This window comes from Coregonus clupeaformis, chromosome 30, assembly GCF_020615455.1.
Source record: "Coregonus clupeaformis isolate EN_2021a chromosome 30, ASM2061545v1, whole genome shotgun sequence".
Lineage (NCBI taxonomy): Eukaryota > Metazoa > Chordata > Actinopteri > Salmoniformes > Salmonidae > Coregonus > Coregonus clupeaformis.
Window position 1 is genome coordinate 12,825,269 of NC_059221.1, and position 65,188 is coordinate 12,890,456.

At 43.4% G+C, this 65,188-nt stretch overlaps 4 protein-coding genes across 5 annotated transcripts in view; 2 read left to right on the plus strand and 2 right to left on the minus strand.

Annotated features, from left to right (window-relative positions):
- The window catches only part of LOC121546753 (vasopressin V2 receptor-like), a 23,329-nt gene extending 7,088 nt beyond the window's left edge, over positions 1-16,241 (plus strand). Inside the window, exons 4-6 of the mRNA XM_045209307.1 lie at positions 1,552-1,963; positions 2,090-2,332; positions 15,960-16,241. Coding sequence (XP_045065242.1) covers positions 1,552-1,963; positions 2,090-2,332; positions 15,960-16,159 — 855 coding nt within the window. The 3' untranslated portion in view covers positions 16,160-16,241. The remainder of the gene's footprint in view (positions 1-1,551; positions 1,964-2,089; positions 2,333-15,959) is intronic.
- Positions 16,242-34,311: 18,070 nt separating this feature from the next.
- On the minus strand, positions 34,312-38,974 carry LOC121546752 (translocon-associated protein subunit delta-like). The gene is made up of 6 exons (XM_041857991.1): positions 38,778-38,974; positions 36,710-36,828; positions 36,557-36,631; positions 36,324-36,413; positions 35,661-35,726; positions 34,312-35,198 (listed from the first exon to the last, which is right to left on the minus strand). Exons 1-6 carry the CDS (start codon positions 38,824-38,826, stop codon positions 35,094-35,096), a joined length of 504 nt encoding a protein of 167 aa, XP_041713925.1. The 5' UTR covers positions 38,827-38,974; the 3' UTR covers positions 34,312-35,093.
- A 746-nt stretch (positions 38,975-39,720) lies between these two features.
- Positions 39,721-49,553, minus strand: LOC121545885 (isocitrate dehydrogenase [NAD] subunit gamma, mitochondrial). Of its 2 annotated transcripts, XM_041856773.2 has the most exons (13): positions 49,441-49,553; positions 48,917-48,961; positions 48,041-48,052; positions 47,787-47,884; positions 45,303-45,412; positions 45,052-45,112; positions 44,728-44,860; positions 44,431-44,564; positions 44,000-44,102; positions 43,630-43,776; positions 43,271-43,365; positions 41,535-41,595; positions 39,721-40,450 (listed from the first exon to the last, which is right to left on the minus strand). In XM_041856773.2, exons 1-13 carry the CDS (start codon positions 49,519-49,521, stop codon positions 40,349-40,351), a joined length of 1,182 nt encoding a protein of 393 aa, XP_041712707.2. In that variant the 5' UTR covers positions 49,522-49,553; the 3' UTR covers positions 39,721-40,348. The 2 variants fall into 2 exon arrangements, with proteins under 2 accessions (XP_041712707.2, XP_041712708.2); XM_041856774.2 differs by lacking the exon at positions 48,041-48,052 and having other exon boundaries at positions 49,441-49,552.
- Positions 49,554-51,534: 1,981 nt separating this feature from the next.
- Positions 51,535-60,714, plus strand: LOC121545884 (protein FAM3A). The gene is made up of 10 exons (XM_041856772.2): positions 51,535-51,868; positions 52,140-52,194; positions 52,970-53,077; positions 53,342-53,365; positions 53,544-53,667; positions 54,293-54,351; positions 55,458-55,508; positions 55,766-55,850; positions 57,940-58,066; positions 58,729-60,714. Exons 2-10 carry the CDS (start codon positions 52,182-52,184, stop codon positions 58,825-58,827), a joined length of 690 nt encoding a protein of 229 aa, XP_041712706.1. The 5' UTR covers positions 51,535-51,868; positions 52,140-52,181; the 3' UTR covers positions 58,828-60,714.
- The last annotated feature ends 4,474 nt before the right edge of the window (positions 60,715-65,188 follow it).

A 65,188-nucleotide genomic window follows, 5' to 3' on the forward strand; every position in this document is an offset into this window, starting at 1 on the left:
TCCCCTCTTCTCACCCCCTTTCTTTGTCTATGTCTCCAATGTGCTGCAGTGAGTCTCAGGCTTCATCCCAAATTGCACCCTATTCCCTATTTCGTGCACCAGTTTAGACCAGGGCACATAGAGTTCTGCTCAAAATTAGGGCCCTAGTCAAAAGGAGTGGACTATGTAGGAGAAAAGGGTGCCATTTAGGATGAACCTGTCTCCAATGTGCTATAGTGAGTCAGTCTCACAGTCTGAATAGCAAACAGACAACAGGCTGAGATTTTCCCAGGGAGGAGAGAGAAGAGAAGCTCCAGGAAGACTTCAATTGACTTGAGTCATGTTGCATTATGTTAAGCAACTCTCTGTCAGTGTGTAACGCGATGCAAAACTAATAACTATATATTTTTTCAATAGCCCAGTGAAAACAACAATATATTGTTACCATTCCCAGGATGTTTGGCAAGGTTGGGGGTTATGTCCCCCTTGGGAAGCTGGATCATTTTGTCTTTTTAAAACACCTGTAACAGCCATTTTCTGCAATCAAGAACCTATGATACAACTATAGAGATCCTATATATTATTCTATTGGTTCTATATGTAATTCTATGGATAGAACTAAAGAATACGGGTAGTAAATTGTTCTCACCTGTACTGTAGTTCGTTCCAGGCTACTACATACAGTAGCATGACCTGCATATATTTTACATTTACATTTTAGTCATTTAGCAGACGCTCTTATCCAGAGCGACTTACAGTTAGTGAGTGCATACATTATTTTCATACTGGCCCCCTTGGGAATCAAAACCCACAACCCTGGCGTTGCAAACGCCATGCTCTACCAACTGAGCAACACCCCTGCCGGCCATTCCCTCCCCTACCCTGGACGACGCTGGGCCAATTGTGCGCCGCCCCATGGGTCTCCCGGTCGCGGCCGGCTACGACAGAGCCTGGATAACATAAAGTGTCTTTAGGGCATTGGTCCACCACGAGCCGCCAGAACAGCTTCAATACACCTTGACATAGATTCTATAAGTGTCTGGAACTCTATTGGAGGGATGCGACACCATTCTGCCACGCGAAATCCCGTCATTTGGTGTTTTGTTGATGGTAGTGAAAACGCTGTCTCAAGCGCCGCTCCAGAATCAACCCATAAGTGTTCAATTGGGTTGAGATCTGGTGACTGAGACACACACACACCCTTTAAACCCCCTATGATCCTTTGAGATTCTTCTTTCAAAGTCACTGAGATCTTCTTCTAGCCATGGTAGCCAAAATAATGGGCAACTGGGCATTTTTATACATAATGGACCCTACGCATAATGGAATGTTAATTGCTTAATTAACTGAGGGAAACCACATCTGTGTGGAAGTACCTGCTTTCAATATAATTTGTATTCCTCGTTTACTCAGGTGTTTCCTTTATTTTGGCAGTTACCTGTGTGTTTCTATTAGTTTTATGTATTTTGCTCTTTTAGTATCTAGCTGCATACTTCAGACATATTCAGACTCATTAAGACACATTAATTCATTCATTCATTCGTTTATTCATCTATTTCTTTCTCATTCCAGATCCGGATATTCAGAGAGATTCACAACAACATCTATCTGAAGTCAGAGAGGATGGTGTCAGCAGAGCTAAAGAAGAACAATGCTGTCATCTTCCACTTCCACAGAGTCAAAAAGGAGGACGACAGAGCGACCAGGGAGTGGGGGAGAGAGGGATGCAGAGGGGGGAGAGGAGCAGGAGTAGGAGGGGGACAGCTTCTAAAGACTATGAACAACAACCCCTCCAGCTCTCTCTGTACCCCTCTCTCACCGCTCTCCCCCCAGTCTACAGCTGTTGTACCCTCAGAGTGCTATGCCAACCTGTCCCCCTCTCCACAGTACAGCAGCTGTCACAACAACCACACAGCACCAACACAGCAAAGCCCCTTCAACACCCCAGATAACCTAACCCTCCACTCCAGCCCTGGCCTCAGTGACCAAAGGGGCTCCAGTACAGCTGTAGTTCCCCCATCATGTGACACATGCTCACATGGATCCCATGGCCCAGTCACCTCTGGTGGTTGTGGTGGTGGTTCATTGCCTCCTAACAATGGTGGCTGTTACTGTCATGAGTCCTACACATCCTTTGAGCTCCCCCTCCTTCCCACCGATGTGTCTCCTCTCCACGCCCTCCCTGGAGTACCCTCCCCACCCCCCCGGGCCCAAACGCCCCCATCCATCTCCAAGGCCATGTCTAAGACGGTGAGGATGACTCTGGTGATAGTGTTGGTCTACACAGTCTGCTGGTCCCCCTTCTTCATCGTTCAGCTGTGGGCCGCCTGGGACCCCAACCCTCCAGACCAAGGTTAGAGATTGAAGATGCACGCACACAGAAACACACACATACCAAGCACACTAAGCATACTGAGCTCCACTGTATGTCCAAATATTTGGGTCATTGAGGTTAAAAATATGTTATTGTTTTCATATCCACAGTGTTGGGGAGTAGTGAACTATATGTAGTTCAACTAGTAATTTCACTACATTTTGCATTAGTTTGGTGGTAGTTGAACTAAATTCAAATTTAGGTAGTGTTTTCCAGTATTTTAAGGGCAATTCTGCCACTTTTTCAACCTCATATTCAGTATCTCAGCATCATACCAGTATCTACATATGTGAAAACAGCACGTTTCTATGATCCGTGGTTAAAAAGATAAGAAGAAAGTTCCTAAAAAATGGTTCTCTGTGACATCACATGGTAGGATTAAAAGTAAGAAAACCTTGCAACAAGTTTCCAGCCAGTAGGAGGGTATTTTCTTGCTCCACGCATCTCATAGTATTTGAAAATCATTGTTTTTAAAATGTTTTAACTTTTGATGATGTCATCGAGTAGAACTTTTTAACTTTATATATTTTTCTGGAAAATGTAGAAATGCACCATTTCCACATATGTAGACACTGGTATTGTGCTGGATTAATGAAAATGAGGTTGAAAAGTGGTGGAATTGTCCTTTAATTTATTTTAGCCATGTAGTGGTATAGCTAACTACTGGAACTACAAACTATTATTTTTGCAAAAAGAAGAAGTAGGCAATAATTCCCTTTCTTTTTCGGCATCAGACCTGCCTCATTATCACTTGAAACATAGTTTTTGTGTTTAAATCCTACAGTCCCACTGTGACGCTGGCACGTTTTGGACTTCTAACACATTTTTAAACACCTACAGACTTCTGGATTCATCTATTTCTACTGCATCCATTGATACCAACTATTAGTCTGTGTGATTAGCGGAGGCTGAGCTAGAGCGGTGTTTGTGAGACAAGGGCCGGGGTTATTCTGACAAAACTGTCTGTAAAGTCTGAATGGTTTGAGCTACAAACTAAATATTATGACCCATCTATGAAGCTCACAAGCCACACAAGAGTAGTTAGAATGTAAGGTGTTCCAGGACAAACTATATAATTAATACTTATTAATACTGTAATAAGCTCACATAGATGCTGGAAACCATGTGTTAGATGTGTTTGATACCGTTCCATTTATACCATTGCAGCCATTACTATGAGCCCTTCCTCCGATTTAAAGTGCCACCAGTCACAACTCATCCAGAACTATAATGTATGTAAGGTCACCTTAACATAACTCAACTAGCACTGTGTCAAGTGTCGAAGAGAAAGCCTATGTTGTTGCCACAGCTTAGCTGGAAGTGCATGGTAAAGCATAGCAAAGCAGAGCAAAGTAATACGTCAAGTCCTTACTGACAGTAGATCTGCTTATAACTGAGTTTTTTCTTCTCTCATCTGAAGCAGAACACACTGGCATGCATGCACACACACACACACACACACAAAGCATACCTCAGTGTCAGTAATCAACCTGTTTAAATCCCTGCTGCTCTCACACCCCGGACAGATGTTGACATTTATTAACAATAGCCTCTGCCAACAGCTCGCACACAGAGTTAAACACACACACATGAATAGGCACCCACGCATGCAAACACGCACACACACACAATGCGCACACACACACACGTCATCATACACACACTGATTGTTATTAGCTGTGTAGTCTCTAGTCAACATCCAATTCCTCTTTGTCTTCCTGAACTGGCAATAATAAAGAGGGAGGAGGCCAATGCTTGGTGTCCTACTTAGTACATCAAAACTGTATGTTTGAAGGAGAAAGTGGCCAAAGGAAATAGGTAAAGTTTTTTAGAGGGTTTTTGTTCCAGAAGAACATTTACAGCACGTCTAATAGTGCCAGAGGGAAATTAAACTGGAAAAACGTAAACAGTTAGTTTCCACACTGAATACTCGTACTGTTAGATATTCACTACTCTCTGTTGTTACCAAAGTGGAAGAAGGGGGCCATGACCTCTATCTCTCTATGCTTGCATCCCAAATGGCACCCTATTCCCGATATTGTGCACTTGAACAATACTAACGGGCTGATCTGGGAGGACCATGTAGAACGGGCACTAGTCCAGGCTCTGTCGCAGCCGGCTGCGACCGGGAGACCCATGGGCGGCGCACAATTGGTCCAGTGTCGTCCAAGGTAGGGGAGGGTTTGGCCAGCAGGGATGTGGGTTCCCACGGGGGGCCAGTATGAAAAAAACAAAAACATGTATGCATTCACTAACTGTAAGTCGCTCTGGAAAAAGAGCGTCTACAAATTAGAAAAATGTAAATGTAAACGTAGAGAGCTATAGTGCCAGTGGATACGGTACAGCCGCCACAGGTCTTTTTCGTCAAGAAAGGGTTCACCACACCATACTTCTTGATTGACATGCTCACAGTGGAAGTGAGAGTGTATAAAAGTGTTTCTATTGAAAAGAATAGAAAGGAATAACCTGAATATAGGCTTACATACAATATACAGGCCAAGGAGACTGTGGTGGTATACAGTGCCTTGCAAAAGTATTCATCCCCCTTGGCTTTTTTTTCCTATTTTGTTGCACTACAACCTGTAATATACATTGATTTTTATTTGGATTTCATGTAATGGACATGCACAAAAAAGTCCAAATTGGTAATGTGAAATGAAAAAGAACCTGTTTCAAAAAAAATTCTAAAAAGTGGTGCTGTGCATATGTATTCACACCCTTTGATATGAAGCCCCAAATAAGATCTGGTGCAACCAATTACCTTCAGAAGTCACATAATTAGATAAATAAAGTCCACCTGTGTGCAATCTAAGTGTCACATGATCTGTCACATGATCTCAGTATATATACTGTTGAAGTCAGAAGTTTACACAAACTTAGGTTGGAGTCATTAAACTTATTTTTCAACCACTCCACAAATGTCTTATTAACAAACTATAGTTTTGGCAAGTCGGTTAGGACATCTACTTTGTGCATGACACAAGTAATTTTTCCAACAATTGTTTACAGACAGATTATTTAACTTATAATTCACTGCATCACAATTCCAGTGGGTCAGAAGTTTACATACACTAAGTTGACTGTGCCTTTAAACAGCTTGGGGAAAATTCCAGAAAATGATGTCATGGCTTTAGAAGCTTCTGATAGGCTAATTTACATCATTTGAGTCAATTGAGGTGTACTGTGGATGTATTTTAAAGGCCTACTCTTCAAACTCAGTGCCTCTTTTGCTTGACATCATGGGAAAATCAAAAGAAATCAGCCAAGACCTCAGAAAAAAACATTGTAGACCTCCACAAGTCTGATTCATCCTTGGGAGCAATTTCCAAATGCCTGAAGGTATCACGTTCATCTGTACAAACAATAGTATGCAAGTATAAACACCATGGGACCACGCAGCCATCATACCGCTCAGGAAGGAGACGTGTTCTGTCTCCTACAGACAAACGTACTGGTGCGGAAAGTGCAAATCAATCCCAGAACAGCAGCAAAAGACCTTGTGAAGATGCTGGAGGAAACAGGTACAAAAGTATCTATATCCACAGTAAAACGAGTCCTATATCGACATAACCTGAAAGGCCGCTCAGCAAGGAAGAATCCAATGCTCCAAAACAGCCATAAAAAAGCCAGACTACGGTTTGCAACTGCACATGGGGACAAAGATCGTACTTTTTAGAGAAATGTCCTCTGGTCTGATGATACAAAAATAGAACTGTTTGGCCATAATGACCATTGATCGGGGGTGGCAGCATCATGCTGTGGGGGTGCTTTGCTGCAGAAGGGACTGGTGCACTTCACAAAATAGATGGCATCATGAGGAAGGAAAATTATGTGGATAAATTGAAGCAACATCTCAAGACATCAGTCAGGAAGTTAAAGCTTGGTCACAAATGGGTCTTCCAAATGGACAATGACCCCAAGCATACTTCCAAAGTTGTGGCAAAATGGCTTAAGGACAACAAAGTCAAGGTATTGGAGTGGCAATCACAAAGCCCTGACCTCAATCCTATAGAATATTTGTGGGCTGAACTAAAAGCGTAAAGTCGCGAGCAAGGAGGCCTTCAAACCTGACTCAGTTACACCAGCTCTGTCAGGAGGAATGGGCCAAAATTCACCCAACTTATTGTGGGAAGCTGGTGGAAGGCTACCCGAAATGTTTGACCCAAGTTAAACATTTTAAAGGCAATGCTACCAAATACTAATTGAGTGTATGTAAACTTCTGACCCACTGGGAATGTGATGAAATAAATAAAAGCTGAAATAAATAATTATCTCTACTATTATTGTGACATTTCACATTCTTAAAATAAAGTGGTGATCCTAACTGACCTAAAACAGGACATTATTACTAGGATTAAATGTCAGGAATTGTGAAAAACTGAGTTTAAATGTATTTGGCTAAGGTGTATGTAAACTTCCAACTTCAACTGTACACCTGTTCTGAAAGGCCCCAGAGTCTGCAACACCGCTAAGCAAGGGGCACCATGAAGACCAAGGAGCTCTCCAAACAGGTCAGGGACAAAGTTGTGAGAAGTACAGATCAGGGTTGGGTTATAAAAATATCAGAAACTTTGAACATCCCACGGACCACCATTAAATCCATTATTCAAAAATTGAAAGAATATGGCCACAACAAACCTGCCAAGAGAGGGGCCGTCCACCAAAACTTCACGGACAAGGCAAGGAGGGCATTAATTAGAAAGGCAACAAAGAGACAAAAGATAACCCTGAAGGAGCTGCAAAGCTCCACAGCGGAGATTGGCGTATCTGTCCATAGGACCACTTTAAGCCGTACACTCCACAGAGCTGGGCTTTACGGAAGAGTGGCCAGAAAAAAGCCGTTGCTTAAAGAAAAAAATAAGCAAACACGTTTCGTGTTTGCCAAAAGGCATGTGGGATACTCCCCAAACATATGGAAGAAGGTACTCTGGTCAGATGAGACTAAAATTGAGCTTTTTGGCCATCAAGGAAAATGTCTGGCGCAACCCAACACCTCTCATCACCCCGAGAACACCATCCCCACAGTGAAGCATGGTGGTGGCAGCATCATGCTGTGGGGATGTTTTTCATCGGCAGGGACTGGGATACTGGTCAGAATTGAAGAAATGATGGATGGCGCTAAATACAGGGAAATTCTTGAGGGAAACCTTTTTCAGTCTTCCAGAGATTTGAGACTGGGACGGAGGTTCACCTTCCAGCAGGACAATGACCTTAAACATACTGCTAAAGCAACACTTGAGTGGTTTAAGGGGAAACATTTAAATGTCTTGGAATGGCCTAGTCAAAGCTCAGACCTCAATCCAATTGAGAATCTGTGGTATGACTTAAAGATTGCTGTACACCAGCGGAACCCATCCATCTTGAAGGAGCTGGAGCAGTTTTACCATGAAGAATGGGCAAAAATCCCAGTGGCTAGATGTGCCAAGCTTATAGAGACATACCCCAGATACTTGCAGCTGTAATTGCTGCAAAAGATGGCTCTACAAAGTATTGACTTTGGGGGGGTGAATAGTTATGCACGCTCAAGTTATCTGTTTTTTTGTCTTATTTCTTGTTTGTTTCACAAATTATTTTGCATCTTCAAAGTGGTAGGCATGTTGTGTAAATCAAATGATACAACCCCCCCCCCAAAATCTATTTTAATTCCAGGTTGTAAGGCAACAAAATAGGAAAAATGCCAAGGGGGTGAATACTTTGCAAGCCACTGTACGTGCTAGTATCTAGAATACACATAATGACATATATACACAATCTCTCTCACTGCTTATACCAATATTTAATGTAAGGGGCAAAACCAAATACACAGACTATTGAAATACACTTACAGGACAAAGTCCCAATTACTGGGTATGAATATGATAAATCTACACCAATGGAATGACATAGAAAGTAACTGAAATATGACTGCAATGTACCCAAGGTCTGCTCAAGTGCAGGGAGACCACAACATGGAACTGTAACTGCCCCACAAGGAAAGGCACAGGCTAAATTAAGTTACATGCATACATAAGGCTAAATATACAGTGCAAGGTAGCATGAGTCTACATAAAGGTTGTAATTGTCCATAAACACTGCTTTAAACAGACAACATGAACGTGATAATAATATCCTCAACGAGGCTGTCATGAGCACTCTCTCTCCCTGGTAGCAACATTAATTGCATTCAATTATCTTCCACTCTGCTCACCTCCCTCTCTCTACTCAGCCTAACTAGCTCCACCTGCCCTGCTCTGCTCTTGTTACCTGGGCCAGCTGCACTGCATTTCCCACTCACCATCCTCACCTTGCCTCACTCTGTTCTAATTACTCTGCCAGCTGAACTGCATTTCCCCACTACCTCTCCCAGTATATCAAGCCCTGGTTTTCAGCAGCAAGCCCTGTCAGATCGTCTTCAAACCCGGACCCAGTAACCTGCCTGTCTGCGCTCTGACTCCTGTTTGTGATACCGATCCTTTCTTGACTGCCTCCTTGTTCTACTGCCCCGTCTATCCCAACCTGCCTTCTGGACCTCGACTACTCTCCGATCTTCAGCCCCTCCGGTCTCCGACCACCAGATGAGCGTGCCCAGACGTTTCACCACCCTCAGCCCGATACGCCGCTCCATCACTGGGGAACACACACACTAAGCACTTGGACTGGACACCCCCGGACATTTGGCGACCCCCGAGCACAGGTACCCACAGGAGGACCCTGAAAGACCCCTGACACCCCTGGGACTCCTCTTCCCGCCTGTAACCTTGAATAAAGAACTCTGAATTTGAACTTGCGCTCTTGGGTCCTCTTCTGTGCGTGACAGAACGATCTGACCATCATGGACCCAGCGCACTCCCTGACACACGATGGAGGAAGAGCCAGAGAGGACCGCCTACAGCGACTGGAACGCTCTGAGGGAGACATAAATCGGATGGCTGGCGACATCGCTTCCCTTCTCCAGCTATTCAACCAGCAGCAACAACAGTTCCAACTGCAGCAACAACAGCTAGCCCAAGCCCTGCAACTACTCTCAAGCCCGGCTACTCCACCTGCACCCCCCCCTGGTCCTTTTGTTCCTGTACCACCGATACTCCTTCATCCCTCCGCTGGAGGTCCCAATGCTGCAGGTCCGGCAGTGCTGCCACCAGATCCCCACGCTCCTGAACCAAGGATTGGGAACCCGGAACGTTTTGATGGCAACCAGAAGCAAGTAAGACCATTCTTGAGCAGCTGCCGAATCCAGTTTGCACTACAGCCCAGGACTTTCTCAACAGAGGGAGCCAAGGTGGGGTGTGTCATCACACATCTCACCGGTCGAGCTCGGTTGTGGGGAATCGGCGAATTCGACCGGCAAACCCCAGCCTGTGCCTCCTTCAGTGCCTTTGAGGAGGAGATGTTAAAGGTCTTTGACCTAGGCTCGCCAACAGCCGGTAAGCGTCACAAGCTCTGCTCACCATCCGTCAGGGCAATCGGACAGTGGCAGACTTTCTCCATTGACTTTCGTACCCTGGCCAGTCAAAGCCTCGCTTAACCCAGAGGCACTGGTGCAAGCCTTCCTCCATAGCCTGGCGGACTATATCAAGGACGCAGCTTGTTTCCCATGACCCGCCCCTCAACGCTTGATGCCGCCATTGACCTTAGCCGTTCGCGATTGACCGCCGTATACAGACCCGGAGGAGGGAGAAGGGGCCGTCTCAGTCAACCTGCCATCCGTACTGGGTCGATACCGCTTCTGTCCAGCCCCTGCCTGTCAAGTCCCATAGCCAACTCAATCAGCCTGAGCCCATGGAGATTGGCCGTGCCTCTCTGACTCCCGAGGAGCGTCGGCGCCGTCCTAAGCTCCAACCTTTGCCTCTACTGTGGTGGCGAGAATCACCGTGTCGCTACTTGTCCGGCAAAAGCCGCAGCTCACCAGGTGTAGGGGAGATCCGGGTGAGCCTCAACAAGCCTTCAGTCTCCCTCCATCCGAAAGACCCTGCTTCATCTCCGCCTTCAGCTTTCTGACAAGACTCATACATTGGCCGCCTTCTTGTGGATTCCCGGAGCTCGAAGCAAACATCATGGACCCTGAGCTTGCACAGCAACTGGGCGTGAACCATCATCAACTGACACAACCCATTCCTGCACGAGCCCTGGATGGGCATCATCTTGGCACTGTCACTCATATCTCCGCCCCTGTGACAATCCTGCTGTCAGGAAACCACCAGGAGTCCATCCAGTTTCACCTCCTACACTCACCTGGCCAACCACTCATTCTTGGATACCCGTGGGTCTGCAGCACAACTCCCCACATCGACTGGGAGACAGGAACAGTCCGTGAGTGGGGAAGGAGTTGTCACCAGACCTGTTTAAGGGGGGCCACCCCTGCCCGTTCACCGGGAAGGATCTAGCGCTACCTCCCGACATATCAATGTTCCGGCCTGTTACCACAGCCTGAAAGAGGTGTTCAACAAATCCAAGGCGACATCTCTACCCCCCACACAGACCCTATGACTGCGCGATTGATCTCCTGCCTGGCACAGCTACCTCCCAAGGGTCGTCTGTATTCACTGTCAGCCCCGGAAAGAAAGGCCATGGAGGACTACATTAATGACTCTCTTGCCTCCGGGATAATTAGACCGTCGTCTCCCCCACGCAGGAGCGGGATTCTTCTTTGTCGGCAAGAAGGACGGTTCTCTTCGTCCATGCATAGATTACGGGGTCTGGAACGACATCACGGTTAAGAATCGCTACCCACTGCCCCTTACTTTCGTCTGCCTTCGAACTGCTGCAGGGAGCCACTGTATTCACTAAGCTGGACCTTCGCAATGCCTACCATCTGGTGCGGATGAGGGAGGGAGACGAATGGAAGACAGCGTTCAACACACCAACCGGCCACTATGAATATCTCGTCATGCCCTTCGGGCCTCACCAATGCCCCAGCAGTTTTTCAAGCCCTAGTGAATGATATCCTCAGGGACATGCTAAATACGTTCGTATTTGTGTACCTGGACGATATTTTAATATTCTCAAAGACTCTGTCAGAACACACGCACCACGTCCGGTTGGTCCTGCGCGCCTGCTGGAGAACTCTCTTTCGTGAAGGCAGAGAAGTGCGAGTTCCATGCCAAGACCGTTTCATTCCTGGGGTATGTGGTGACCGAGGGCAGCATTCAGATGGATCTCACGAAGGTGTCGGCTGTCACTTCCTGGCCAGTTCCTGAGTCTCGAAGAAGTTGCAACAGTTCCTGGGCTTTGCCAACCCATAGGAGATTCATCAGAAACTATAGCACAGTGGCTGCACCCCTCACGGCGCTAACCAGCACTAAACAACCGTACCAATGGACATCAGCTGCTGATAAGGCCTTCAATATCCTCAAGACATGTTTCACTTCTGCTCCCATCCTCCAGATGCCAGATGCAGCAAGGCAGTTTGTGGTGGAGGTAGATGCTTCGGACGTGGGAGTGGGTGCAGTGCTTTCTCAAAGAGCAGCTGAGATGGCAAAGATGCACCCTGTGCCTTCTACTCCCGTCGCGCAACCCCCTGCCGAATGCACCTTCGACATTGGGAACCGCGAGCTGTTGGCTGTCAAGCTCGCCTTGAAGAATGGCGGCACTGGTTAGAGGGGTCAAAGGAACCATTCGGTAGTGTGGACAGACCACAAGAACCTGGAGTATATCCAAACAGCCAGGAGGCTGAACTCCCGTCAACAGCGGTGGTCTCTGTTCTTACTGCGCTTCAATTTCACGCTCTCCTACCGCCCGGGATCTCGCAACATCAAACCTGATGCTCTTTCCCGGATGTTTCAGAAGGACGAGACCACCGCCATGACAGCTCCCATTCTTCCCAGCCACTTGGTCGAGTAGCGGCCCTCACCTGGGAGATCGAGAAGCAGGTCATGGAGGCTCTTCGGGACCAGCCAGGTCCAAGCACCAGCGCCCCCAACCGTCTGTTTGTTCCAGCAAATCTCAGGCCACCTGGATTCAGTGGGGCACGAATCCCGTCTGGCCTTGTCATCCCGGCATCACTGCACCCTTCATCTGGTCCGCCGGCGGTTCTGGTGGCGGGGGATGAGACGGGATGTCGAGAATTCATCCCGAGCTTGTCCCACTTGTAACCGAAACAAGACTCCCAACCAGCCTCCCTGCTGGGTTGCTGCAATCCCTACTCATAGCCCAAGAGGCCCTGGTCCCACGTTTCACTGGACTTTGTTACGGGCCTTCCGCCCTCTGACGGACACACAGTCATCCCTTACCATTGTTGACCGCTTTAGTAAGATGACCCACTTCGTGCCCCTTCCCAAACTACCTCTGCTAAAGAGACCTCCCAGGTGGTCCTGGAACATGTGTTTCAGTATCCATGGCCTACCCCAGGATATAGTGTCAGACCGGGGCCCGCAATTCTCAGCAACCTTTTGGAAGGAGTTCTGTCATCTCCTTGGGGCCACCGCCAGCCTATCGTCTGGATTCCACCCGCAGTCAAACGGCCAGACTGAACGCATGAACCAGGAGCTGGAGAAGGCACTGAGGTGTGTGGCTTCCCAAAATCCCCGGGCCTGGGCTCAACACCTGCTCTGGGTGGAATATGCCCATAATTCATCTCACCAGTTCCTCCACCGGGCTCTCCCCCTTTCAGTGTGTCTACGGGTATCAACCTCCACTGTTTGCCAGCCAGGAGGCGGATGCCACCTGTCCGTCTGCTCTTGCGTATGCCCGCCGCTGCCGCCGCGACTGGGCCCAGGCTCGCACTGTGCTCCTGAAGTCTGGAACCAGCTACGCCGTCGGTGCCAACTGACGGAGGACCCCAGCACCTACTTACCGGGTTGGTCAGAAGGTCTGGCTGTCTGCCCGGGATCTGCCGCTGTGGTTGTATCAGAAAGCTGGCCCTCGCTTCATTGGTCCTTTTCCTGTGCAGAAAGTCATCAGTCCAACGGCGGTCCGACTTCAGTTGCCCGCTTCCATGCGGGTCCACCCCACCTTCCACGTCTCCAAGGTCAAGCCGGTCCATGAAAGTCCCCTGGTCCCTGCAGCTCCGGCGCCACCTCCTCCGGCGCCTCGTAGATGGCGGTCCTGTCTTCACCGTCCGGCGGCTGCTCCGCTCTAGGCGAAGGGGTAGGGGTCTCCAGTACCTCGTTGATTGGGAGGGGATATGGTCCAGAGGGAGAGGACCTGGATCCCGGCCAGAGGATAGTGGACCGGACCCTTATCACTGACTTCCACCGACTACATCCTGATCAGCCTGCAATCCGTAGGGGCCGTCCAAGAGGGGTTCCTAGCCGTCCGGCCCGCCCTGCTCCTGTCTCAGTGCCTGTCCTGTCTCCCGACCGTGACTCTCCAGCTCCTTCTGAGGATGAGGAGATTCACTGGACCGCCGGAGGAGTTCTGACCCGCCGCCTGCTCCCTCCACCCTCCCGGCATGATGTTGTTCTTGGGACTTCTGGGGCCGTCCCTTGAGGGGGGGGTCCTGTCATGAGCACTCTCTCTCTCCCTGGTAGCAACATTAATTGCATTCAATTATCTTCCACTCTGCTCACCTCCCTCTCTCTACTCAGCCTAACTAGCTCCACCTGCCCTGCTCTGCTCTTGTTACCTGGGCCAGCTGCACTGCATTTCCCACTCACCATCCTCACCTTGCCTCACTCTGTTCTAATTACTCTGCCAGCTGAACTGCATTTCCCCACTACCTCTCCCAGTATATCAAGCCCTGGTTTTCAGCCAAGCCCTGTCAGATCGTCTTCAAACCCGGACCAGTAACCTGCCTGTCTGCGCTCTCGACTCTGTTTGTGATACCGATCCTTTCTTGACTGCCCCCTCCTTGTTCTACTGCCCCGTCTATCCCAACCTGCCTTCTGGACCTCGGACTACTCTCCGATCTTCAGCCCCTCCGGTCTCCGACCACCAGATGAGCGTGCCCAGACGTTTCACCACCCTCAGCCCGATACGCCGCTCCATCACTGGGGAACACACACACTAAGCACTTGGACTGGACACCCCGGACATTTGGTGACCCCCGAGCACAGGTACCCACAGGAGGACCCTGAAAGACCCCTGACACCCCTGGGACTCCTCTTCCCGCCTGTAACCTTGAATAAAGAACTCTGAATTTGAACTTGCGCTCTTGGGTCCTCTTCTGTGCGTGACAGAGGCATGTGGAACAGAGCATAAATTAGCTGGCATGACTGGCTAGCACCTAGGCTAGCTGGCTAGAAGTAGCATGAAGCACATGGAAATGAAAATACCTTCTAAACATGGTAAATAACTTGACTGCCTTAGCAACACCCAACTAAAGAGGCAATTACATGTACAGTACTTACAATTAGATGCACGCAATAACACAATTCATATAATTATTTTAGAATCAATTTCACAGAATAACAAGACAAACACAAGTTCTTTATACAATCAACATTTAATAACACTAATCAAAATATTTACAAACATAATGAGAATGATCATGAAAAGGTAGGAAATAGAATGAAAGACAAGAAGTAAAGACCTCAAGATCCTGAACATTAAATGATGTTATACTCAGTCTGTGATCAAAGTATGTTGTGGCTTCATGATTGTTCAGGCCGCATGGACAAGAACAGAGGAAGAAGATGGCTGTGTGTCCATTCTGCTTGAGTTGGTTGGTTCCTCCTTCAGGTTGCTCCTTTAGTTCTGAGTTGGTGTCCTTAAGCTTGTTGCTCTTCTCTGTTGGCTCCTTACTTGAGTTGCAGTGGCTGTGCTCTAATTGTCTTCTCCTTCTTTCCTTGAAGAAGGTTAGCTTAAATGTACCGTTCAGGCTACATTAGCTCTTTAAAGGCTCCTTGTATTGACAGTGCTCAATACAGGTACTAATCCCTAAAAAGGACTTTCCCTAATTTATCAGTTCACCAGTTCTTGCCATTAAAGGCGAAGGTCCATGCAGGCCCTGTGGTCGGCCTACTGAAGATGGAGGTTCTTCTCCCTCCTCGAGAGAGGTCCAGCTTGAGAGGTCCAGCTTGAGTGGTCCAGCAGAATAAAAGGCTAAGAGCTAAGAGAGAGAGAGAGGGAAGCAGTGCTTTCTAGTCCCGTGAGGTCACATGGTATCGCACATAGGAGTGAAGGGCCACTTTTATGACCCTTTGTATTGGAGAGAGAGAGAGAAAGAGAGAGAGCTTGGAGGAACTCAGTAGACCATAACAGTTCAGCATTATAGACAGACAGTAAAAGTATGTTCAACATTGTTCAACATATGACATTAAAATTGACACGTCGCTACACTATCTATGGAATAAGGTGCCATTTGGGACCTCTGTTGTTAGCAAAGAAGAGGAACTTCTACTGTATATGACCCCTTACATCTCTATATCTCTGACCTTCACACTCTATGGCTATCATTCAGCTCTGCTGTAATTAACTGGTTGTAGCCTACGGCTGCTGTGCTGCTGGCTCTGGCAATGTAATATCCCTCACTGCCCTGCAGGCTAACTGATGGCTATGTGTGCGTGCGTGCGTGAGTCCGTGCGTCCGTGCGTCTGTATGTATGGGTGTTTTTGCCTGATCGCGTGTATGTGTATGGGTGTTAATATGTGTGTGTGTTTGCCTGATCGCGTCTGTGTGTGTGTTTGTCTGATCACGTGTATGTGTGTGTCTTTGCCTGACCGTATGGGTGTCCTCTCTCTCTCTGCAGGTGTGGCATTCACCATCCTGATGCTGCTGGCCAGTCTGAACTCGTGTACCAACCCCTGGATCTACACCTTCTTCAGCAGCTCTGTGTCCAGGGAGCTACAGGCCCTGCTATGCTGCAGACCACAAGCCTCCCGCAGGGGCTCCATACCTGACGACTCCACCACCACACACACCTCCACCACCAAGGACAGCCTATACTGACACACTCACACATTCACACGTGCGAACAGTGGGGTCAATAATTGAGGACACCCTTGATAAAGATGAGCAAAATAAATAATACAAATATTGAAAGCTATTTTTGTTGTTAAATAATTATATTATTTTATACTAATACAATTGCTCAGAGAAGGAGATTTTGTTAAACAAGTAATAAATAAAATCTAAAAAAGATAGGGATCGAAATTATTGACACCCCTGTTTTCAATACTCCAGCACCCTCCCCTTGTGAGGATAACCACACTGAGCCTTAAAAAAGACAATTGGGAGGGATCTTAGACCATTCCTCCATAAACAATCTTTCCAGATCCTTGATATCCTTCGTCTGCGGCGCGTATGGACTGCGCTCTTCAATTCAAACCACAGGTTTTCATTTTTTTTAAGTCTCAGTGTTGTTATCCTCACAAGGGGAGGGTGCTGGAGTATTGAAAACAGGGTGTCAATAATTTCGATCCCTATCTTTTTTAGATTTTATGAATTACTTGTTTAACAAAATCTCCTTCTCTGAGCAATTGTATTAGTATAAAATAACATAATTTCCAAATCTTTTGGAGCACACGCACTCCCCAAGGACAGCTTATACTGTCTCACACACACAAACACCACCACCTCCACTGCTGCCAGCACCTAAGACTAGAGGACAGCCCGCACTGACCTTCAGGCAGCAAACACATTTCCCCCAACACGGAAACATGGACAGCTGTGTTATGGCCAGGAAGGAAGGACCGTTATGAAACATCACCTGTCTGTCTGTCTGTCCCCTCTGTCTTCTCTCCCTCTCACCGAGGAGGTTGCTATTGAACGAGAGGAGAAACGTGAGTCAGCTGAGGAGGACAAACGTGAGTGACGACGTCAACACTACATAATGGAATATAGAACTTTACAGCACCTGTATAGGTACCTGTACCTATAAATATACCTATATCAACAGCAGGATCAGATGTCCACTTGGTACTGTAGAAACGGAACTAAAACAAAGAAAGCTATTAAAATGTTCCTTTGAATAAGCTGACCATGGAGTATAAACATACTGTACGATACATTGTCTCTACATCTCTGTCTCTATATAAACAGAACAGTGCAAGAGAAGGAATGTGATTCTCTTCACGGCTACAAATGACTTCACCTCCCGCAAGAGGGCATGGGCAGTACATTAAATGTTTATTGACTGGACTACATGCCTAATGTACAAAGCAGTGCATAAGCTCACAGTACACTACGGCCCACACTACAGAACAAAGCAGCCAGACAGCAGACTGAGAGAGAGAGAGAGAGAGAGAGAGAGACTGATACTGTCATTTTAAATCTTAGACATACACATTGTACTGGCTGTATGGTTCTGATTACATATGCATGATTTCATAATCTCCTACATTGTATGCATACATGTCTTGTACATGACATGACCAAGATAAATCAGACCAACATGAATCAGCTTCTACAATGTGATGGTTGTGGGAGGGGAAGGCTTTGTGGTGCACACTGTGTGTCCTGTCTTCAGTGTGTGATGTAGAGTGTGCTCCATTCAGGAGTGAGTTTATTTAGAGTAGACTGAGTGTGTGGATTGAATATGCAGATGGTGAAACAATCTGTGCCCCAAATGGCCAAGTCTTTGGGTCTCTGTACTACCTACCACTTGTATTGATTAACTAGCTGCTTGAGTGTGTGTGTGTGTGTGTGTGTGTGTGTGTGTGTGTGTGTGTCCTTGTCTCTCTTCTGGTTCTTCTTGTAGGGAGTTCCTATGCTGATTATTGGCTGCAACTCCAATCAGAGGCCTGAAGAGAGGAGAGGATGTATTCTAAATGCATGCCTGAGGTGGAATTCATATTCACTCAGGAGAGCAGGAGACGAATCTCTGGTTTCAAAGAAAGAAAGAAAGAAAGAAAGAAAGAAAGAAAGAAAGAAAGAAAGAAAGAAAGAAAGAAAGAAAGAAAGAAAGAAAGAAAGAAAGAAAGAAAGAAAGAAAGAAAGAAAGAAAGAAAGAAAGAAAGAAAGAAAGAAAGAAAGGAAAGAACGATGGTGACTTGTGCAAGGAGAAAGAGTCAAACAATGCAGCGATGCAGTAAGAGGAGACCTGGAGAGAAATCTGAATAAATACTCTGGATAAACAATACTAGACACATGGGAGCATGTTCAACATAGCAAGAGAGAAAGCGAGAGAGAGAGAAGAGGAGTGAATTAATCTAACATGCCAATTCTTCAACAATAAGCTGGGCTGCAATTATGTGATTATATTTCACATCTGGAGAGAAATCTGAAAATAATTATCTAGATAAACAATACTAGACACATGGGAGCATGTTCAAAATAGCGAGAAGAGAGAGAGAGAGAGACTTCTTAGAAGTGCACCACCACCACCACCACCACCACCACCGTCATGTATGGGTGTCATGCCATGAGTGTAACTCATAAACACATGGAAACATTAACATTTTACATTTACGTCATTTAGCAGACGCTCTTATCCAGAGCGACTTACAAATAGGTGCATTCACCTTATAGCCAGTGGGAAAACCACTTTACAATTATTTACAGGTAGAAGGATTACTTTATCCTATCCCAGGTATTCCTTAAAGAGGTGGGGTTTCAAATGTCTCCGGAAGGTGGTGAGTGACTCCGCTGTCCTGGCGTCGTGAGGGAGCTTGTTCCACGGCTGCCCACGAGAGACACTGAGGTGCAAAGAAAGATATCACATTGCTAATATGCAGTGATGACCACATCTTGGATTTTATGGTTTCAAGTGCATGCACAAGTAATAACACATTGTAGAAAAACCACAAGGAATTGAATTCAGACTGTACAATGAAGGAAATTACGGCTATCACATTGACAACAGCACATACCAATGCATGACCATTCCATGTAAATCAATGATTTTAAATGTATTTATTGAAAGTATTGCAGAGGCACAGTACAGTACGACCGTTATTATTTACAGATTGTGTAAGAAATTATGATGAATATATACTATGTATGATATACAGGTAACTGCCAAAATAAAGGAAACACCAATATAAAGTGTCTTAATAGGGCATTGTGCCACCACTAGCTGCCGGAACAGCTTCAATCCGCCTTTGCATAGTTTCTATAAGTTTCTGGAACTCTATTGGAGGGATGAGACACCTTTCCTTCCATCATTTGGTGTTTTGTTGATGGTGGTGGAAAACGTAGTCTCAGGCGCCACTCCAGAATCTCCCATAAGTGTTCAATTGGGTTGAGATCTGGTGACTGAGACACACACACCCTTTAAACCCCCTATGATCCTTTGAGATCCTTCTTTCAAAGTCACTGAGATCTCTTCTTTTAGCCATGGTAGCCAAAATAATGGGCAACTGGGCATTTTATACATGACCCTAAGCATGGTGGGATGTTAATTGCTTAATTAACTCAGGAACCACCTGCTTTCAATATATGTTGTATCCTTCATTTACTCAAGTGTTTCCTTTATTTTGACAGTTACATGTATATCCTATAATTGCAAAGGCTCCAACAGAGATGTACTTGAGTACAGTGATAAAGAACAAGAAAGACTATATACCAAATATGTTAATGCTACAATATCTACATAGGAAACAAAGAATAGTCACATGTTCAGGTCTTACTTACAGTAACAATGTAGATGAGATTTATAAGATTATGTTCACTAGACACTGAATTTAGTACGCTTTAGATTAGTTGTGTTTTGGAAATATAGAATGAGAGCATCCATTGTCTATTAAGGTGAAACTATCATTCAGTTTATATCAGGATCCAAATTAGCCTGGTTCCAGATCTGTTTTTGCTTCTTTGCCTATTGTCATGGCAAGGCAGCACAAACAGATCTGGGACCAGGCTAGATCCAAATCACTCAGAGCCAAACAAAGTGCCTGTGTTGTTATAGCCAGTGCTTCACTTGAACTGAAACAGGTGTAAGTACTCGTTTTGGGTGCCTGTACTGTTTATATTTAGGTGCAGGAGCACCACAATACTTTTGAGCTTATATACTATAAGAGTAACAGGAGCTCAAGCAGAAGAACATTTGAGGTGCCTGTACTCAGCTCCGGTGAGCTCCTGCCCAAGTCAAGCACTGGTTATAGCAGCAATATAATAAATAGTAGAGAGAGGGGCCTCCCTAGCCTGGTCCCAGATCTGTTTGTGCTATCTTGCCAACTGATCATAGGAGTTGGCAATACGACACAAACAGATCTGGGACCAGGCTAGGGCCCCCTCCGAGGATAATGCAGTATTTACTGTGGCAGAGAGGCCTTATAATACAGATCTGGTAGTAGAGAGGCCTTATAATACAATATAATACAGTTTTTACTGTAGTAGATGGGCTTCCCTCTAGAGAGACAGACAAACCACAAAGAGCAGGGATCAGTTTCATATTATGTCAGACCTCAAGTCATGTTGTATGTTCCAGATATGTTTATCTCTTATTTATTCTATGTCTAAACAAATGAGAAATTGAAATATTTAAGTTCCCGTTGTTACTATCTTATGTTCATGTATGTACAGATGTATGTATGTATGTATGTTTCGGTAATATTTTCTATTCCTTTATTTTTAAATAAAAGTATACTGCATAGGCCCTTCAACTGCATGACAGACTTATGACGTCAATAATCTGTTACAAATGTTTTTAAAGATCATTATTACTATGATAGCTACAGTTGAAGTCGGAAGTTTACATACACCTTAGCCAAATACATTTAAACTCAGTTTTACACAATTCTTGACATTTAATCAGAGTAAAAATTCCCTGTCTTAGGTCAGTTAGAATCAACACTTTATTTAAAGAATGTGAAATGTCACAATAATAGTAGAGAGAATGATTTATTTCAGCTTTTTATTTCTATCATCACATTCCCAGTAGGTCAGAAGTTTACTTATACTCAATTAGTATTTGGTAGCATTGCCTTTAAATTGTTTAACTTGGGTGAAACATTTCGGGTAGCCTTCCACAAGGTTCCCACAATAAGTTTGGATTAATTTTGGCCCATTCCTCCTGACAGAGCTGGTGTAACTGAGTCAGGTTTGTAGGCCTCCTTGCTCGCACATGCTTTTTCAGTTCTGCCCACACATGTTCCAAAGGATTGAGGTCAGGGCTTTGTGATGGCCACTCCAATACCTTGACTTTGTTGTCCTTAAGCCATTTTGCCACAACTTTGGAAGTATGCTTGGGGTCATTGTCCATTTGGAAGACCCATTTGCGACCAAGCTTTAACTTTCTGACTGATGTCTTGAGATGTTGCTTCAATATATCCACATAATTTTCCTTCCTCATGATGGCATCTATTTTGTGAAGTGCACCAGTCCCTCCTGCAGCAAAGCACCCCCACAGCATGATGCTGCCACCCCCGTGCTTCACGTTTGGGATGGTTTTCCTCAACTTGCAAGCAACCCCCTTTTTCCTCCAAACATCACGATGGTCATTATGGCCAAACAGTTCTATTTTTGTTTCATCAGACCAGAGGACATTTCTCCAAAAAGTAAGATCTTTGTCCCCATGTGCAGTTGCAAACCGTAGTCTGGCTTTTTTATGGCGGTTTTGTAGCAGTGGCTTCTTCCTTGCTGAGCGGCCTTTCAGGTTATGTCGATATAGGACTCGTTTTACTGTGGATATAGATACTTTTGTACCTGTTTCCTCCAGCATCTTCACAAGGTCCTTTGCTGTTGTTCTGGGATTGATTTACACTTTTCGCACCAAAGTACGTTCACCTCTAGGAGACAGAACGCGTCTTCTTCCTTGAGCGGTATGAAGGCTGCGTGTTCCCATGGTGTTTATACTTGCGTACTATTGTTTGTACAGATGAACATGGTACCTTCAGGCGTTTGGAAATTGCTCCCAAGGATGAACCAGACTTGTGGAGGTCTACAATGTTTTTTCTGAGGTCTTGGCTGATTTCTTTTGATTTTCCCATGATGTCAAGCAAAGAGGCACTGAGTTTGAAGGTAGGCCTTGAAATACATCCACAGGTACACCTCCAATTGACACAAATTATGTCAATTAGCCTATCAGAAGCTTCTAAAGCCATGACATCATTTTCTGGAATTTTCCATGCTGTTTAAAGGCACAGTCAACTTAGTGTATGTAAACTTCTGACCCACTGGAATTGTGATACAGTGAATTATAAGTGAAATAATCTGTCTGTAAACAATTGTTGGAAAAATTACTTGTGTCATGCACAAAGTAGATGTCCTAACCGACTTGCCAAAACTATAGTTTGTTAACAAGAAATTTGTGGAGTGGTTGAAAAACGAGTTTTAATGACTCCAACCTAAGTGTATGTAAACTTCTGACTTCAAGTGTACATACGTACATGTTGTAACTTTATGTGTGTATAAAAATAGATTAAATCCATATATCAGTGTCTACCAATTTCAAATGAGACTTTGACCAGTGTGGTTTGTGAACTGTGTTTAAGAAAATGTGTGATACATGCCTTTATTGTGTGACCAGACGGTACAGTATAAGTAAATGAACGATACGTTTTTAGGTATCAGTCCAGTAGGTCAGTTACAGTAGGCTGATGGACCCTCTAATTATTTCTCTCTCCCTCTCTCCCTCCCCTCCCGGAGGACCTGAGCCCTAGGACCATACCTCAGGACTACCTGGCCTGATCACTCCTTGCTGTCCCCAGTCCACATGGTCGTGCTGCTGCTCCAGATTCAACTCTTCTGCCTGCGGCTATGGAACCCTGACCTGTTCACCCAACGCGCTACCTTGTCCCAGATCTGCTGTTTCAACTCTCTCTCTCTCTACCGCACCTGCTATTTCAACCTCTAAATGCTCGGCTATGAAAAGCCAGGTGACATTTACGCCTGATGTACTGACCTGTTGCAACCTCTACAACCACTGTGATTAGTATTTGACCCTGCTGGTCATCTTTGAACATTTGAAGATCTTGGAGAAAAATCTGGCCTTAATGGACATGTACTGTTATAATCTCCAACCGGCACAGCCAGAAAGGGACTGGCCACCCCTCAGAGCCTGGTTCCTCTCTAGGTTTCTTCCTAGGTTTCTGCCTTTCTAGGGAGTTTTTCCTATCCACCGTGCTTCTACATCTGCATTGTTTGCTGTTTGGGGTTTTAGGCTGGGTTTCTGTATAGCACTTTGTGACATCTGCTGATGTAAAAAGGGCTTTATAAATACATGTGGTTGATTGATTGCTTAATCTGTATGATTTTTGTTCAAGTTTCAACATTCTACCTTTTTTCAAAACGACTGAGCCGAGCCGAGCCATTGTGTTCCAGCCTGGTTATACATCATCCACCATAGTTGCTGTAACCATAAAGGGATAATGTTATAAGAAAACATCCAAGCCAGTTTGAAAAGGGTATTACAGTTCTGTGGGATGTCTTCTCTTCCAGAACAGAGATCATCTTTATCTGTCCTGGACTCTTTCCAGCCTGGCTTTTATATATTTTGAATCCGTCACAACTACTGTATGTTCTCAACGAATAACACTACGGCTCGGCTCAGTAGTGTGTAAAGGGTATCAGTGGCGGCTCCTGAAAAAATTCTCAGGGGGGGCAATTTTTCTGATGATTTAGGTGACCTACACACATTTAAAAAAAGATATGTCCAGCAACAACATGAAGACAGGGGCAGCATATAAGTCAATACCAGAAGCATTTATTGACTGATCTCAAAAGTGTTGGCTTACCAGGGTTGGTGGAGCCCTCAGTTTCATCTTTTGCCTCGCAAAGCTAACTCAAACACTCCGCAAAACTTCACACACTGGATTAGCCGGCTGAGGATGTGGGAGTTCTTGCTAATGTCGTAGTAAATATATTTGTTATAGTGAATATGGAATATGATATGTTGAGTAAAATGTTGTGCTAAGATCTATTTAGGTCAGGAGCTGGTTATAAGTTCTGTTCCTATCCAATAACAATGGACAAAAGGGTCCTATCTTGTCAGCCTTGTCAGTTTCAGTTCTCCAGTAAACTTGTGATTATCAACACTAACCTCATCGTTGTGGCGGCGGACAGCTAGCCTGTATCCCTCATCCAGTTGAGTGGGAATGTTCACTCTCCCCAAAGCAGACAATCTCAAACAGCTATCCAGTGGGTCTTTGACAGCTCATGTTTCTTAATCTTTCCTGAAAGATGGTGCATGTCCGTTACACACCAGTCGCTGTCCAAGCGGTGCTGTCTGCCGTGCCGCCTTCTGGGTGAAAGATTAAGCAGGGGGGTAGCAGAAGACTGCATTAGCTACATCGCAGCCTGCTAGCCAGGTTTTTCGCTCGTACCAATTTTTGGAAAAATCCTCGGGTGTAGGACTTCCCTTTAGTAGAAACCTGTTGAATTATTAAATTTGGTCTGGGAGGTCCTAATTGTTTCGTTGCCAATTTATCTTCATTTGTTCGGCTGACAAAAAAGGAACTTCTTTCAAAGACACAATCGAGTTGCACTGAAGCCTAGCCATTTTGATAGAAGTAGTGAATTGATTGACGCTTGCTACCCGCTCTTTTCTTAGTTACGTTCATGGTTATATGTTACGTATGACGAAAGCGCGTAAGTGCAAGCCCTCAGAAACCCATAGAGATTGTATTGAAAGCTCTGATATTTGAAAAAATTGATTTTACATGGGAGTCTATGACAGACTTCTGGGCGATTTTCAACCTGACTGAAATCGCCCCCAAAAAGGGGGGCCATTTGAAGCACGACTTTAGCCTGATTGGACATTTAGTGGCACTGTGGCAGATCAGACGTCTAGATTACAACACTGATAACTACTGTTGCCGTGATATAATTGATTAGAAAAAAAATCCCTTCCTTTTCCCGTTTGGCAGTGCGTCGCCCATATCGCCCTATTGAACACACCGCCCCTGAAGGGTATCATGTCCTCTGGCAGTTACAAACAAACAAACACATTTCTGTTGACAAAAAGGAAGTGGATTGTTGTTGTTGGTTTTGTTGTATGTTCATTGTTTATTGTTGTTGTTGTTGTTGAGCGCTCTAAGGGGCAAGGGAGCTTTTCTGTTGAGAATGTTTTTTTCTGTCTCGTACCCATTGATTTTTAACAGATTCATGAGCCAAGCAAATATGTTTTCAAGGTGCATTATGCGTTCCTGAACGCATTCGCTTGTGGCACAACCACAAATAAAGAACGGATACACACGAGGATGGAAAGAAAAACACAAACTCTGGTGTAGAAAAACAAGTTCTTCACAAGAATTATAATATCATTCCTAGAAACATTTACCCTGTCTGTTTCCTTGTCTTCACTGGGGTAATCTTGCATGCATAGCAGACTTCCTTGCCAGCTTGGGGACAAGCCAAGGTTATCTCTAGACACACACAAACGTTAGTTAATATAAAACCAATGGCTGTTATAATCTTGAATGTTGTCAGAGGTCATTGATAGAGCGTAGCCAGGGCAGGGTTAGTGGTCATTTGTAATCCGACAGGCACTCGGCTCAGCTCAGAGCGCTGTCTGTGTCCAGAGGACAGACCTGGGTTCAAATAGTTTTACATTTTTTTCAAATACTTTAAGCGTCTGCTCTGGCCTGCCTAGAGTGCCAGATGGACATGGTTTGCAGTTTTGGGGCTATTCTATAGGTCCATTAAGCCAGACAAGCTCAATCAAGCACAGATAAAGGCATTGGAAATTATTTCAAATAGTATTTGAACCCAGGTAGTTCTGGTCCATCCAGAGGACTCATGCTGATGGCATCTGGGCTTGGCTTGCTCTGTCTGACGTCTCCAGTCAAGATCACTTATTCATTACAGAGATGGCGCTGCAGGGTCGGCTCCCTGGATCTGCCAGGACACCTCGCTGTAACAGGGTATTAGTGTGTGTGTGTGTGTGTGTGTGTGTGTGTGTGTGTGTGTGTGTGTGTGTGTGTGTGTGTGTGTGTGTGTGTGTGTGTGTGTGTGTGTGTGTGTGTGTGTGTGTGCGTGTGTTTCGGAGGACGCATGGCTCTCGACCTTCGCCTCTCCCAAGTCCATTGGGGAGTTGCAGCGATGGGACAAGACTGTAACTACCAATTGGATATCACAAAATTGGGGAGAAAACGGGGTAAAAAGTAAACAAACAAAAATATACTTTTAGACTTTTACTCAAGTAGTATTTTACTGGGTGACTTTCACTTTAACTTGAGCAATTTTCTATTAAGGTACAGTGTATCTTTACTTTTACTCAAGTATGATAATTGGGTACTTTCCACCACTGGTGAGGCGTATCTAGGGACTTGTCTGTCAGAACAGCTGCAAATATTATTTGGGGAGTTTGTTTCTTTCCAGGAAATGTTCTCACATCACAGGCATTTGCGGTGCCTATATTTATGACTATAGTTTAACTGCAACTGTTTGCAACCTCGTCAGTCACACTCCAAATATAGTCACACATTATTTTATCATGTTGGATATATCAAAATCCAAAAACAATGCTCTGTGAATACTTTTGACTGGCGTTTGTATTTGTATTATTTGTATTATCACTTGAGGTTACCTACCTGTTGTTGCCATGGTTACAGAGTGTTTTTAGGCCTGTGTTTTTCCGTGCCCATTGAAGACCCTGTGATTTGTCCAACATGGTAAAAACAGTCCTGAGAGAAACAAGTGATATCTTTTTATTAGTGCTCTTTTCTTTCTTTTGACGTTTTTTTTTACAGGTTTTATGGCCAACAAAGGTCTGAGCAAAAGGCCTGATCTTGCACACTTTACAATTGCAGTTCACAGACACTGTAAAATAGAACTGTATGTTAGTATTTATGGGTCTTTTGAAATGTATATCTAAACGAACAATGGCAATGATTTACTAGGAGGGAATAGATAGATGTTTTCAAATAAAATAGAAAAAATATGTCTGCCCTTATATTGTTCGCTCTTCTCAGGCAATTGACTTCAGTAGAAAATAGGATTATAAGGAAACCCAATCATTGAATAGCCTACAATGACATTTTCATTTTAGCAGACGCTCTTATCCAGAGCAACTTACAGTTAGCGAGTGCATACATTATCATACTGGCCCCCCGTGGGAAATGAACCCACAACCCTGGCGTTGCAAGCACCATGCTCTACCAACTGAGCTACACAGGACTACAGAGGAAAAGCTGACAAAGAAAAAGAGGGAAAGAGCGAGAAGGAAAAGGAGATGAGAGAGAAGAAGAGTAAAACAGTGAGGAAGCCCGGTTGAGCCCCCTTTTTATTTTACAGAACAAAAGAAGACAAAGGGGAAGATACAGTAAAGACATAGGTGGCTTCCCAAATGGCACCCTATTCCCTATAACGTACAGTACTTTTGACCAGAGCCGGCTAATAGGGTGCCATTTGAGACGAGCCCATACAGTAAGAGACATACTATAAAACACTTCCCATAGATCAATGGTGAGCATTATAGCAGAAGAACCATCCATTATTTTCAATACAACACCAGTGTGTGGTATTCAGCCAGGGGTTATACTGTACTATATCAAACCCAAAGACATGTCTGACACTCTAACTCTTCTATTACAATTTATGGCTTATTAAACTGTTATGTTTAGCAACTAAAACCCTCCTCCAAACTGTCTGAATTGACAACCTGGACTCAGGGGTAGACGTAACATAGTAAATGAAAATCTAGGACGCTCAAATTAGTATGATATGTTACGTTTGGTATGTATTAATTTGTGGATGTCCATCATCCATTTCGTATGATATGTAACGAATTACATAACGTATAATGTTACGAATTCCAATTGGTTGTGGCTAACATTAGCTAGGTGGCTAGGTCACTAAGGTTAATGTTAGCTAGGTGGCTAACGTTAGCTAGGTTAGTGGTTATAGGGTTAGGTAAAGGTTAAGGTTAGGGTTAAGGTAAGGGTTAAGGTTAAGGTTAAGGTTAGGGTTAGGCGTTAGATTAAAGGGTTAGGGGAATGGTTAGCTAACATGCTAAGTAGTTGCAAAGTAGCTAAAGAGTAGTAAGTAGTTGCTAAAATGCTAACGTTGTCTGTGATGAGATTTGAACACGCAACCTTCGGGTTGCTAGACGTTCGCGTTATATGCTTACCCACCCAACTTCCTACTTTTGTTGATACGTTAAGTAACCTTCTCTAATATGTAACCATACCAAACATAACATACAATATTATACTAATTTCAGTGTCTCTGATTTTCGTTTACTATGTTATGTCTTGTCTATGAGACCAGCCAGGAACTGAAGATTGTCCATGTTAAAGCAAATATACTGTATGTGTTAAGGCAGTAAATATCATAGACAAAACATTTAGCTTTTAGAGGGTTAAACTGTTATGTTTAGCTCTTCAGCAACTAAAACCCTCCTCCAAGCTGAAGGGCCTCATCAAAGGCTACTGTCTACCTGCTCGCCTGCCTGTCTCTTTGTCTGACTGTCTGTAGAAAACAGCCGGTCTGGTTCGGTGGTTACATCACTTGAGAATCATTTGCGTGACGCCAGTTTCCACTCTGCTGAGTCCTGCTCCTTTGATGTCTGCAGCCCAGTGCCCCAGCCCGGCGTTGTGTGCGTGTGTGTGTGTTGGCACAGAGGCCACCGGAGTAGAGCCTGTTTTACACCTCTGTCAAAGGAGTTTTACTCTGCCTGATGGAGCACACAGCTACACTACAGTACACTACAACCCCATTAACACACTCTTTATCCTAACCCTACACTCTAGTCTAAATCCTAGACACTGAGCCAGAGATGGACTAGCAAACAGACCCACAGAGTCAGAGGCTGACATTTTCTTTTCAACAACTATCAGTGCACTGAAGATGTTGATACCCAAGTCATGAGTATAGCTACTGTAGGTTTCTTTTTCAGATTCATCACTCATTCTGACTGAGACAGAGCAGACTCTTCTTTTCAACAATTATCAGTGCACTAAAGCGATGTTGGTACCCAAGTCATGGGTGTAGCTACTGTATGTTTTTTCCATTTATTTCTCACTCTGTTTCTCTATCATTATCTCTCATTGATGTAAATAAATATATGTGCCTGACATCACACAGACCCACTACTACAGTACAGTAACCTACTCAAACACTGAACCAGAGATTGGATTTTAATTTTCAACAACTATCAGTGCAGTGAAGTGATGTTAATACCCAGTCATGGGCTACTATGTTTTCCCCCTTCTGTTTAGTCTCTCAATCATGTGAAGAAATTATAACCACACAATATTTGTCTAGGTAGGCTTTAATTTTCATGAAGAAAAATAATAACTCAATTGATCAATTGATCAACACATCTAGCCTCACGCAAGTACTGTATTAATATAAACTAAGAAAGAAACAAAACAAAATGTGCATGTACTCTAAACCTGCAGATTTGTAATGACACAATTTCAACCATATTTCAAACCAGTTCTGCTTGTAAACATGTTGTAATCATAGGCGCCTGAGCAATGGAGCAAACAGAGCAATTGCAATCCCACTTTCAAAGGATGCAAACTTATGCTTTTTTACTAGAAATGTGTCATGATCCATTGGGTAATTTGCCATTTTCAATGATTAGTAATGTTTTGAGCTAGTCTGTATTAAAATAGATGTCCATTTTAAATATTATATAATAATGAACAGATTGTAGGCTACTTTGCACTCACCCCTCCCCCCCATTGCCTCAAGATGAATGGTTGTCGACCACTCTAAAGTTTTGCTTCGCTCTGGCGCGCTGTTTTGGTTCAGTACAGTTAGAAAGCACTAGTTGTACCACTGGTGTGTAAAATGAAAAGGCACCTGCAAAAGAAAATTGTTTATCTATTTTGTTGTGCTGTTGTTACATTTGTATATGTGTGGTCCTCTGTAGCTCAGCTGGTAGAGCACGGCGCTTGTAACGCCAAGGTAGTGGGTTCGATCCCCGGGACCACCCATACACAAAAATGTATGCACGCATGACTGTAAGTCGCTTTGGATAAAAGCGTCTGCTAAATGGCATATTATATTATATTATTATTGTTTCATGTCCGATGGTGTTGGTCCAATGGTGTTTACATATGATTTGAACTGCATGCACCACGAGCAAATTAATTGTATAATTTCACTTTGCCTGTAAGAATCATGACGTGCACGGGCATGTCTGATTAGGTTTATCTGTAATCTCGGTTATGCAGAAGTTAAATTCTGTCGCGAAAGTTTGTTATTTCCTCTTTATCTGTCCACGAGAATCTGACAACGAGAGATTTGCGGGCAGCCTAGCGGTTAGAGGGTTGGATCATTAACCGCAAGTTAGCTGGTTCAAATACCTGAGCCGACAAGAAGTAAAATCTGTCGAAGTGCCCTTGAGCAAGGCACTTAACCCTAATTCGCTCTAGGGGCACCATACTACTATGGCTGACACTGTAAAACAATACATTTCGCTGTACTTATCTGTTGTATGTGATAATAAAACATCCTTTATTTTAGCTTTTCTGTAGTGCAGACTCTGAGTAGCCTTCCATCAGCCTACTAAAGGTTGCACCTTAACAGAAAACTGCATGTCCGGTAGGTTGCGGGCTGTCAATGAGTAGCTCGCAAGATAGTTAGAAATAATCAGTAGGCCTAATATTACATTATTAAATCTGTGAAAATGTTTTCCTCCCCATGTCACGCCTACTCCCACTCCCCAGCTCCGCCGCTCGACGTCGCGGGTCTACTAACCACCGGCCCTGGCAACCATCATTACGCACACCTGGACATCATTATTTCCTTGATTACTCTCCCAGTAGCCATCAGTCACTAGGTAGTATTGTTTTTATTCACGTTCTGTATGTGGCTCATGTTTTGTTTATCATTATTAAACTCACCTTCTGCACCTGAAAGTCAGGCGCCCATGGTTGTAATGACATAATTTTAACCATATTTCAACCAGTAATGACGTTATTTCAACCAACTGTTCCCACTGGGTTGCTGACATGTTAAAGTGACCTCTTGATATACTGTACTGTAGTTTGACTGACTCCTGAGGACAAATATGGGTGCTATTAGTCCAAGGGCTCCCGAGTGGCGCAGTGGTCTAAGGCACTGCATCTCAGTGCTTGAGGCGTCATTACAACCGGCCGTGATTGGGAGTCCCATAGGGCGGCGCACAATTGGTCCGGGTTTGGCCGGTGTAGGCCGTCATTGTAAAGAAGAATTTGTTCTTAACTGACTTGCCTAGTTAAATAAATGTAAAATAAAAAAGGTGTGAGTCCCAAATGTAACCCCATTCACAATATAAGGCACTTCTATTCCCTATATACTGCACTACTTTTGACCAGGGCCCATATGGATCTGGTCAAAAGTAGTGCACTAAATAGGGAATATGGTGCCATTCTGGACAATGACTATAGGTAGATGATGTTGGTCCAAGAGGACCTAGCAATGCAGCCGAGGAGCATTAGATAGAGAGCAGGGAGGAAGAAAGGAAGGGTTAGCCATGTCAATATGTATGCATCAGGCTTTGTCGTTTCCCTTCCCAGTCACACCATAGCACAGGAACAAGCTTGGTGATTTGGGAGTGTCTTTCATACATACTGTCTCACACACATGCATGTGCACGGAGGCATGCACACAAACACGCACGCCCGCACACACACACCACGTGTTATTTCAGAATTACTCCAGAAGAGGATGTTTCTGAACTATTGTGTTGTTAAAGAAAAGATAGACATATGAGAAAGCTCACGTGTACTTTGTACATTGTTTAGGTATACAGGAGAGTGTACAGTATATCGTGTTACCTGGACTAAGTACAGAGAGTTGACCTTATTCGCTTAGATAGACAGATGGAGTTACAGTTACTGTGTTCTCATAACATTTACATTTACGTCATTTAGCAGACACTCTTATCCAGAGCGACTTACATTATTTATTTTTTTCATACCCCCTGTGGGAATTGAACCCACAACCCTGGCGTTGCAAACACCATGCTCTATCAACTGAGCTACATCCCTGCCGGCTATTCGATAAGCCTAGACTAGACAATGCTACTGTATAGAGACCAGACATAGAGGCATATGAGTAGCATAAAAGATAACACACAAAGTAGTGATACAAAATGAGGGTTTCATTTACAAGTAATCCGCAGACCAACCTATAAGGTGATGGTGTTTCAGCTGGAGAGAGTGGGAGGGTATGTAGCAACACTGTTCAATTATGATGGTAGTGAACCACAGACATGCAGCACATAGCTGCCACACACTGTCCAGTAAATACAGTAAATCAGTGGAGGCTGCTGAGGGGAGGACGGCTCATAATAATGGCTGGAATGGAGTCAATGGAGTGGTATCAACTGCATGGAAACCACGTCTTTGATGTGTATGATACTATTCCATTGACTCCATTCCAGCCATTACTATGAGCCGTCCTCCCCTCAACAGCCTCCACTTAAATGTTGACCTAAAATAACTACGACTTTCTAGAAGACAGTTGAGAACAAACAAGCCTGCTAGATTTGACAGTAGAGAGAGAGAGAGAGAGAGAGAGAGAGAGAGAGAGAGAGAGAGAGAGAGAGAGAGAAAGAGAGATCCAGATTGCAACAGCCACTTAAAATCAGACTCCTTCCTCAGCCAGTCTTGAAATGTAGAGCATGCTCTCTCCTCCACTATCAAGGTATACAATGGTGTGACAGTTTTTCCTACCCCCTGATCATTCCCCCACAATACAAAAATCCATGAAAGGGGTTGTATCCTAAACAACACTCTATTTTTGACCAGATAGTGCACTATATAGGACATAAATACCTTTTGGGACACACCCATGGTTTTCGGCCTCCTTATAGGCATGCATGTGACCCTGTTTACAGCAATAGGAGGGCTAGATGATGCAGGGATTTATGGAAATGTTTACCACATAATACCACACAAACGTGAGAGGAGATGCTGAGTATAAAGAAGAATAGGTTGCTAAAGAAGATATCATTATGGAAAAACTATTCATGAGAATTTCTTTCCAGAATTTGTGGGGACATTGAAGAGATGGTGTTGAGTCAAGGGGCATATACGGTATATATATGGCACACCTTATTACCTACAGGTAACTGCCAAAATAAAGGAAACACCAACATAAAGTGTATTTAATAGGGCGTTGGGCCACCACGAGCCAGATCAGCTTCAATGCACCTTGGCATAGATTCTACATGTGTCTAGAACTCTATTGGAGGGATGCAACACCATTCTTCCACGAGAAATTCCATCCTTTGGTGTTTTGTTGATGGAAAACGCTGTCTCAGGCTCCGCTCCAGTATCTCCCATAAGTGTTCAATTGGGTTGAGATCTGGTTTACATCGTTTTCATGTTCATCAAACCATTCAGTGACCACTCGTGCCCTGTGGATGGGGGCTTTGCCATCCTATGGGGGCATAGACATGGTAGCCAAAATAATGGCCTGCCCAGCATTTTTATTCAACACCCTAAGCATTATGGGATGTTAACTGATTAATTAACTGAGGAACCACACATGTGGAAGCCCCTGCTTTCAATATATATTTGTATCCCTCATTTACTCAAGTGTTTCCATTATTTTGTCAGTATATAGTGCAGTATATAGTGCAGTATATAGTGCAGTATATAGTGCAGTGCAATACTTTTGAGCAGAGCCCTATAGTGCCATTTGGGACATAGCTATGATAAAAGCCTATACAGTTTAACAGGCATCCTATGTAATGTAGCAGGCAACACATCGCTCAATATCCTAACCACCAAGGTCATGCTCTACTTCAGGGGTCTTCAACAGGCAGATCGTGGGATTTTACTTGGCCCTGCAAGTTTTCTGAACAAAACATGGTAATTTTCATTGGGCAGAATTTTTTTGGTAAAATCATCAGAAAATCAGCTCAAAGTGATTTTAATTTAGGAAATCTGTTCCCAAGTATCCCCACAAATAAATAGACGTGATCATATTCCAATGTAATCAAGGTTTGAACGTTTGTCAAATACTATATTAGTATATAGTACTTATATTTAGAACTTTGGGGTTTTGAAAAGCACATACATTTTTTATTTATTATTATATTTGTTTGGGCTTCTTGCGGTCAATTTGCAGCTTATGAATTATATATAATTATGACCCGGCTCCTCGACCATCTGCTCAAGAAAAAAATTGTCCCTCAGCTCAATGTAGCCAGGGATCCCTGCTCTACTTCATACTCAAGCAGTAACTAATTTCTATTTGACGCATTGTAGTGTGGCCTTGGATAATGTTTTGCCCCTAGATGTAGATGTGTGCAGCATAATTGAGACACAGTAGGAGAAAATCAAACCATTTATTAATTTGACTAGCAAGCACAAATAATCACCAATCCTGAAATATTTGGCCTCTTCAGCCAGCCAGTGCAACAGTTCCATGTACTGTAGATAAGACACAGCCAGTCAGCAACTGCCAAGTCCACAGGGGCGTCAGACTCTTAAACATCAGAGTCCGTATTCACAAAGTGTCTCTGCGTATGAGTGCTGATCTAGGATCAGTATTGCTATTCAGATCATAAGGAATAAGACATGGGGGAACTGACCTTAGATCAGCACTCCTACTCAGACTCTCGTACATACAGAACCAGCCATTTTAGAGTGTGTAGTATCAGTACCAATACAAAGGTCCTTCGCAAGAAAGACCACAGAATGATGGACAGATATTCTCTCTGAGGCCAAGTCCACCGGTAGGTAAACAATAAGCATGAGGCTGTGGAAGGAAGTCAGCGATGGTCTATAGAAACAGTCCTTTAACTTTCAGGACCTTGGTTTGCTTTTGAACACAAAATGACTGTGCTCAATTCAGTTAGTGGGGTACATCGGGTTCGATTGAGGTGTGCAATTTTTTTTACCACAATTTGACAAAATGCAATGTCTTCTCCTGCTTTAAAATAAAAAAATAAGAATGACAAAACAATTAGTTCTAGTTTCGCATCTCCAAATGGATGGTGGCATACTGTTGTTCTGCCACAGGTATGTTGATGTTGGATTGGTAGAAAAGTCACACCAGAGTTCAACAGTCTTTTAGAGATCCAGTTGCAGAGAACTGTGGGACTTGCAGTCCTTTATGCCTGGATGGTGCTCTTAGCGTTGAAGGCCAGGTAGTAGACCAGGATGCCGATGAGAGCAGCCATAACCTCAGTAGGCACCCACGGGCCGTTCCATGCACCCTATAAACAACAAGACAACGCAGCACCAGTTAGGAAGGAATCTCAGATGAGAATGAAAAACACTAGATACGAGAGTTCCATCATGTGTGAAAACACATGGAAGGTGCATCACAATTGATAAATGTAAACAACTGGAGACACCTAGTCTTTTTTGGAGACACAGCAGAGCTACTTTAGGTAGCAAAAACGTGTCTGAGCTTTGTGTAACTGTAAATAACATTTGCTAGCTAGATAAACATCTTTGCTAACTGTGGAAACAATTCACGTATTTACCGTAAGTTTGCGGCCCACTGCTTTTTGCTCCCAAAGACAACACTGTCTCCAAAAACGGCAAGATGCCTTCAGTAATGTTTACTCTTCTGCCGTTTGTGACGTCTCCATTTTCCAAGTGTAATGTGTGTACTATAGACATGAGTGTCTTTCATCAAGTATTAATTTGTTATTCTGTCTATGCTGACTCACCCTGTGATCCACATTGACAGAGAAGAGAGGCTGGATGGAGTCACTATCTTCATTGTTCCTCTGGGCCTAAAAACAAACAAACAAATACACACACACTTGCATAAGGCTATAGGCCATTTCTGACAGTATGCACAAACATTTTACTCTGGACTCACACTTGCAGAGATAATCAAGTCATTGAGATCTCCCCTGGTGGTTGTATCTTTCAAACAGCATGCATGACCGCAGTTGTTTTTAGCCAATGTCAAAGCTTGCTAGCAAGAGCTGCCTTCTTCCGATTGGCTGTCGCGCAGTCACGTCACAGAAATGTGCATGAACTTGGGAAACGTTCAACTCAGGTCCCTTGCTGTCTAGTCGCCAACCATTAAGCCGCTGTGTCTCCTCCTTCCATTTAAAATTACTGGTAGCTAGGTCGCTGATTATCTTGCCAAGTGTGAGTGATGCCGCGTTCAAGACAATTAGGAACCTCAGAGTAAAAATGTGCTAAAATGTTTTGCCGTAGAGCTTCCTATTCATTGATTCTGATACTTTCCAAGCAGGAAACTCAGACCTCATCTTTCTATGAGTTTCCAAGTCAGAGATTTCAGAGTTCCGAGTTGTCTTGAACGCGGCAAAAGTCCCCAGTTATACTCATAGCCAGATGAATAGGAATGATGCACCTACCTTGCGCAAAGAGCTATAGGACTCCTCATCGAAGAATTTGACCTGGTATGTACCAGAGCTAGCCTGTTTGTGGGGCATGCTCCAGGACACCTGAGAAACACAGAGAGAGACAGAGTGAAGACATGACAAACTAAGTCAAACACACAGCATGCACAGAGGCTCAAGTGACTCTTGATAAGTGTATATTGGACATCCATAGTATATGTCCACATCAGACCAGAGCCATCTCTTACCTGGTACTTGCCAACATCCTGGCCTCTGGTCACAGGGAACTGTCTGCCATTGACGTCAGCATACAGAGCCACACTCTGTTGAAGGAAATTACACATTTAGAGCGTGATGAGAAAGAGAGAGGTGTGTCTGTCTGTCGTGTCAAACTACAGTACCTGGGCTCCATTGGCGCAGGCCAGGCTGAGCTCCACGATAAAGACAGACTCAGAGGAGATGACGGCATCAGAGGTGGTGTAGGCAGAGGGGGTAATCACAGGGTCTGAACAGCTCTCACCTAAACATTGGCAGAAATGACATATCAAGCAAAGTCTTTGCTAGCTAACTTAATGCGAAGGTAGTGTTAATTTCTAATCGGAGAGCCTAGCTTGTGCATAACAAAATAATTGATCTAGCTAGCCAACTATCTGGTGGAGCAGATTGATAAAATCTGCAAAATTGTGTTGAAATGTAATGGCTACTGTAGCTAGCCACCTAGCTATCCATCTAGTTAGCTAACATTCACCTTCTTATCCAGCTATCCAAATACATAGCTAAAATGTCTTTACTAGATGTATAGTTTCATGGTTAAATATGAAGACATTACTTATAAATAGCTAGTTAACTAGCAAACTCTTATCATTTAGCTAGCTACTGATGCTAGCCAGCTAATACAGTGCATTCTGAAAGTATTCAGACCACTTCCCTTTTCCACATTTTGTTACGTTACAGCCTTATTCTAAAATTGATTAAATTAATTTTTTCCCTCATCAACCTACACACAATACCCCATAATGACAAAGCGAAAACTGGTTTTTAGAAAAACAAAAATACCTTATTTACATAAGTATTCAGACCCTTTGTTATGAGACTCGAAGTTGAGCTCAGGTGCATCCTGTTTCTATTGATCATCCTTGAGATGTTTCTACAACTTGATTGGAGTCCACCTGTGCTAAATTCAATTGATTGGACATGATTTGGAAAGACACACCTGTCTATATAAGGTCCCACATTTGACAGTGCATGTCAGAGCAAAAACCAAGCCATGAGGTCGAAGGAATTGTCCGTAGAGCTCCGAGACAGGATTGTGTCGAGGCACAGATCTGGGGAAGTGTTCTGCAGCATTGAAGGTCCCCAAGAACACAGTGGCCTCAATCATCCTTAAATGGAAGAAGTTTGGAACAACCAAGACTCTTCCTAGAGCTGGCCGCCCGGCCAAACTGATCAATCCAGGGAGAAGGGCCTTGGTCAGGGAGGTGACCAAGAACCCGATGGTCACTCTGACAGAGCTCCAGAGTTCCTCTGTGGAGATGGGAGAACCTTCCAGAAGGACAACCATCTCTGCAGCACTCCACCAATCAGGCCTTTATGGTAGAGTGGCCAGACGGAAACCACTCCTCAGTAAAAAGGCACACGACAGCCCACTTGGAGTTTGCCAAAAGGCACCTAAAGGATTCTCAGACCATGAGAAACAAGATTATATGGTCTGATGAAACCAAGATTTAACCATTTGGCCTGAATGCCAAGCCTCACGTCTGGAGGAAACCTGGCACCATCCCTACGGTGAAGCATGGTAGTGGCAGCTGTTTTTGGATCGAGGGAAAGATGAACGGAGCAAAGTACAGAGATCCTTGATGAAAACCTGCTCCAGAGCGCTCAGGACCTCAGACTGGGGCAAAGGTTCACCTTCCAACAGGACAACGACACTAAGCACACAGCCAAGACAACACAGGAGTGGCTTCGGAACAAGTCTCTGAATATCCTTGAGTGGGCCAGCCAGAGCCCGGACTGGAACCCGATCTAACATCTCTGGAGAGACCTGAAAATAGCTGTGCAGCGACAAGACACTCCCCATCCAACCTGACAGAGCATGAGAGGATCTGCAGAGAAGAATGGGAGAAACTCCAAGTACAGGTGTGCCAAGCTTGTAGCGTAATACCCAAGAAGACTCGAGGCTGTAATCGCTGCCAAAGGTGCTTCAATAAAGTACTGAGTAAAGGGTCTGAATACTTATGTAAATGTGAGATATATATACACATTTGCAAACATTTCTAAAAAACAGTTTTTGCTTTGTCATTATGGACTATTGTGTGTAGATTGCGGGGAAAAAATAATTTCATCCATTTTAGAATAAGGCTGTAATGTAATAACGTGGAAAGAGTCAAAGGGTCTGAATACTTTCCGAATGCACTGTACATTTCCTTGACGCTAGCTAGTTACTGTAGCTATCTCTCTGAAATGACTTACCTGTGCACAGGCAGACAAGAGCAATAAACGCGGCTATTCTGATCATCATGATTGATTTATCAAAATGTCTTTAACACGAGAAAGAATTTTGCAGCTAGTTATTTCAGCAGTTGTTTCAGACACGTCTTCCTTCAAAAAGGAACCAATGTCAAAAAGTATACCTCCAGATTTCAGACCGTTGAGCTGCAATGACGTGTACCGTATCAGCGCAATGCACTATGGGAACGTGGCTGTGTTGACACGTCACCTCTTACTGAGACTGTATGAAATGTATTTTGTAGGCCATTTAGAATAAAATCCTGCACATTTCACGGTGTTTCACTTAAGTAAATACGAAGACAAAAAAATACTTAATGGTGGTAAAAGTATATTCAACTTAAAAGTCCCATTCAAATATGGATGTAACAATATCATATACGCATTTCTGAGGTTATTTCATTCCAGGTAACATAGCCTAAGCATGTTTCTAAAGAAAGAGGGGGTTGTTTATCACATCCAAATTGGATTAAATAAAATCCCATTCCTGTTTGACTAACCATCCTTTGCGTATTTCAGTAATTCCTAATCATAACCTAAATCATACTTCTACTGACAAGCAGTATTTGCACCCTACCTTTCATAATTCATATTTTGTGTATACAGGTATTCCTACTAGTTCCAAAATAACAGCCTGGTTCCGTCCCGAATGGAACCCTATATAGTGCATTACTTTTGACCAGGACCCATGGACCCTATTCCCTATATAGTGCACTACTTTTGACCAGAGCCCTGTGGCCCTGTTTAAAAGTTGTGCACCATAAAATGAATAGGGGGCCATTTGGGATGCACCCCTTAAAGTTGCCTGCTCTGAAGCCAATACTGTTCCCTCGTTGCAGCTTGTATTGCACTGAAATTGACCAAGAAATGTGTTGGATCCTGAAAACAAAGTATTACCCAACAAAAGTAGGCTTAGATAACCTTATTTTAATCGATAATATTAATTTCATACATACAGCCACAGTATATGAAACCAAAACAAACCCATTTGATTTAGCAGGTAAACGTGCTTTGTTCCCTCTAGATTTCAACCACTGTACATTAATAAGAGACAGTATATAGATATTTGAGTGACAAATGTACCTAAGAACAGTTGCTTAAATACAATCAAACAAAGCCAATTTCTCCAGGTGGAGCTGAAGGTGTTGCAATCTAGCTATCATGTACTGGGTTGTAGGATACACCTAGCAGAGAGTAGCTATCATGTCCTGGGGTTAAACCTAAGAGATAGATCCTTGCTTTTACTTCTTCACTACAGCATGCTATTATAGACATGAATGAAAAGTGTGCAAAGGAGAAGATAACTGATGAATACACTGCTAGTCTGAAAGGTATGTGTGTGTGTGTGTGTGTTTAAAGACAGGACTGAACCGCTCTCACACGTCAACAACACAGAGGAGCATCACTATAGAAACAAACATGCACAAACACACCCCCACTTACTCAGCACACACATACAGTACATTACAGCCATTTTAAACATACGAGACACATCCACAATGTGTGTGTGTGTGTGTGTGTGTATGTGTGTGTGTTCAGAGCTCGCTGGTGAGAGGCCCCTTGCTCTGGATGTTCCTCATGATAGCCTGGACCACCTCAGAGGTGGTGCCCTGCCCCCCGATGTCAGCTGTGTGCAACTGCAGGAGAATAATATTATTATTATAATAGGCAGATGCTATGTAAGACAACTGTCAACATTGCCATTATATCCCCTCAGCTGTGTGCAACTGCAGGATAACAGAAATATAACATGTCACAAATCACATTCTACTCAAAGAAACAATATACATATAGCAAATAAAGCGAACACCATTCCATATTCTCTGTGACAGACAATCATTTCTATTCTACACAATACATTTATTTCTGAAAATTCTGTAACATTGCTCTCCCCTGTACAGGCCCCAGAAGTACTATCAAATCACACCCTCCTCAGAGGGATTCTATACTGATAATAAATCAGTGGTTACAATGGCAAAAAATTATGAAGACGAAGAGGCTCAATAGAGCAGCATACATTAGATTACAGGTTGGACAGGTTGGCCTAGAGCAGGGGTCGGCAACAGGCTGCCCGCGGGACGGTTTTGGCCCACGGGCAGCCTGTTGCCAAACCTGTGCCAGGCCAAGTGAGTGATTTTTATTTTGCTGTGGTCAATTTGCAGTGTACAAATAATTATAATTATGTTCTGGCCCCCTGACCATCCGCTCCGACAATTAACGGACCGCGGCTGAATCTAGTTGCCTACCCCTGGCCCAGAGTGTCAAGGAGGAATTTGATACATTTCTAGCTATAATAGCAGACAATTAAAATACTTTCAAAAAATAGAATAAATGTGAATAGCTCTTTATTTGCATGCGCTCCGTTGATAACTGGCCAGACCCTCAGGAGGTAAGTCGGCAGTAAGGTGTGTGTATATATAGAGCAGTGACGTGTTAAGTCAGGTGAGAGTATTGAGTAGCGTGATAGGTGTGCAGTGAGGTGAGAGTATTGAGCAGAGGTGTATTCATTAGATCGTAGCAAACAGTTGCAAAACTTTTGCAACACAAACCGTTTACTCCAAACAGAAAACGTTTCGCAACGACAAATTCAGTTAGGTCCCTCCCTGTTTCATTCCGTTTGCTTGCTTGCTTTCCTTTGCTTCCGTTTGGTTCTGTTGGGTTTCTTAGTGAATACACCCCTGGTGAGTGTATTGTACAATGAGGTGAGAGAACTTGACTTACCTGAGTCTCGTTCATGGTCGTCAGGACTGCATTCCTGATCATAGAGGCATAATCATGGAGCCTAAGACACACAGAAGTACAATGAATTGACTTTCACGTCATCTGTTCTGTTCAACAAGTCGACTGCAGCGCAGATAATACATAGTGAGGGAAAAAAGTATTTGATCCCCTGCTGATTTTGTACGTTTGCCCACTGACAAAGACATGATAAGTCTATAATTTTAATGGTAGGTTTATTTGAACAGTGAGAGACAGAATAACAACAAAGAAATCCAGAAAAACGCATGTAAAAAATGTTATAAATTGATTTGCATTTTAATGAGGGAAATAAGTATTTGACCCCTCTGCAAAACACGACTTAGTACTTGGTGGCAAAACCCTTGTTGGCAATCACAGAGGTCAGACGTTTCTTGTAGTTGGCCACCAGGTTTACACACATCTTAGGAGGGATTTTGTCCTACTCCTCTGTGCAGATCTTCTCCAAGTCATTAAGGTTTCGAGGCTGACGTTTGGCAACTCGAACCTTCAGCTCCCTCCACAGATTTTCTATGGGATTAAGGTCTGGAGACTGGCTAGGCCACTCCAGGACCTTAATGTGCTTCTTCTTGAGCCACTCCTTTGTTGCCTTGGCCGTGTGTTTTGGGTCATTGTCATGCTGGAATATCCATCCACGACCCATTTTCAATGCCCTGGCTGAGGGAAGGAGGTTCTCACCCAAGATTTGACAGTACATGGCCCCGTCCATCGTCCCCTTTGATGCGGTGAAGTTGTCCTGTCCCCTTAGCAGAAAAACACCCCCCAAAGCATAATGTTTCCACCTCCATGTTTGACGGTGGGGGATAGTGTTCTTGGGGTCATAGGCAGCATTCCTCCTCCTCCAAACACGGCGAGTTGAGTTGATGCCAAAGAGCTCGATTTTGGTCTCATCTGACCACAACACTTTCACCCAGTTCTCCTCTGAATCATTCAGGATGTTCATTGGCAAACTTCAGACGGCCCTGTATATGTGCTTTCTTGAGCAGGGGGACCTTGCGGGCGCTGCAGGATTTCAGTCCTTCACGGCATAGTGTGTTACCAATTGTTTTCTTGGTGACTATGGTCCCAGCTGCCTTGAGATCATTGACAAGATCCTCCCGTGTAGTTCTGGGCTGATTCCTCACCGTTCTCATGACCATTGCAACTCCACAAGGTGAGATCTTGCATGGAGCCCCAGGCCGAGGGAGATTGACAGTATTTTGTGTTTCTTCCATTTGCGAATAATCGCACCAACTGTTGTCACCTTCTCAACAAGCTGCTTGGCGATGGTCTTGTAGCCCATTCCAGCCTTGTGTAGGTCTACAATCTTGTCCCTGACATCTTTGGAGAGCTCTTTTGTCTTGGCCATGGTGGAGCGTTTGGAATCTGATTGATTGCTTCTGTGGACAGGTGTCTTTTATACAGGTAACAAGCTGAGATTAGGAGCACTCCCTTTAAGCGTGTGCTCCTAATCTCAGTTCCCTCATTAAAATGCAAATCAATTTATAACATTTTTGACATGCGTTTTTCTGGACTATTTTGTTGTTATTCTGTCTCTCACTGTTCAAATAAACCTACCATTAAAATTATAGACTGATCATTTCTTTGTCAGTGGGCAAACGTACAAAATCAGCAGGGGATCAAATACTTTTTTCCTTCACTGTACACATTGTCATGGTTTAGAAACAGCCCCTTCATTAGACGAGGCAAGGTGAACTTACTTGAGGTGGTCCAGCATCATGCAGCTGGCCAGTAGCATGGCAGTGGGGTTAGCAATGTTCCTGTCAGCAATACTCTTCCCTGTGTTTCTGGTGGCCTGAGAGTTACATAGAGAAAAGACACAGAGAGAGACAGAGAGCGAACATATCGAGAGATCATTGATATACCTGGCCACGTCAACTGACCACTGTTTAAGTCCAGCATTCACTCCTCAATTTACAAATGCTAAGCCCTATTTAAATTGGACTAAGATCCCAATGGGAGCTAAACATTGTATGTTGTAGGTGCGTCTCAAACCACTGTAGGAGCATCATATTACATTTTCAAAGTTGCAGACATTACAGGTGCCCATTGGACTGACCGTTTCGAAGACAGCATAGTCGCGGCCGTAGTTAGCCCCCGGCACCAGCCCTGGCCCTCCCACCAGGCCGGCACACACGTTGCTGACCACGTTACCATACAGGTTGGGCATCACCATCACGTCAAACTGCTGGGGCTTGGACACCAGCTAGGGAACCAGAGGGGAATGGGTAAACAACACTAATAAGCATGAGTAACATGGACAAAACTTTCTTAGCCTGGTCCCAGATCTGTTTGTACCATCTTGCCAAGTGCCAATTCATGGCAATATCAACGGCCATATGAGTTGGCGGGACAGCACAAACAGATCTGGGACCAGGTAAAAACGTTCTGGTGTGCCTGTATAATAAAGATAGCATTGATGTTCATACCTGCATGGTGGTGTTGTCGACTATCATGGCGTCAAAGGCAATGTCAGGGTACCCAGCAGCCACCTCTCTACAGCACTGCAGAAACAGACCATCTCCCAGCTTCCTGTGAAGGGGAGAAGGGACGTTCAACCCCTTGGTTGCATTCTGACACTCTACCCTTCTTCTTGAAGTGTCCACTTGACTTGTTCACTCCACCTCGTGCTTTTCAAAGCATTGGAATAGTGTACACATGGGCTAGGGGGCGGGTACAGTTACCACCATATTTCTTACACAACTCTGTCCCTTTTAAATTTATGAGGTGGAGTGAACGAGTGCACACTTCGGGGAGAAGGGTACACAATTGGACCGCAGCCCCAAAGTGCTCAGAGTGTGAGTCATTAGAACAGACAACTGGTGGAATACACATCTACACCTCGGCTGACTTGACTTACATGATGTTGGCCTTGTGGACGGCAGTGACCCTCTTGCGACCTTTCTCCCGGGCCAATTTAAAGGCATACTCAGCGATTCTCAGGGAGTTAGTCCGGGTGATGATCTTTAGACACTCCACCACCCCTGATACACTCTACAGGAGGAAGGGAAGGAGAGAGGGATGTTAATGCAGGTTATATAAAGCAAAGCGTGTGAACGAAAAAAGAAAGGGATAAGTTGAGAGGAGAAAAAGTGTGTGTGTGTCTGTCTGTGCGTACGTGTCTGCGTGTGTGTCTGTGCATCTGTGTGCATCTAACCTCATGCTCCAGACTGCTGTACTCTCCCTCAGTGTTCTCCCTGATGATCATGATGTCAATGTTGTTGTGGCGAGTCTGGACTCCAGGGAGGGACTTACAGTGCATGACGTTGGCATACAGGTCCAAAGTGGTACTGGGGGGCAGTGAGATGAGTGGAGACAGTGTAAGCTGACAGGCTGGACAGAGAGAGCCGCAGAGCAATAGAGGACCGTTTGGGATAGAGAGGACCGTTTGGGATAGAGAAAGGCACCCCGTAAGCCGAAACGGAGCACTCGAGGAAGATGTCTTTTTAAAATAAAACGTTGGATAGAAACCTGTACTTACCGGAGGAGGTTGTTTCTGGACTTGTGGGAAGCAGGCAGGGTGTGGAGGGTTTCAATGTTACCTACAAACAAACAAATGCATAAACATGGTGACAGTGTTATAGGCATTCTATAGAATACAGACACACAATTTATCATATGTTGCAGTGAGTGACACATTTGCAGTTACGGATAAATGGTCCTATAGCTGGAACCTGCCTACAATGAGAGTACAAGAGCATGGTGCTATGAGCACTACAGTGTTTCTCCTACCTTTGAGGGCCACTCCATTACGGCGGATGGCAGTAATGGCATTATTGATGTCATCCTCAGTAGCTGAGCAGACGTTCACTACCTCAAAGTCCACAGGCACACAGCTGAACCTATAGAACAAAACCGACTCAGTCATTCTACCTCAACTCATTGGTTGTACCACTATGTACACTACCGGTCAAACGTTTTAGAACACCTACTCATTCAAGGGTTTTTCTTTATTTTTTATTATTTTCTATGAAATAACACATATGGACTCATGTAGTAACCAAAAAAGTGTTAAACAAATAAAAATATATTTGAGATTTGAGATTCTTCAAATAGCCACCCTTTGCCTTGATGACAGCTTTGCACACTCTTGGCATTCTCTCCCGAGTGGCGCAGTGGTCTAAGGCACTGCATCGCAGTGCTAGCTGTGCCACTAGAGATCCTGGTCCGAATCCAGGCTCTGTCGTAGCCGGCCGCGACCGGGAGACCCATGGGGCGGCGCACAATTGGCCCAGCGTCGTCCAGGGTAGGGGAGGGAATGGCCGGCAGGGATGTAGCTCAGTTGGTAGAGCATGGCGTTTGCAACGCCAGGGTTGTGGATTCGATTCCCACGGGGGGCCAGTATGAAAAATTTAAATAAAAGAATGTATGCACTCACTAACTGTAAGTCGCTCTGGATAAGAGCGTCTGCTAAAGGACAACAATTTAAATAAATAAAAATTAAAAAATTCTCTCAGCCAGCTTCACCTGGAATGCTTTTCCAACAGTCTTGAAGGAGTTCCCACATACGCTGAGCACTTGTTGGCTGCTTTTCCTTCACTCTGCGGTCCGACTCATCCCAAACCATCTCAATTTGGTTGAGGTCGGGGGATTGTGGAGGCCAGGTCATCTGATGCAGCACTCCATCACTCTCCTTCTTGGTCAAATAGCCCTTACACAGCCTTGAGGTGTGTTGGGTCATTGTCCTGTTGAAAAACAAATGATAGTCCCACTAAGCCCAAACCAGATGGGATGGCGTAACGCTGCAGAATGCTGTGATAGCCATGCTGGTTAAATGTGCCTTGAATTATAAATAAATCACAGACAGTGTCACCAGCAAAGCACCCCACACCATAACACCTCCTCCTCCATGCTTTACGGTGGGAAATACACATGCGGAGATCATCCGTTCACCCACACCACATCTCACAAAGACCAAAGGACAAATTTCCACCGGTCTAATGTCCATTGCTCATGTTTCTTGGCCCAAGCAAGTCTCTTCTTCTTATTGGTGTCCTTTAGTAGTGGTTTCTTTGCAGCAATTCGACCATGAAGGCCTGATTCACACAGTCTCCTCTGAACAGTTGATGTTGAGATGTGTCTGTTACTTGAACTCTGTGAAGCATTTATTTGGGCTGCAATTTCTGAGGCTGGTAACTAATGAACTTATCCTCTGCAGCAGAGGTAACTCTGGGTCTTCCATTCCTGTGGTGGTCCTAATGAGAGCCAGTTTCATCATAGCGCTTGATGGTTTTTGCAACTGCACTTGCAACGTTCAAAGTTCTTGAAATGTTCCGTATTGACTGACCTTCATGTCTTAAAGTAATGATGGACTGTCATTTTCTCTTCGCTTATTTGAGCTGTTCTTGACATAATATGGACTTGGTCTTTTACCAAATAAATTAACTTTTGAAAAGGCACACCTGTTAATTGAAATGCATTCCAGGTGACTACCTCATGAAGCTGGTTGAGAGAATGCCAAGAGTGTGCAAAGCTGTCATCAAGGCAAAGGGTGGCTATTTGAAGAATCTCAAATATAAAATATATTTTGATTTGTTTAACACTTTTTTGGCTACTACATGATTCCATATGTGTTATTTCATAGTTTTGATGTCTTCACTATTATTCTACAATGTAGAAAATAGTAAAAATTAAGAAAAACCCTTGAATGAGTAGGTGTTCTAAAACATTTGACCGGTAGTGTATGTGAGACATATGTCGATGTGTTTATAAGCAGTTCATAAGCTGTGAATAACATTTTAGGAACTTGGTAGCCACTCCCTACCGCTTTAATCCAATATATATTTAATACAAACTGTTTAACTGGTACAGGTGTTTATAAGTCATGAATGTTATAATCAGTTATAATAAACTTAAAAGGAATAATCCACTCAAAAACGATATTTTGGTAATCCACTCATGATATATACCTTTCTAAATGAAAATTGTCACTTGCCACATCATGATGATCAAAACGCATCATCATGATGATGTGACAGAGTGTTTTGAAAGTTAAATATTTTAAACACGTTATTGCTGACAAGAAAAACATTGTGGAACTGTAACAGTGGACAAATGAAACAAATACCAAAAGATTGTTTTAGAGTGGATTGTTCCTTTAACAGATGTTAAGAGCTCCCAGGGACATATGTGGCTATGTGTTTATAAGTCGTTTATAAACTGTGAATAACAGCTAATAAACATGTTATAGACTGTTATAATACACATTTGACTGACCTGAAGAGCTCCCTGACGTGATTGAGAAGTTCTGGTCCAATACCATCTCCAGGTATCAGAGTTACAGTGTGTCTGCCACCATACTTCGCAGGAGGAGGCTGAAATGTATACATTTGTCATCTTTGTGTATTGTTCTGTCAGAGTTATTACCATGCTGTGGTTGTGTGGCAATTGTATGAATAAGGTGTGTTATGTGTAACGTGGGTATGTGGAGGCCTGTAACATGATATGATGGGATGTAACGTGGTACTTACAATGATTTGTCCCTGTTAGTTGTAGAAACGCGGCCGGAAAAGCGGAACAATACAGTGAGAGATTAGCAAAGCACCTGAAATCCAACAGTTGCCCTTCCCCCCTTAGATTGGTAGCTCATCCCTGATTCCCTCTCCCCAATGTGGTCCAAATAATTTGAAAAGGGGCTTCATCAGGTTAAAAATGCTCAGCCTGAGGCTGACAATTGAGTTAGTTAGCAGAGTTAGCTTTGTCACACCAAATCAACCCAAAAATAATCAATACCAAGCAGAAGTATCTAGAGTTCCGTCTGAATGTCCCTCAGAAACGTTTGAGTCTGACAGAGTGCCAGTGTGAAGCTCGTTCTGGTCATAGTAAAATACCTGTGTAGGCTAGCTACATCACACAACTTACACTACATTGTTAGTATGATGCTTAAAATAGACATAGTTGACAGCAACCCTTATGATTTCTGACACTCAAGTGTACGAGGCAACTCATGTAGCTAAAATGTCAAGTGGCCTAGCTGAAATGCGACGACTACATCGAGTCGCTGTCAGTCGATACGAGGAAACAGTTAGTGGTTGCGTTTGAGGAAAGTTTTATTAAAAAGTATGGATTTCAGCAAACAAAGAAAGACAAGATAGGTACACGGTAAGGGTTTAAGAATGTACATTTTTACAAGTATCGACTGACAGCTATTCGAAGTCAGAGGTTCAGTACGTCAACAGTGGTCTCCGCTCAACTCCATTGATGTGATGTACATTGTGGAGTTGAGTTAAACTTGGCTATAAGAGGCCTAGCTCTGCACACTCTGCCAGACAGCATTCACAAGGTCTAGGCCTACTCATAACACCACAGATAGTCTATTTGATACAGATTCTTAGATGGGCACTCACTACTGTTGACTTCTCTCTGCGACTGCTCACTGTGGCTCCAAAAACCTGAGGAAACAGAACAGGAAAGAACCGGGCGTTACCTAACTCAATTTGTGGATTATGTGGTCATTGACGACCTGTGAGGCTTTCTAGTTGCCTGTTGTCATCCAACAGTGATACACATTCAACAGTACAGTATGAATGTATGAGGAGATAGCAGTGGAAGAGAGTTGTGGACACTAACATGCCCTTCCTGCTTATGTTAACCAGGGGTGTAATCATTACTCCAAACGTTTTGCAACGAAAACTAGCGTTTCTATTGAACAGGTTCAGCAAAGAGGGCAGGACCTACTGAATATGTCCAATAGAAACGCTACATTCTGTTGTTTTGCAACTGTTTGGAGTAATGACTGCACCCCAGGAAGCTAGCTAGCTAGCTAACCAGATATGACCTTGTGTTCTAGTCTAGAAACACTATTTATTTCAAGCCTAGTTTTATGTAGTTCCATTATCATCATAACTGTGAATCATAAAAACGATCTTACTTTTGCCGTCGTTGACAACCGTCCACACCAAATGGGTTTGATGATTTTGGACATTGAGAGCGCTGCACTGGAAGCGGCCATCTTGATGCAATCTGATTGATAGCATGCACGCGCATTTGCTCGTGCCCACACAGCAGAGAGAAGATTGGCTGAGTTCGTTTCGCATGTTGTTTTTGACAAAAATGAAAACGTGTCAGTCTGTCACTTTCACGAGGTTGGAGTAATAACATGTTAAACTACTTAAGACGTTGGCTCGAATCTAGGTTGTGCATTTAGATTTTGAGAAAATTAACAACTAAATAATAATTTTTTACTTCTCTCATTGACTTCTGAAAACGCAAAACCCCGGCCTGTTCAGCTTGTTCTGTTCCGCAAGCATTCCCGGAAGTCTTGCGATATTGCATCTCTGGGTTTAGAAACTGTGACGGAATGGTCTAAACTGACAACATTTTGCCCACCCGGGGCACTGTTCCATGCAAAACGAACTCGACCAATGTTGCCAGAATTTACATTAGAGCTAGTGCTCTTCTAAAGTCCGTTTTCAGACCGGTTTAGGCTGAGTTTTTCAAATCCATTCTCGCTTCGTATTAGTTTATGTAATGCATTTGAATGATAATATCCCATCATATCGTCAACATGTTTTTATGAAGCGTAGAAAAATTCATGCGCGAATGATAAGTGAGCCCATGTTGTGCATACTCGAGATGGGTATAGTGGAATCGGTGAGGGTAACCAGAAGTGGTCTAGTGATAATTGTTTGTGTTTATGTTGGTCAGAGGGAGAAGGCGCTCAGAGTTAAACAAATGGGGGAAAGAATTGTTTCGCTCTCAAGAAAAGGGCGCCAGTGAAAGGAGTGATTACTGGCGTAGCAGTAAATGTAAAAGTTGACCAACTGAAGGGGGACTTTGACATACTGTAGATCAGTGGTCATCCACAATGCATTGTGGAGGTTGGTTTCAAATTGTATACTAAAGGGCTTTTTCTGTTATTTCAGCCAATATTTCTCAAAATGAAAAGCACTGACTTGATAATGGTTTATTTTATGTCAATCATGGATCCAGAATGATTGGTCTGTTGAGCTCTGTGCTTATTTATGTTCAACATTATTGATTCTTTATGGAAAACCGTAAAAACATTTGTAGTATGAAAATGTATGCACTCACTAACTGTAAGTCGCTCTGGATAAGAGCGTCTGCTAAATGACTAAAATGTAAAATGTAAATGTAAGATTCCCGGTGTTTGTGATGCTCGTCGTTTGGTGCGACGCAAACAGGGTGGCGAGAGTGGGGAAACAGAAGTCAATGTCTGTTCTTTTGAGTTTTGAAGTTGAGTCTTTGCCTGACAAAGTGATGTACAAGCTTATGTACCGAATACATTACGACGTTACAGGTGTCAAACTTATGGGCATGTGGCAGCAGTGTGTAGGAGGGAGGTTCCAAGGTGTGCAGAAGGGCATGCGACAAAGGAATGTGTAGCATTGGAGAAAGTGGTGGTATGTGCTAATTGTAGGGGTGCCCATGGGGTGGGGATCAGAAATGTCCCGTGCGAGAGACGGAGGTTGAGGTATCCAGGGTAAGAGTAGTGAAGAAGTTGTCATATGCTGAGGCAGTGAAGAAAGTAGAGGAAGATGGGTCAAGGGGGAGGAGTGGTGAGAGTAGTAGATATGTACCAGTACAGAGGGATAGGCCAACAAGTTATATATGTTTCAGTAAGATTGGATTTTTTGCATTTATAGCAATGGTTATTCATTGTACTGCAGGGATGGAACGTAAGTCGAAGAAAATTGAGGTTGTGGTGGCAGCTGAAGAGAGATATTTGGGTGTGCGAGACTTGACATCAGAAGAGTTACAGGGAGTGTTAAGTGGTGATGTCCCATCATTTCAGGTTGAGGGCATGAGGTAGGAATGAATATATTTAAATAGTGGAGTAGGGTGGTGTTAATTATTAATAATATTTTTGAATTTGTGAGTGTAGTGTTAGATGGTGGGGTATTTCTTCATTTTATTTTTCAAGCAAAATATAAGGGAGTTGTACTCCAGTCTAGTAGATGGCGGTGATGCAACAAATTGGATGCAAACCTTGGTTAAACCTCATCGAAGAAGAAGAAGAAGAAGCATATTCGAGACCAACGTCACCGAAAAATGAAAGGCTCAAAACGAATCCGGAAAAGCACAAGCTTGATGAAATAAACATCAATCCTGCGTGCTTGTCAAAACTGCAACGAATCAAATCTTACAGATGGTCAACTAAGTCGTCCAAATCATATTTCATTGGCTTACTTTTTTGTTTCGAAGTTTGGCTTCCCAGCAAAGGTGCATTTTCACGAGGGGAAAGTCTTGAGGTTTCCTTGGAATAAATAAAAGTCCCAGGTGACAAGAGCTGGTTGTTGACCAACTGGGACAAGCTATTATTCATCCTCTTCTAGACAGTAAGTAGGACATCGATATACTAATGAATGTTTTAAGTTTAAATATATTGTACGGTGGGTGGGTGTTGCCTCTTTGCAGTGGGCGCCTTTTCTTCACTTTTTTGATGTTTGCCACTGTTACTACAGTTTATCGTTGATAGAGATTACTGTAATTTTATAAAAATGTATCATTAAGATTTCAAACGTCATTGTTCTCCAGTGAAAAGCTCATATGCTTACTGACGTTACTATTAGTATTTTCTGTCTCATTGTTTTGTTTTTCTATCCCTAGGACTACTTGCCAATCTGCCCTTGCTTCTGAAGGAAATCGATAATGAGATTGGCAGGTAGGAATTTACAGTGCTATGAAAAAGTATTTGCCCCCTTTCTAATTTTCTCTACTTTTGCATATGTGTGATACTGAATGTTATCAGATCTTCAACCAAAACCTAATATTAGATAAAGGGAACATAAGTGAACAAATACACAACAATTACATATTTATTTCACAATGATCCAAAACACACAATCAAGTCTACATGAAAATAGCTAAAAAGCAACAAATTGGAAGTTTTGGAATGGCCTAGTCAAAGTCCAGACCTAATCCCAATTGAGATGTTGTGGCAGGACTTGAAACGAGCAGCTCATGCTTCAAATCCCACACGTCACTGAGTTAAAGTAGTTCTGCATGGAAGAGTGGGCCAAAAAACCTCCACAGCGACGTGAGAGACTGATCAACAACTACATGAAGCATTTGGTTGGAGTCATTGCAGCTAAAGGTGGCACAACCAGTTATTGAGTGTAATGGGGCAATTACTTTTTCACATAGGGGAATTGGGTGTTGCATAACTTTGTTTATGAAATAAATATGTAATTGCTGTGTTATTTGTTCACTTTTGTTCCCTTTATCTAATATTAGGTTTTGGTTGAAGATCTGATAATTCAGTATCACAAATATGCAAAAGTAGAGAAAATTAGAAAGGGGGCAAATACTTTTTCATAGCACTGTATATGTTTGCCAAAACTGTCTGTGTCATGTGGGTGTGCCCATCTGTCTGTTATCTAATGAATGTAATGTACTGTTGCTGATCATACTAATGGAATGGTTTGTGTTTGTGCCAGGGCCACTGCGAGCTGTGGCTGTGCTGCTATTGGTGGGCCTCACCTGGGTGTTAGCCAGCTCCATACTTGGAGGGGACAGTAGCTCATTGGTCAAACACTTCTTCAGTGGTAAGCGACAACCCCACTGCTGTTCTCTGTATGTATGTATGTATGTATGTATGTAGTATACTGTACATGTTTTAGATTCAACCCAGTCTTGACAAAACATAGTTGGCCAGCAGTGTGCATGTGAGATTTGGTTCTATGTGCTGAAATAAGATTAAACTAAACTTAACTTATATCAAACAGTTATAAGAATTGACAACATTGCTGATTCAAACTATGATTCAGTTGATTGATTGTTTCATTCCCTCTTGTTAATTTTTTCTACAGGGACAAATGAGGAGCCAACAGTTGGTACGTGTCAAGTTAAGACCATTATTTAGTGGCAATCACTTAGTTTGAAGCTTTGTCTTTTGGAACTTCACCATTTCAATGTCAGTGGGACAGTGCTAATTTATGTCCCTTAGTTGAGCACCACATTCCTGGCCTGGGTCTATTGTGCTAGTTTGTGTCCTCTCTTGTCCTCTTCCAGAGCCCAAACCACGCAGGTACAAGTGTGGTCTGTCGGCTCCATGTCCTCAGAAACATCTGGCCTTCCGTCTTGTCTCTGGAGCCGCCAACGTCATTGGGCCCAAAATCTGCCTGGAGGATAAGATGTGAGAATTGTCATCACTCAAACTCTCGCCAACTCTTTCTCTCACTCACTCCATCCATCCATCCAACTCTCTCTCCATCCATCTAACACTCTCCATCTTTCACTCTCTCCCTCTACTTCTGTTCTTGTTATTTCTCCCATCACTCTCTCTGCCATACTCTTATTTTAACCAGGCCTTAAAGTTTGCCTGAAGAGCTGAATGCAAGTATTTAATAATAATAATAATACTCATAAATGGCATTTTATTTCTGTCTGTATTGCTGTCCTTCTAGCCTTGTCCCAGATCTGTTTGTGCAGTCTTGCCAACTCCTATGATCAATGACCATAGGAGTTGGCAAGACAACACAAACAGATCTGGGACCAGGCTAGTCCTTCATCAATCTGGTGGTTTTGTCTGTGGCATCATCCCTTCGGTATGCCTTTCATTCTGTTTGTGGCTCCTTCAGTTTCCTGAAAGCTTAGTAGCTCATCTTTCGTCTATTGCCTACAGCGGGCTTAGGATGGTCTTAGTGCTACAAAGCTTTTGGGAAAACCGACCCCTGAACAGTATGTTATCCCCTCCAGACAAAATAATTGTGCTCTTGTACCCTTCTCGCCTCCCAACCTCTCCTATTTCTCCCCCTCAGCCTTGTGAGCAGTGTCAAGAACAATGTTGGCAGAGGACTAAACATTGCTTTAGTAAATGGTAAGAAATTAGAATCGCACTCAAACGCCTACAAATCTTCATAAAGTTACATTTTCCAATTCATTCACGAATAGTGATGCTTGATTGAATGTTATGTACAGTGCATTCGGAAAGTATTCAGACCCCTTTGACCTTTTCCACATTTTGTTATTTTACAGCCTTATTCTAAAATTGATTAAATTCCCTGTATTTAGCGCCATCCATCATTCCTTCAATTCTGACCAGTTTCCCAGTCCCTGCCGATGGAAAAACATCCCCACAGCATGATGCTGCCACCACCATGTTTCAACCGTAGGGATGGTGCCAGTATTCCTCCAGACATGATGCTTGGCATTCAGGCCAAAGAGATCAATCTTGGTTTCATCAGACCAGAGAATCTTGTTTCTCATGGTGTGAGAGTCCTTTAGGTGCATTTTGGCAAACTCCAAGCGGGCTGTCATGTGCTTTTTACTGAGGAGTGGCTTCCGTCTGGCCACTCTACCATAAAGACCTGATTGGTGGAGTGCTGCAGAGATGGGTGTCCTTCTGGAAGGTTCTCCCATCTCCACAGAGGAGCTCTGTCAGAGTGACCATCGGGTACTTGGTTACATCCCCCGATTGCTCAGTTTGGCTGGGAGGCCAGCTCTAGGAAGAGTCTTGGTGGTTTCAAACTTCTTCCATTTAAGAATGATGGAGGCCACTGTGTTCTTGGGGACCTTCCATGATGCAGAAATGTTTTGGTACCCTTCCCCAGATCTGTGCCTAGACACAATCCTGTCTTGGAGCTCTACGGACAATTCCTTCGACCTCATGGCTTGGTTTTTGCTCTGACATGCACTGTCAACTGTGGGACCTTTATATAGACAGGTGTGTGCCTTTCCATATCATGTCCAATCAATTGAGTTTACCACAGGTGGACTTCAATCAAGTTGTAGAAACATCTCAAGGATGATCAATGGAAACAGAATGCACCTGAGCTCAATTTAAAGTCTCATAGCAAAGGGTCTGAATACTTATGTAAATAAGGTATATTTTTGTATTTAATACATAGGCAAACATTTCTGAATACTTTCTGAATGCACTGTATGTACTAATTACTTACACCACTACATGTTTCTGCTCTTCAGGGGTATCCGGAGATCTCTTGGACACTAAATCTTTTGATATGTGGGAAGGAGGTGAGAGGATTAAACTAGCTAATATTAAATGTGCTTTTCTGTGAAATAAGGGGTACATATAGGGCCGGTTTCCCGGACACAGATTAAGTCTAGTCCTGGACTAAGAAGCAACTGTCAATAGAGAATCTCCATTGAAAATGTTGTTAAATCCAGAACTAGACTCAATCTGTGTGCAGGAAACCAACCCATATTGTTCTGATAAATCCAGGTGCATTTCCGTTCCCCTTTAAGACATTGTCTCTGTCCTACATTCTCAGATGTAACTGACCTGTTGAAGTATCTTCGGCCCCTACATGAGGGAACACTTGTGTTTGTAGCTTCCTTTGATGATCCTGCCACAAAGTAAGAGTCCAGAATGTTCTCTCTCCTGCCTCCACACTCTCTCCCCACCCCACATACAGTGGATTTGGAAAGTATTCAGACCCCTTCTCCACATTTTGTTACGTTACAGCCTTATTCTAAAATGGATTAAATTAATTGTTTTCCTCAATCTACACACAATACCCCATAATGACAAAGCGAAAACAGGTTTAGAAATGTTTGCAAATGTAATACAAATAACACACCTTATTTACATAAGTATTTAGACCCTTTGCTATGAGACTTGAAATTTACCTCAGGTGCATCCTGTTTCCATTGATCATCCTTGATTTTTCTACAACTTGGAGTCCACCTGTGGTAAATTCAATTGATTGGACATGATTTGGAAAGGCACACACCTGTCTATATAAAGTCCCACAGTTGACAGTGCATGTCAGAGCAAAAACCAAGCCATGAGGTCGACGGAATTGTCCGTAGAGCTCCAAGACAGGATTGTGTCTAGGCACAGATCTGGGGAAGGGTACCAAAACATGTCTGCATCATGGAAGGTCCCCAAGAACACAGTGGCCTCAATCATTCTTAAATGGAAGAAGTTTGGAACCACCAGTACTCTTCCTAGAGCTGGCCGCCTGGCCAAACTGAGCAATCGGGGGAGAAGGGCCTTGGTCAGGGAGGTGACCAAGAACCCAGTGGTCACTCTGACAGAGTTCCTCTGAAGAACCTTCCAGAAGGACAACCATCTCAGCAGCACTCCACCAATCAGACGGAAGCCACTCCTCAGTAAAAAGGCACATGACTGCCCGCTTGGAGTTTGCCAAAAGGCACCTCAAGGACTTTTCAGACCATGAGAAACAAGTTTCTCTGGTCTGATGAAACCTAGATTGAACTATTTGGCCTGAATGCCACGTCACGTCTGGAGTAAACCTGCCACTATCCCTACGGTGAAGCATGGTGGTGGCAGCATCATGCTGTGGGGATGTTTTTCAATGGCAGGGACTGGGAGACTAGTCAGGATCGAGGGAAAGATGAACGGAGCAAAGTACAGAGATCCTTGATGAAAACCTGCTCCAGAGCGCTCAGGACCTCAGACTGGGGCAAAGGTTCACCTTCCAACAGGACAACGACCCTAAGCACACAGCCAAGATAACGCAGGAGTGGCTTCGGGGCAAGTCTCTGAATGTCCTTGAGTGGCCCAGCCAGAGCCCGGACTTGAACCCGATGATCGAACATCTCTGGAGAGACCCGAAAAGAGCTTGAGAGGATCTGCAGAGAAGAATGGGAGAAACTCCCCAAATACAGGTGTGCCAAGCTTGTAGAATCATACCCAAGACGACTAGAGGCTGCCAAAGGTGCTTCAACAAAGTACTGAGTAAAGGGTCTGAATACTTATGTAAATGTGATGTTTTCCAAAAAAAATTTTGGAATACATTTGCAAACATTTATAAAAATGTGTTTTTGCTTTGTCATTATGGGGTACTGTGTGTAAATTGAGGGGAAAAAACGATTTAATCCATTTTAGAATAAGGCCGTAACGTAACAAAATATTGAAAAAAAAATCAAGGAGTCTGAATACTTTCCGAATGCACTGTACACACATGGAAGCCATTTTCAGTCAGAACTGTTACTGTACTGTTGATAATGTAGTTCTCCCCCCCAGATAGTTGTTATAGTGTAGTTTCTGCCCCCCTGGACACTGCTAAGTGAGCTCCAGTCCCATGCAAAACTTTTAACATTGTGTGGTTATTACGCCCTGTGGCACACACACAATTCTGGAGGGATGAGTTGTTTTACAGTCACCAAAAACTAGTAAAATGCTTAGCAAAAACGGATTAACAATGAAATCCACCTTTAAAGTACAACTACATCTACAAATGTACACTTCCTGTACATTTGCATCCTGACAACTTTTAATGCATTTCTGCATGTCACGAAAAACAAAACACTAAGGGACACAGATTAAGACGACTACTCGACTAAAAAGCATACTTAATGGAGAATCTCCATTGAAAGTGCTTCCAAGACTAGGCTTAATCTTTGTCCAGGAAACTGGCTCTTAATGGATATTATGGACATTATAGCCTACTTGACTGTAACCTGCTGTGTCTGTCAGGTTGAATGACGAGGCGCGTCGTCTGTTTGAGGAGCTGGGTAGCACAGCCGTGAAGGAGCTCACCTTCAGAGACAGCTGGGTGTTTGTAGGAGCCAAGGGAATCGAGAACAAGAGTCCATTCGAACAGGTAGACTACCTTTACCGTAAGCCACATTTATACAGTGCACAACTCAAACGGTGATCCTGCATACTTCTAATTGGGTGTGCGTGAGATAAGGAGACATGACCTCTGACACGCGATGAAGCACCTGTACACTCACCATTGTCTTCCTTGTTGCTTTGTCCATAGTTAATATATATGGCTCTGTCACTGTGTTTGTTCTGTAAAGCAGGGGTTCTCAAACTTTTGGGTCCGGGGACCCTTTTTTTTGTGTTTGCAAATTGATCAGGGACCCCCCTCATAATCAGAACACAACTTGTTTACGATAAAAGTAGATTACAAGGAGTTTTACTATGACGTCTGCAGTACATGGCTGGACGAACCAAGTCTCTGGCCCGGGGATAGATAATTTAAAAGGCATCGGAGAGAACATTTAGCAGTTTAAGCTAATTTCCTGCAGTTCTTCACATTTTGTCATGGGGCAGAGTTTTTGTTGCCACTTTAAAGCTAATATCCTGCAATTCTACACTGCCATGATACAGAGGGAACTTGGCAGATTTAAAGCCTAAGTTACAGTGCATTTGTTTTTTAACTTTTGCGCGACCCCTGCTGTAAAGCCTATGCTGTAAAGCCTAATGTTTATGCCCTCCCTCTCCCCGTCTCCCTCTCCCCATCTCCCTCTCCCCTAGCGGATGAAGAACAGTAAGAGCAGTAACAAGTATGAAGGCTGGCCTGAGTCTCTCGAAATGGACGGCTGTATCCCCCTCCGTGCCGCCTTAGAGAATTAAACACTCTGCAGGGACATGCATCCCTCCCTTCCTCCACTCTTCTCCTAACGAGTGCACACTCATCATCATGGATTTAACAATGGTGGAAATGGAAATTCCCTCCAGCCAATGCTTAGGCCCTACACCGATCCAATGCTTTTAATAACGGGGAGTGTGCAAGACAAGTGCACATTTTGGGAGAAGGGTGGAGAGTTGGAATGCAGACCGTTTCTAAGGACTTGCACCTTTTGCGACCCAAGGTCTCTCTGGTTCTAAGGTTAGCAGCACATATATATCTGGAGAAACGATAGAAGCATGGACTATGACAGTTTGACTAGCTTCGATTTCCAGGCTTCCTCACGTTCATTCTGATTAGCGAGACTTGGAATGGACTGGGACCAGAAATCTGCCCTGGCATTTTACACCACAGACAAAAAAAAAATCATCCCACCCAAGGCCCCCCATTATTAGCCAAATAACGATCATTTTGTGCAAAAACAACAATTTAGACAGGCCCACTGGGCTTAAGATGGACCAACCCATCTGGCATTTACCAGAACTGCCCTATGGCCAGTCTGTCCCTGATGAGACTTGGCAGTATGGTATTGGTAATGTAAGACTACAGTTAAGTTGGAAGAATAATGCTCTGTTACAATATCATGGAACTACAGGCTCCTACAATACTTTTTCTCACTTTCTAGTTTTTGGTCCAGTAATGTGCTGCAAAGGACATCTCTCGATTGATTGATTGGAATCTCACTGACAATGCTGGAGCTCAATAGGCTAGCTTGACTGATGGTTGAAGCAACCGTTTGGACTTGACATTTGAACTTGACATTTATTTAATTATTTGAGGACTAATAATGTTGCTGAAAGAATGAACAGGTGACCACAAATAGAGGAAAGGGATATTTCAGAGACCAAATGTTTGATGACCAAATGCACAGAAGTGGAAAAAGTTTTTTTTAAATGATCCAATAATTAGATGGTGGATAGAAAAATGAATAAATGAAACGAGTAATGTCTGTAAAACTCGGCAAATGCACAGGAGGCCAGAGAACGCTGCCTATCTGAATGGACATCACGAACAGAATACAATTAGGTGTAATAGTAAGTAGATCATGAGCAATAACTGTTCTAAGATATTGTGTTTTGTGCTAAATGAAGATTAAAATGCATGAATATACATTTTGTATCCAAGGTTGAATATATAAAATTGACGATTTCAATTAAGTTGTGGCGGTCTGCTATAATGCCATCTCCTTGTCATGTCAAACATTTGGCTTGACAAAGGGCAAGTGCAATGGAGTTGCCAGGAGCACAAACAGATCTGGTACCAGGCTAAAGTGCTAATAATCCACCTTTTCTTATAGATAACTTGCTGTGCAGCAATCATTGTTTGTTTGGCAAATGTATACAGTGTATTTATGAGTAATCTTGTGTATTTTACGTGGAATAGAACTAGTTTAGAATCCTAAAGAAACTTATTTTTACACCTCGTAGGCTATATTCATGAATTGCACACGTGATGACATTAGTGCCTAAGATAAACATTATCTTTTGAAATTGTACTGTTAGGTAACAACACTTTCCATGTGTCTCAGGCTTGTCTTTACTTTGTTATTTGGATATTGTGTAACTTTATTTGCATTTTCATCAAAGACTGATCAAATCTATCTGTGTGGATAAAGTTAGATATTTATCTCAATTGTTTCCTTCTCTTTGAATTTGATAGTAATATATACATGATTTGTCACATTTATAATACACTGAAAACAAGCATAGCAGAATGTTTTAGGTTTTGGTCCAGAAATAGAGAAAGTCCTATGAGACCATGTGTACTGTCGAATTCTTACTATTCATTTGTGACTTATACTATTTTGTACAAATATTAAAAATACCTCAATATTCTGTGTGTGCTGTGTGGTTTAGCCTGAGTGCCAGTCTGTTTGTGCTATCATGCCAAATCCTTGTCAGATTGTCTTAGCTTGACAATGAGCAATGGAGTTGGCAAGAGCACAAACAGATCTGGGAGCAGGTTAGGTGTGGGTCAGTAATTGGAAATACTACCTTGATGGGTGTATTTTATAGGGTGTCCTTTGTGAAGTATGAGTGCATTTAAAGTATGTATTTGGCAATTACTGTAATGTCTTATGGGTTGATGTAATGACAATGTGAAAGATTGAAGAAGCAGAAAACTGAACGTAAATAAGATCAGGTCATATATATCAAGCTTTGCAGAGTAGGAGTGCTGATCTAGGTAGGTAAAGGGATTATCCCACTGGCTATAGGGTGAACGCACCAATTGGTGAGTCGCTCTGGATAAGAGCGTCTGCTAAATGACGTAACTGTGCCCTTGAGCAAGGCACTTAACCCTAATTGCTCCTGTAAGTCGCTCTGGATAAGAGCGTCTGCTAAATGACTAAAATGTTTCCCTTGTCTATGTAGGGCAAAACTGATCCTAGATCAGCACTTACTCTTGAGCCCCTGGACCCTCCTAAAAATGTAATCTTATTCATTATGATCTAAAAAGAACTGATCCTAGATCAGGACTCAGACGCTTGATACATGCAGCAGGCCTAGGTCTGTGGGCAATTGTTAATGTATAATGCCGGATCTGCACGCTTCATTCATCCAGTTAAGCACTGTGCAGCGACAGCGGTCTTCTCATTAATCCCACCAGGGGGCGCCAAAAGACGATGTTATTCTGTTCATTCTGCACTTGCCTGAGCCTAAGTGCCTCATTATAGATGGGTTGGTTGTTTTAGCAACAAAACCAACGCGTGCGCAAAAATGGGACAAAAGACGGTTGGCTTAGATTGTTGACAACATGTAAACTATATTTCGTCTCCAATGTTTATAGAAAACATTTGCACAATGGGCACTTGTCTCTCAAATACATCGTTACAGTGATTGGCTAGCTAGCTAGCTAGCAAATTTTAGCCATATTGACATGAAATCAGTCAAAACAAGACATGCTATCAATAAGATTAAACAAGTCACTTACGATTCAACACATGGCAGTTTCTTGTCTTTGTTAGTAGCTATCTGGCCATCCAGAATCACAACAACTCATGGACTTCTGCCCCCATTCAAGCGTGCGCATCGTTTTCTTGACCTTGTCGGCCAACCCATCTATTGAAATATGTCTTGAATGGGAAGAAAATGGCCCATCTAACTCCACCCCTTTCAATAAAGGCTCTAGTCCAGGGGTGTCAAACGTCCGGCCCGCGGGCCGGATCAGGCCCGCAAACGGGTTTAATCCGGCCCGCGAGATGATTTTGTAAAGTATAAAAATGAGCTGCAATTTTTCAAGAAAAGAAACTGCTGTTCCAATTGTGTCCACTGGATGGCGCAATAGCAATTGTGTTAAGCAAGCAAACTGTTTATACCGGGGCAGAGCAAATAGGTCAAGCAAGTGCAGCCAGTCCGGGTGAGCTACTTTGTTTTGCCCGCGATATTTATTACGGCTTCTACTTTTAACATTATGTGCCCCAATATGTCTCTGTCAAAAAAAGAGAAAAGTGGACGCAGAGTGCAGAGTGTTCCAAGAAAAATGGTCATCCTTCTATTTCTTCACGGAATTGAATGGGAAAGCTGTATGTTTGGTGTGTTCACAGCATGTTGCAGTGCTGAAAGAATATAACCTTCGTCGCCACTATGTGAGTCTTCATGCCGACAAATATGACAACTTTCAAGGACAGCGGAGAAGAGAGAAGGTGAATGAACTGTTGGCGGGTCTGAAGAAACAGCAGTCTGTGTTTACTCACAGCCGAGACATCAGTGACGCTGCAGTGAAAGCTAGCTACCTCATTGCTAATGAAATCGCAGTGGCTTCAAAACCATTTAGTGAGGGTGAATTTGTAAAAACATGCATGATGAAGGCAGCGGAGATTGTGTGCCCTGAAAAGCACCAGGCTTTTGCAAATATCAGCCTGACAAGAAACACAGTTGCAGACAGGATTTCCGATCTTTCAGTGGATTTGGACAGCCAGTTGAAGCAAAAAGTAAAGTAAGTTATTGCGTTTTCGGTTGCAATTGATGAAAGCACGGACATTACAGATGTTGCACAACTGGCCATTTTCATCCGCAGAGTTGATGACACATTGACCGTCACCGAGGAGTTCGTGGAGTTGGTGCCGAAGACAGATACAACGACAGCAGCTGATATTTTCACTGCACTCGTCAGCGCGCTGGACAGGGTCGGAGTGGACTGGTCCCGCGCTGTCAGCCTGGCTACAGATGGTGCGCCCTCAATGATCGGGAAAAAAAGCAGGCGTTGTGACAAAGTTCAGAGAGAAAGTGCAATCTGCAAATGGAGGACGTGATTTTTGGACTTTTCACTGTATTTTGCACCAGGAGGCTTTGTGTTGCAAGTCATTAAAGATGGATAACGTCAGGAAGGTGGTTATTATTTTTATTATATTATTATTATATTATTATATTATATTATTATTATTATATTATTATTATTATATTATCCAAACTGTTAATTTCATCCGATCCAGAAGCCTGAATCAACGTCAGTTTGACAGCCTTCTCCGAGAGAAAGACCACATTTATGGCCTGCCATACCACACTGAGGTAAGATGGTTAAGCCGAGGTGCTGTGCTGAGGCGTTTCTTTGATTTACGAGAAGAAATTGAACAGTTCATGGAAGAAAAGGGCAAACCAGTGTTAGAATTTCATTCCGCAGAATGGATGCAGGACCTTGCATTTATGGTGGATGTTACAGAGCACCTGAATAACTTGAACAAACAGCTGCAAGGGCGCAACAAAGTTGCCACGCAGTATTATGACAGCATACGTTCTTTCAAGTTGAAGCTGTCATTGTGGGAGACGCAACTCGCCGGTGGTGATGCATCTCACTTCCCCTGTCTGAAAAATGTGTGTGCGACCCAACATGTGGCAGACATGAAGCGGTTCAAAGATAAAATAACGGGACTGTTAAGGGAGTTTGAGCAACGCTTTCAGATTTTTGGTGAACTGGAGAAAGACTTCAACGTTTTTTGTTCGCCATTAACCGTGAATCCCTCTGATCTGCCCGTCAGCATCCAACTTGAAATAATATACTTGCAGTGTGACTCGGATTTGAAGGGCAAATTTGCCGCAGCTGGCTTGGACACATTTTATCAGAATCTCTTGCCAGGTTTCCCCAACTTGACATCCCTCGCTGCAAAACTGTTGTGCATGTTTGGAACCACATATCTTTGTGAGCAAGTTCTCTGTAATGAGCATAAATAAAACAAAGCTGCGCTCAAGGCTCACGCACAAGCACTTGAATCACATCCTGAAGTTGGCTGCCACTCAGGATGTGACGCCTGATATTGATGCGCTGGTGAAAGCTTAAAGATGCCAGGTATCAGGAGTCAAATAAACTATGCAACCCCACTTAAAGTGCTGCATGAGACACCCTGATATAGTTCTGTGATATACTTCTGTGAATCACTGAGGCATTGTGTGTTTGTGTGTTGTTTGTCCTCAGAATTTCAAATAGCTTGAGGTGTTTTATGATTAATAGTGATGTTGTGCTTTTGGACACACTGTCCTCAGGCTCCAGCTTTATGTTTATATGTTTTTATGTTGATGTGCTATTGTTTTTAATTGATTTTATTTGTATATTTAACCTATTCTTGACTCTGTGGTTCTTGCACTTGTTTGGGGAACAGGATTTCATTATTTGTATCTACATTTCTGCCTGAGAAATGACACCCTGATATAGTTCTGTGATCTGTGAAACAGTTCTGTGAATCACTGAGGCATTGTGTGTTTGTGTGTTCTTTTTCTTTAGAATTTTCAAATAAACTTGAGGTGTTTTATGATTAATAGGGATGTTGTGCTTGTACTATTTTGGACACACTGTCCTCAGGCTCCAGCTTTATGTTTTATGTTGATAGTATTAAAACAAAGAAAACAATCTGAAGTTGTTGTTTTTAAGTTATATATACCATGATTTTACCGGTCCGGCCCACTTGAATAGATTTTCCTCCATGTGGCCCCTGAGCTAAAATGAGTTTGACACCCCTGCTCTAGTCCCTGTTTCTCTGTCTGTCCGTTTTTTGTGGGATAGAGGTTTGCCTATTATTGAATGTATATGCTTTTTGCATATACATTTTATATGCTTTTGCATTATGAAAATTATATGCTAAACCATGTCCTTGACTTTCAGCAGATGCATAAGAAATGGGGGAATTACGGCTAAACATCAATTTCACAATTGGCAAGTAAGTCATTGACATTGAGAAACGTTTTGTACAATTACAGCCATGATGTCTAGCATTCACTCAGTAGGCTAAAATCTAATTGTGAGAAGAAGAAATTCCAATGGAAGGTAGAGCAGATCATTTACATATTCGTATTTGCATGACAACGTTATTTAAAT

Excerpts from the sequence above, each read along its gene's own strand:
- LOC121546752 (XM_041857991.1), bottom strand. The coding sequence starts at position 38,826 with ATGATGATCAGAATAGCCGCGTTTATTGCTCTTGTCTGCCTGTGCACA. Across the intron at positions 36,829-38,777 it reads TCTTGTCTGCCTGTGCACAG|GTGAGAGCTGTTCAGACCCT; the intron begins GTAAGTCATTTC and ends GCCAATGTTTAG. Across the intron at positions 36,414-36,556 it reads AGGATGTTGGCAAGTACCAG|GTGTCCTGGAGCATGCCCCA; the intron begins GTAAGAGATGGC and ends TGTGTTTCTCAG.
- LOC121545884 (XM_041856772.2), top strand. Across the intron at positions 53,668-54,292 it reads ATCTGCCTGGAGGATAAGAT|CCTTGTGAGCAGTGTCAAGA; the intron begins GTGAGAATTGTC and ends TCTCCCCCTCAG. Across the intron at positions 55,509-55,765 it reads TTTTGATATGTGGGAAGGAG|ATGTAACTGACCTGTTGAAG; the intron begins GTGAGAGGATTA and ends CTACATTCTCAG.
- LOC121545885 (XM_041856773.2), bottom strand. The coding sequence starts at position 49,521 with ATGGCCGCTTCCAGTGCAGCGCTCTCAATGTCCAAAATCATCAAACCC. Across the intron at positions 48,962-49,440 it reads GGTTGTCAACGACGGCAAAA|GTTTTTGGAGCCACAGTGAG; the intron begins GTAAGATCGTTT and ends CTGTTTCCTCAG. Across the intron at positions 43,366-43,629 it reads ACTATGCTGTCTTCGAAACG|GCCACCAGAAACACAGGGAA; the intron begins GTCAGTCCAATG and ends TGTAACTCTCAG.